Below are 70,872 nucleotides of genomic sequence, written 5' to 3' on the forward strand. Positions count from 1 at the left end.
CAGGGTACGGCTCTTATTATTTTCATGGTGGTGGTGCATTGCTGGTGTGTGTCTTATCATCTCCCCAGCTACTGCTTTGTAGAGCGTAACTTGAGCAGCTGAGCTCAGCTTAGCAAAACATCTGCTGGAGTTTGCAAAGTAAAGCTCGTGTGTGTGCATGGGTACAGAGGGAAGATTTTCAGCATCCAATTTTTGTTATCTTACCAAAAAAAAAAAAAAAAAAATGGCCCGGGGAGTTGGAGCACCCCATATGAAGCCGGGCAGAGGTGGTGGGGCTCAGGAGCCCTTTTCCAGGGATGACTTTGTTTGTGTCACCTCTTGCTGCTCGTGTGTGTCACCTCTTGCATTTCTTTGTGCTCTCCAGCCTTGCCAAAGGCCACATTTTCAGCTGCGCTCAGCTAAGCACAGCTGCAGCGCCCACAAAATGCTTGGCATCCCATTTCATCCTCTAAAATGCAAATTAAATGCCATGCTCTCCGGCTTAATTGTTGCTGAATCTGACTCACGGTGTCTTTTAAACACTGTATGTCAGCAAAGCATGTGCAGTTTGATCAGAGCATATAGTTAAACTTTATTTTCAATGACCATTATAAACATTTAAATTGTGAATTAAAATTCTGAAGCCGATTTCTGGTGGCTACAGTGGTCCGTGGCCGGAGGCGAGCTATCCTAGAAAAGGATAGCAGAAACTATTTGGTCACTGTCAGGTTATTTGGGGTGGAAAAACCTATCCAAATTCTTAGCTTTGCTCAAACTTGGTTTATTTTTAAAATCTCATTGACAAGCAACAAGAGGGCTTCAATATGTATGTTCCAGTGTTACAGTAATTCAGCTAATCCAGCTCGTACCTTGAGCTGGCACACCAAGATCTTCACACGGGTTTATGCAGACTCAAAATGCAGTATACATCTTGCATAAATACATTTTAAATTACCTTAGCTAAGATTTGCAGGTATTTGACAACTCTTATTAAGCATTCAAACTTCTTTTATCTATTTTCCTTGTAAGATAGCTGTAAAAATCCAGCACCCTGATGCCTGAGTCACCGCTGACTCGCAGATAAAACTATCCACGCTTGTTTTGGATAAGCCAAGAGTGCGAACACAGTCTGTGGCACGCCAAGATACCTCGGAGCATCTGTCTGCCCAAACAGAAATTAAACTTCTATGCATGAAACACACTGGCTCCCGCCAATCGATTTAATGAGCTGCACGCGGCTGCCAGAATATCATCCCCACTTTGCATCTACTTATCCTCTCACCCAACGCACTCCCAGACGAATTCATTACGGCGGCGGCAGTGCGTTTGGATGTAATACCCACCAGTTTCTGGACTGAAAGATGTTTTCTCCTGATTTTCAAGGCTGCAAAGCTTCCTACTTCATTGGCCTCGCTGCAGTGGCAACCCAGAGATGTTGTCCTTTGAGGAGCGCTGTTGGGATTTCTCACTCCCTTCAACGCACGTCATCTGAAGGACCCAGAAGAGGAGAAGACAATGAGGCAAGCTTTGTGGGGAAGAATAGTGGGACGAAAGGGTTCTTCAAGGAACAGGAGTCCCCTCCATCCCAGACGATGTTCACAGGGATGATTACAGGCTTGACTGCTCATACCAGGAGGAGCAAGCTGGCATGTGTGGCCAGCCTGGGACCTTCACCCATTCATGGCACCCTCCAAGCCTGCCCTCCTTGTAGCCCAGCCCAAATTTCCTGGCAGGACTATTTTTGGTGGAAAAGTGTGTCCCTGGGATGCACGTGCGTGCCACCACCCTGTTCACTTCTTGGTCTTTCACAAAGCTCCATGGTGCATCTCTGAGCAGCCCCAGATGCTGCAAGGCTGGGTCTGGCCTCTGAGGCAGGACCACCCTTCTCCAGGCTGAGCTTTCCACCAGTGCACCCCGTGCTGCATCTCTTCAGACCAGGCTAGTTTCTTTTTTGATGCATTTTTTATTTTGCACAATACATTATTAACTCCGTGAGCTGCTCTGTGTCTTGCTCAGGGCCGAGTTTCCCTTTGCAGTGAACAGACCCACAAACGTGTTGGTGGTTCCCAGTTTGGGCATCACCTCCTCTTCTGACTCGGTGGGACAGAGGTTCTCATGCAGTGCTGCCCACATCCTACACCGGCAAAGGGCAGAAGGGCCTTGAATACTGTGGTTTAAAATGTGAGTTACGGTGGGGCAAGGTGTTTTGGTGAAGCAAACGTCTGCCTGAGTCTTCCCGTAGCAGAATCATTCTCTTTTCTGTAATGCCAGAATTGCCGGGCATCTCCAGCCAACACCGCTCCTATTAGTGGATTAAGCAAATCCTTTGCTATGCAGCTCCCTGTCAGAGGATCTTCTGATTTAAGGGTTACTTGTACATATTAATAGTTGTATAGTCAGCCATTACCAGAGGAGATTGGAGCTGGAAAGGAGAGGAGACAAAGAAAGATGGCCTGATAATCTCTGTTAGCCAACTCTGTGGGTTTTTGAACACCGAGCATTTGTTATAAGGATTGCTCGAAGAATGCAAGCGTGAATAGCAGCGCCCAAGTGGTGGAAGCACGAGGACGTGCATGGTAACACCATCATGCAAGTCCCCAGCAGAAAGCTGGAAAGAAAGCAGGTGGAAGAGCTGCCTGAGAAATGGGCTTTTCCTTTATTTACTCTCATTTACCAGTATTTGAACATTTAGGGTTAGGAAATGCAGTTCCCTACAGAAATCCCCCAAGGGTTTGAATAACCTGGTTTCCAACACCCCAGAAGACTCCCTGCGGGTTCAAGGCTGGGTTTGCTCCCATGGTCCCAGCAGGACACATCCCAGGATGTCCTCGGGGCGGCCGCAGACACAGCAAAGTAGAAATGGGATGATTCAGCTTGGGTCAGAGCTGGTTTTTCTATGCAAACGGCCAAAGTTCCTGGTGAGTCACACACAGCTCCTCCCAGCCCACGCAGGAGCAGAGTTTTGCCCTTTGCACATGGACAATGAGACAACTGCAAATCTCTTGAGCTCTTGCCCACCAGAGTATCAGTGTTCACAACCTGAATGGTTTCTTCTCATAGCAATGATGAAATCTTGGATTGTACTGGCTTTTTATGCAAGACTGTCACATACTTTTCTGGAAGGAGAGCATTTAAAAAGAGGAGAAAAGGAAGGTTTTCCTCCAAGGAATGCAACTCAAGACCTAACGCGTCACTGGGTAGTCCCTTACCCTGAGAAAGTGCAGGATTTCTCCCCGTAACATTTCCACCAACATTTTGTCTAGTCTAGTTTTCAAAGACTCAAGTGGAGAGGATTTACTCGAGGTCTGGCATAGCTCACTTGCCTCTCTGGTTAATGTTGAAGCATCCCTGGTAACATGGCTTTAATCTCCATCTCCGCGAGGGATTATTATATTTAGGCAGAAGTTAAATAAAGAATGAAGACAAATAATCTACACCGCAAGGAAAATAGCAGCTCACCACTCTCTGCTCGCTTCAAGTGAAACAGATTTCAGTGGAATTTAGAGGTGGTTCGAGTCACAGCGGGTTTGTGCCTCCCTGGGATCCCACTGCCTGGGGGGACCGTATCTTGTTTTGTATGGTCCCTGTGGATGGGGTTTGCACAGGGGAGAGGACATCCCCAGGGCCAACCGCGGGGCAGGTGAGGTTGGCATCATTGGCTGTTATAGTCCGGGGATAGTGGAAGCTCCAAAGGAAGATGATCATAAATGTCTATTTTATTCAATTCTATTTTTTTCTGCTTGGTCATTGCTTGATGTCATGATGGATGCCTGTCAGAGAGCCGGCAATGGGCGCCTGGCACTGTCCTGCACCCGCTCCTCCCCGCTCTGCGTGGCTGCCGTTCGCTGGGCCGAAACAAGAGCAGCCTTTGGGAAAAACACAAAGCACGTCCCACCAAACTGGTAAACCTCTGTGCCATTCAAGGTGAACACAGTCTGCTTGTTTGTTTGCTTTTAAAATGAAATTAAAATATCGTTGGCAATTATTCCCAACTGTTTTCTTCGGAACGGCTTTGCAAACATCTTGCCTGGTGGGTAAATGCCATTTAGGTCATCTGATGGAAGGCAAACCCCTGTCTTTGACTCTGCCCTTGCTAGAAGATTTCTGTTTCATTAGCACAGTATTAATGAGGCTGGATTTTAAAGCAGGTGTTAAGTGCAATCAGAGCAGCTTTATTAAGCTACAAATTGTCTGGAGCTGACAAAGGCGGTTGGATTGGTCCATGCTCAGTTAACCTTTGCCTGTGTGCATGACTTGGCTGATTAAACAGCGATTGATAATGACCTTCAGCCTGGGGAGGCTCTAAAGGTGATGCCGCATAGACTCCGCTGTGCTGAATGTAAATCTTTAGCGGATCATCACCTTTTCAGTTTAGGAACCCATACAGTCATTTTAAAATTACGCAATAGCATGCTACGGCGAGGAGCTAATTTATTGGTGCTAAACCGGTATTTTGAATGCAGACTGAGAGAGGGGTGGTAACACGGTTGTGTTTAACAGAAACGAATATTGAGGATTCAAGGGTACCAATATTTAAAACAACATCTGGTGATTGGAGTACTAGATGTGTATATAAAAACGGGAGCTGCCCTTTCTGGGTCCTGACCGTGCTGAAGTCAAAAACATTTCCCTTGGCCCCAGCAACGCCAGGCTCCGGGGACCGACATTTCGGGAGGCAACGTGTGCTGCTGCTCCCAAACCCGGTGGTTCCTCACGTTCCCACCGGAGCAGGGACGCGGTGGATGCCAAGGGAGCGGGCCATGCGGGAAGCAGTCATGGACTTTTCATCCTGTATCCTAAACAGAACAAGTAGGGCACCACAAAGATGCTCGGCCCTGGGGCATTTCTGATGCCCGTACGATAGCGGTGCCTCGTGTAAGGAACAAGGAATTGTTGGAGTCCGACAGCCAAGATGCAATGCTTTAGCTAAAATACTGCATTAATAATGCTCCATTTTTAAAGATATCGATGACTTGTTGTTAGATAACTTTGCATTTAAATAATAACATAGGTGTGCACGAGGAAAAGCTGCAGAAATGTGTTATGTAGGTGAGTCTGGGATGAAAATCTGGGCAGTAGAAGAGGTGCTGGAAATGACTCAGGATGCACGACCCAGGATACACAGACAGCGATAACCGAATTTATCTAGTCTACGTGAAAACGTGAGCAATAAACTTCAGAAATCCTGCTTTCCCTTTCGCAATTGTGAGAAAAAAGTACTTTTGGGAAAGAAACTAAGCGTGTGGATACAGCCCAAGGGGCGGATGCTAATGCTGTACAGGTGAAACCAGAGAGCAGGATTGTGCGGCTTTATAAGTGGTCAGGTCTTGAGCAGAAACATTCAGACTTGCAACAACCCCAAAAGAAATAAGTAGACGTGGTTGGTACCAGTGAGGGTCGCAGGGTGGGACCAGGGCCGGCAGCATGGGCTTACTGCGGATAACGCCCTTCGCGCGGAGCTCCTCTCCGTGGGGATGGCTCTGCTCCCCACCACCATGCCGGGGTCCACCCGGGCCGTGCCAGGGCTGCCGGGGGGGCGGCTGGTTGGAGAAGGATTTAAGGAACCCCGCTGAAAGCCCCTCCGGCAGCACTGCCCCTCTGCTCTCCAGAGTTTACGCTTTATTACTTCCTCCCGGAGCCGTGTAGCTGGCTGCAAGCGTGCAATTGCTCGCGCATCGCCGCGCCTGATGGGGCAGATTTATGCTCCCCGGCGGCAAGAATTCCCCGCGGGCATCGCCCCGGCCTCGGCCCCTTTGGAGAGCAGCAACCCACCGATCCCACTCCGGCAGGGCTGGGAGAAGCCAGAGCAACCCCCAAAACTGCCCCTGGCCTGAGAAACGTGGGACTTGTTCGCAGCACTTCATAAAGCCAGCTCCTCCTTCCCCGGGTGCACGGCGGGGAGCGCGGATGAGGGAGCTGTGCAGAACCCCACACCACCGGGTCACCGGTTCAGAGCTCTACATGCTTCCCACATCCAAATACAACTTTATTTCATGTCTTTTGGTGGTCTACAGCCCGTCATGAGTTTGCTGCACGGAGGGATCGGGATGGCCGCAAAGCACTGGCTCCTCCTGTTTCTAACTGCTAGGCTACATTTAAAAAAACAGTTAAAATATAATTTAGCTCAGGCTTTCCCGTATCAACCGCTGACACACTCGCTGGCATGGTGAGCTTTCAAAACCTGGGGGGGTGGATGAAGCCAGGGGGGCTCTACCCCGCTTCTGGCAGCCAGAGCATCCTCACCACCAGACCACCGCCGCTCCGTGCCCGGGGTCTCCCTGCCCAGAGGGGATCCTCTCCTCAGGGATGGTGTAAGGAACCGATTTTGCTCCAGTTAAAGGAGATAAATGTCCAGTTGCGTATCTCTGACCGGGATGGGAACAGGAAGGGGTGGGCTCCTGGGAGAGGTGTGTTTTCCCTGCCCGTGTCAGTGCTCTCCGGGAGCGCAGGCAGGGTGGGAATCTCCAAGAAAAGGTCTGTTTCCAAAAAAAATGCTTTTAAAAATCCCGGTGGTATTTCCTGAAACACTCGTGCACATAAACATTCCTGCTGGCCCTGCACGGAGCGTGTCAGCACGGATGCGGCAGGCGTTGGGAGGGTACCCGGGGGAGCCAAGCCAGCCCCGCAGCCCCCGTGTGCCCCCGTGTGCCCCCGTGTGCCCCCGTGTGCCACCGTGCAGCCTCTTGAGCTGTCCAGAAACCGCCCCATTTTGGGGGGCACGAACCTCACGCTCACGCTTGCTGATGTGCTCTACCTTCCGAGCATCCTCCTGTTTTCATGACTCCTGTGTCTGCCCCAGGGCCGGTGCTGCGGGGCTGTGGGAGCTGCAGGCAAGATGGACGATGCCCTCGAGCAGCCCTCGCACGCCCACGCAGGCGCGTGTTGTTCCCGTCCCTCCGCAGAGGGGCCACAAACCCCCAGCGATCCTCGCGGGGAGCCAGGAACGGGGCAAACCCCGCAGCCTGGCAGCTCCTCCTGCCCGTGCAGGGGTACAAACCCCCGCAGGCAGCACCGCCGCGCTCCTGTTTCACACCAACAGTGCCGCCATGAAGTCACAAGTCAGTTTTTTAGCAAAGCATCTTTTTTTTTTTTTTTTCCCCTTTTTCATGCCCCCCAGCCCGGGCCAGCCGCTGCCCATTCATCAGTGGCTGCGACTCCCACGTAACGAAGGAAGGCGCTGGATGTGCCCCCGGCTGCGGTGCCCACCGGCGTCACCCCGGGCCGTGCGGTGGGTGACGGCACGCCGTTACTTTGCTGGAAAGCAGGAAGGAAGGTGCAAAGCCACGGCAAAGCATCTGCTGACCCCAGGGCCAGCGGAGACCTTTTGATGCGCTCGCTCCCAAATCCGGGCTTTTAGCTTGCTTTGAGGCTGCAGAGTCAGGCCAAGCTCTAACTCAGCTCCATGCTCGTGCCCCCTGCTTCGCCAAAGCCCACTGCAAAGCCGGTCTCTAACAGACGAACGTCTATCATCTGATTTAATCCTGCCACACAAGATTATCTCGGAATAAAGGGCGATAATGAAAGAGGAGAAAACCGGAGTTTGCTCCTAGAGGATTCGATTGTGTCTGGCTGAAAGGCTGTCGTACGGTGCTGGGCGACGCGCGGGTTTTATTGCCCCGTCAGCACAAGGAGGTTGATTTATCCCGGCTTCCAGCAGCAGCAAGGCGAGAGGGATGCTCCTGTGCGCTGCGCAGCCTTAGTGCTGTGCTGTCGGGGAGCAGGAGCATCCTCCAGCATCTCTAACAAAGGAGTGAGAAGTAAATTAAGTCAGGAGGCTGAAAGCCACGGCTTCTCCCCTTACATCCTTCAGGTTGCATCCCTGAAGGTTTGGGGATGACCACAGGAGGCTGGTGGAAGGCGAGAGCCAGCTCCTCAGCTGATTTACAACAGGATCGCGGCTTGCAAAGAAATGTTTAAAGAAACGCGTTTGTACGTAGGTTCTGGTTTTCCCAAACGCGCACACAGTCGCTGCTGCGGGGGTACGGCCGCACACAGCGAACCCCGGGGCCGGGGATGGCAGGGGCAACCAGACTGCTCCAGAAACGTCGGGGTTTTGTGAGCTACAAGTAAACACAGAGATAAATATGATCTTTACGACTCTGCTCAGACCCACGTCCATCCCTGTGAAGTGCAGCCCAGCACTAAATACAGCCCGGCGCGGCGCGCTACGGAGAGCCCTGCTCGGAGCAGCTCTTCCTCGCCTCCGCTCGGGAAAACACGCAGAAAAATCGGCTGCAAACCTCATGCAAAGGAAAAATCACGCACTGCCAAACGGTGCAGCATAGATCGGGTTTTAATTTCAGCTGTATCGGTCGTTCGTTAGTTCATTTATTAGTTCGTTGATTGAACCCAATGGTACGTCACTCCTCACCCTCCCATACATAGAAATAGATATCGCTGTTAAGAGACTGCGCTCCCCAGCTTAGCAAAGCTTGCTCTGGGCTAGAGTGGAGTTCACCTCTTGCAGCAGTGAGGAACGTGGCTTTTCCCTGCCAGAGCGCTGAGCTAAATACGGAATAATTCATTTTGCAGCTCCCAGAGCCAGATGCGTCATGGCCAGGTACCAGTCCTTTCCGTGCCCGACATCTGTCCATGGAAATACCTGCAGAGCTTCAGGTCTGCAAATGTAATTATGCATCCCAGCTCTAATTTAAAACACTCATTTAACAACTGACTTAGCCACAGCCAAACAGTTTAAGTAACATGGTTAACGTATGAAGATGCGCAACTCAAAAACAAACTCAAAGACTCCCCTTGCGACTTCGCACGGCTGAACCAGAAAAAAACCCAAAGCAAGTATGGAGTGAGGGGACACCGGCCCAGAGGTTAAGCCTGGCTTAGAGTTGTTTGTCCCAAAAAAGACGCTGGCCACTGGAGAGCCTGGGTGCTTTGCCCACCACCTGCCTGCTTTAGAAGATCTTGGCAGCGAACGCTTCGAGATCCATTTATCTGAAGATGTTAGGACATGGGAGATTATAAAGTCAGTGAGGTGTGTTTCTACCATCAAACAGAAATCCTGGCGGTGCTCGGGTTTATTCTGAGTCATACAAAGCAATGACCTAATCCTGTTTGATGGTAAACGCTGGCCTTTGATCTGCGCGATCAAGATCAGGTTGGGAGTAGCTGGCTGCGCTGTTGGCTCCGAAAGAGAGTATAATATTGCCCACCTCTGAAGTTAGAGACACCTTTACAAATCCTCCTTATCTTCCATATTCCAGGAAAAAACCTGAATTGCTCAGGGTTATTTCCCGAGGCTCATGGAGGCAGCACCAGCACCCAACTCTCCGTAGGAAAGAGCAAGTCGGGGCTGGGCTCACGGTTGGGGCTGGGGTACGGGGGGGCCGGGGTGTCCTGCAGGCGCCGGTGATGGAGGGGACGTGATGTGGCTGGCGGCGCTGAGTTTCGGATGCTCGGCCGGTGCTTGTGAACGTTTGCATTAACCTGCAGGACACGTGCAAACCTCGTTTGCCTCGGTCTTTAACGCAGCCTCTATCTAACCCCTCGTCGTGCTTCTCTTCACCTGAGGGGAGTGCTCGCTTGAGCAAAGGCTGCAGGACCGGAGCACAAAGGACAGCAAACTCTCCAGCTCCGGTGTTTCTGCCCTGAAAACACGCAGCACCGCAGCTGGACCCAAACCCAATCCCCCCCTTGCCTGCGGTGCAATGCGTTTGCCTCCTATTCAACGCATCCTCCTATTTCACAGCATTTTCCTATTTCAATGCATTTCTTTTCCTCCGGATCAGTACCTCTGCTTTTCTCCACCCCCAGGCATTCAGAGAGGCTTCCCTTCAAGACCCTGCTGCCCTGCGCATCCACGCCAAGGCGCGCCAGCCTGCCGCCAGCCTGCCTTTGCCGACATCCATCCCCGCGCGGGGACCGCCCGCCCGCCCGCAGCCGCTCCCCGCATCTGCTGGGGTTGGAGCCACCCGTCCCAGCGGCTGGTGTTTAATCTTTCGGAGGATGATTCATGGGGAAATGCCAGCCTCATCTGCTGAGAATTTTAAACAGAGGCTTTTTTAAAAAGGAATTGAAGAAAGCAACCATCTGTCTGCAGGGAAACGTGCTGTTTTCTTCTCTTTCTGCCGGAGAAGGGGCAGAGGGAGGGAGGCAAAGCCGTGCCAGGCGCCGGGTCTTACCCACCAAATGTGCTTCACCAAGTTTTGCCACCGAAGCCACTCCAGCTCCGTCTCGCTGCGTGCTGATGGCATGGGTTGTCATGACAATATCCCCTTAATAAAAAAATCCCGGGGAATTTAATGGGGATTAAACCACCACGAATCCACGGAAGTGAGCCAAGATGTGCCGGGGGTTTCTCTGGCCGTAGCCTTCCATCACAAGGATCCTATTTGGGGTTGTCCGCGGGGGTTTTGTGTCTCTCCCCCCATCCTAGGGCCGCATCTGTGCTTCCCACTGGGTTAGGGTCAGGCTGTGCCGTCCCTTTTGCAGGAGGGGTGAAGCCACGTGCCCCCGATGCTCAGCTTTTAGGGCATACGCCAGGCGTTGCTTTTCCTTTTTGCTCCTACAGCAGAAATGTAAAATGGCAAGAGCTGCTGGAAAATTACAAATGATTAATTGGGGAACTGTCATTGCACAGAATCAGCTTTTATCTTATTGCTTGAAATTAGGGACTGAGGAAAAGGGCCGTCTCAGCATCTCCGAAAAACTGATTACGGAGAGCAAAGGAACTGGGTCTCATTTAGCTCCGTGCTCACTCAAAACATCCCACATCTCCAAACATCGCACGGCTCCGGCTCCACTCCCACCTCTGCAGAAGGGATCTGCCCAACCCACGTTCATTTATTTGTCTCACAGGCACAGCTGACTTTAATCCGATGCTACAAAGCCACGGGGAAAATACCCATTTGCGGGCTGTAAATAAGCGTTAAACAGAAAAGAAATCATACGGACCTATGTAAAATGCTTGGAAAGAAAAAAAATCCCTCCTTTGCCCCGTGCTGCTGGGGTGGCGACGGCGTGGACCCGGCCCCGGGGGTGCAACAAGGAGCTTGAGCAAGGCGCAGACCACTTGTAGGAGAGACGGCGAGAGGGAAGGAGCATCTTTTGCAAGGGCCGTTTAAATTCCCAGCAAACGTGCTGGATGGACCCGAGGGCTGAAATGACTCCAAGGGCTCCCTCGTGCCTTATATACATACGGTGCTGGCATCAGCGATGCTTTCAAGTTAATGCACAGCCAGAGAGTTCTCGGTAACTGCGAGTAGTATCATCTGCTTCTCATCAGGGTGGCTATTTCAGAAAGCCGTGCTCCCTCTCCCTTCTCGCCCCTAGCCCCCAGCACCCCGAGCACAGCCCGGCACAGGACCCCACATCACTCGGCTGGATGGATCACACCCGCTTCGGTCAAAAATGTGACTGAAAAAGCTGTTTTCCAACAAACGGCATCAAAATCCATTCAGGATGTGTTTGAGTGTCTCATTTTAGGCTATGCCCATACCTTTCTGCTAGTCTGGCTGGTGAAAATAGCTCTCGGAGCACTTTTGCAAGCTTTTAACAAAAGCCCTTTGGCCAGGAGGCAGCTCCCATGGGCGTGCTACCAAAGATAGCTGGGTTTTTCCCTCTGCAAAGTTAAAATAAAAAAAATTAGATGAGAAGCTATGCTAGTGATGGGCAGCTCAGGCCACCTGGACCCCGCTATTCAGTTCCTGGGAGAGGGCAGCTTTTGGGGCACATCCCAGCAAAGCCCTGGAGGGTCGTTCCTGATGATGCTCAATTCAGGCGGCACCCTTGGGGACAAACACGCTCGGTGCGGCCATTGCGCCCAGAGTGTAGGGCTGACGCAGGAGGCACGGCAGATGCAGCGATCGCTTCTGCTTTCTGTGCCCAAAGGATCGATTTTTGGGATGGGTGCACGGGTACGGATCCAGCCCCGCTCCCTGCGCCCTTCATCCGTGGTCCTGCCGCGGGAGGGGGGGTGGGCAGCCGAAGCCGCTCAGCAGTCCCACCGACCGCTTGCAGCGCGCTCGTCACGGCTACATGCAAACCAGGAATTGTTTATAGCAATTGTTTAATCTTTCAAATGACACAATTGGAAAAAAAAAAAAAAAAAAAAAAAAGGTAATCTGTTTTCAGATGCTTCACGGAGGGGAAGATGAGGCCACGTTTGTTAAGTGATGCAGTAATTGAGCCCAGCTTCGGCGAGAAGCGATACGCCGGCGTGCTCTGGGGAAAATGATTTGGAAGAGATCGTTAAGGAGATGCCTCTGGGCGGGTGGGAGGAAGCGGGTCATCTGGGCAGGGGCAAAAATACCTTCTGCAAGTAGAAAAGCCAGAGGTGCTGGAGGCACAGGAAGGGCTGTGTCCCCTTCTGTGCCCATACAGGAGGTGCCTGCTTGGGAGCAGAAGAGCCGTCCTGGGGCAGCCGACCCCGCGGCAGGCGCAGCTGCCCTTCGGCAGCGTGTCTCTGGTTGGAGATGCTGAGCATTGCACTCAGTGCCTCTGCTCACAGGAAAAGGGACTAGGAAAAATCCTGGGTTCAGTTTGTAAGCTTGATCTTTTGCAAGGCTTCACTCTTTTTTCTTTTTTTTTTTTTCTTTTTTTTCTCCCCAGAAAAACAGGAATTTCTGTGGCCTAATTACTTCCAGAAACTTGTAGCCTGAATCACTGTCGGCTTCTGCCTTTGCCCTGCAGTGATTCGGCCGGAGGCTCCGGGACCGCTCTCCACTTCAGCCTGCGGGAGCAAAATGAAATGGAGAGGATGCTTAAAACCATCGAAAAACCTCTTCCCATCTGTGCCAGAGCAGCAAGGGATGGCCTTTCATCTCACCGCTTCTGAACTTTTAGGAGAATTAGCTTTCTCCTTGCCTTTGACACTCTCTGCCGTGGGCCCGTTAGGGTAATCAGGAGATGGCCGGGCACTCCTCCGCGCTCCCGGGTGGTCCGCCTGGGAACTCCCCGGCACCGCGTGGCTTTCCCATCCCACCAGCTGGCAAAAAATCAAGTAGCCCTGGGGAATCGTCCCGGCATTTTCACAGACCTGAGTTCTATCCCAGTTAAGCCTTCATGGCCTTCGCTATACCGTACGGTCTTCTTGCCGGGAGACTTCCTCGGCGAAATAGGTCGTTAAAACGGGACGTCCTCGGATTTACGTGCTGCTCCTTTTGCGGCGCGCCAGAGTACGGGGGATGTTTTTCCCTCGTCCGACGGGTTCCAGAGGTGGAAGTCCCAGGATGGCCACCTTCCCGGGATGCCGCAGTGCCTTCCCGGGATGCTGCGAGGACTGCGTGCCTCGGGGCAGAGCGGCCCGAAACAGCTCAGGGTGCCGCTGCTGTGCTGCGGGGAAGGGACACCACTCCCTGGGCCACCGATCCCAGGTTCCGATAGATAAAACCAGGGGTAGGAGTAAAAGTGGGTATATCCTGCAAAGCATGTAATGCTCAAAAATACTAATGAACCCGGCAAATTTATTCTGAGATTTTTCTCTTCCATTTCTGCCATTAAATATACTCAGGGGGGAAGGAAAAAAAAAAAAAAAAAAGGGACTTTTAATATCGCGGAGTGCTGGAAACGTGAACATCTTGAAAACGCCTTGAAAAGACTGGAAACGATCCAGTCACAGAGCACAAAATCTCACGCTCAAACCTACAGCGTGGATTTCAACAAGTGACGGCTCAGAGCTGTAGTCATGGTGAAGGGTTTGATAAACCAAAATATATTGGGGAGAAAAAAGAAAAAAAAAAAAGAAGCAAAATAAAGCTGGGAAAAGGGGATTAAGGGCAGCCTTGATGGGAATAGTGGAAATCTGGCAGTGGCACAGGGGTGGGGACAAGTCATCGGCACAGAGGAGGATTGAAATACCGCGCGAGTGACCTGAGTAGCAAAAATAGGATAAAGTTAATAGTGTAGGAAAGTGCCGTGTGCGGGGATGAGTAACAGAGATCCATGATGACACACGTCGTATCCCTGGGAAGCAGCGGGGCGTGCGAGGGAGAGGGCAGCTGCGGGGCGCAGCGGGCACACCGCCCAAAATAAGCCAGATATTACCACAACAAAGTGGACCGGACCCGGTCAAGAGAAGGAAAAATACTCAGAGTTTGCCACTGGTTGAAAACTGTGAATTTGGACCTGGAGGGATTTTGCGGATGGAACAGACAGAGGCGTCCCAAGGGCGCTGGCTGAGCATCGTCCCCCAGGCTGGCACGGAGAAGATGCCCGTCGGCTCCTGGAGGTGCCCGCAGCCTGAGTCGCGGGTATTTTCCCGAATATGCCGTATGCAGAGAAATCAAAAAAGGGAGGGATAATGACCTTTAACACTAAGATTACAAAAAAAAAAAAGAAAAAAAAAAAAAAGAAAAGAAACCAACCCAAACCATTACCATGATCATTGTAGCATGAAACACAAAACCTTCCTCTTGGAGCCACACAAAGCCGTGTGGAGCACACCAGAGTAATTAATAAAATGAAAGCCCCGTTTCTTGCAGATGGAGATGTGGGGAATAAAGGAGCTACACTGCGCTGAGCTGTCATGCATCGCATGCTACATCTGTTATGGAAATCAGTGGTAGTGGGGCCTTTTGTTCGGGCTAAAGCCCTCCCAACAGGGATTTGGCTGAAGTAGATTTTCTTGTTATTAAACATGATTTCGAGCTAGTTGAGAGCAGATGCTCCTGCAGCATTTGGAACTAATAACCAACCTTCAAGTGTGCAGCATCCCTGAAAAGTCTGGGATCGCCTGCAAGAGCGATTCCAGCTCGGAGCTAATGCGCTGCCCTGGGTCCCTGCTTTGCACATGAATGCTGCTGACACCAGATGAGCCTTCTGGCCTCCCCGCTGCCGGTGCCCGCGCAGCCCCCTCCCAGCCTTTTCATTGCCGGGGAGCAGAGCGAGATGCACACACACACACGCGCACACACACACAGAGCCATCTCAGCATCCCTCCAGGAGCACAAAGCCTTCCTCGGTTTGGAAAAGCACCAAACCCCCCGCACTCCCCCCCCGCAGCATCCCCTAATCTTAACGCGATCCCTCTGCTGTCCCCCCCTCCGACGCACGCTTGCTCAAGCCGCCCTGGCCGCGCACCACGCGGACCGGAGCAGCCGCACGCAGGGCTGCCTGCTCTGCCCAGAGCCATTGCAACTACCGGTGGGACCGCGGACGGAAGGGACAAAGGGAGGGAGGCATCGAAAAAAAGCCACCGGCGCATCCTTCGAGCGGCACGCGGTCGGCACAGCACCTCGGGCAGGGAGGTGTGGTGTTTGGAGATGGTATTGCAGTTTTAGGTGTGCGCGTGCAGAGAGAGGGATGCAGTTTGGCTGCGTTACCCCACATTTAGCCGTAGAAGCGTGTCCCGATGGATTAGCATTCCCAAGCTTATTGGGAGCGGTTAAAGCTACGGAAGTGGTAGCAAAGAGCGGGCGTTTGAGGAGAAGGGTTTCTCACAGCTGAGATACCCCACACGATGCCGCCCATCCCTCTCGTCGCCTGCCCCTGCTCAGAAGTACTCGCGGTTCCCTGCTGTGGTTCCCAGCAAATGAGCAGGACGAAGAGCAGCAAAACTCCTCCAAAGCAGACAAGCACCAATAAAAATATGATGCTGTGCCGGCAAGGAGAGGGTGAGATCGCATCCCAGGCGCTTTGCGATGTTGCCGTGCAAAGGTTAACGCTGCGCGTCCCCAGCGTCACGGATGCTCTGTTTCCCTCCAGCATTAGTCACGGGAGCCGGCAGCGTCGAAGGGACGATATTTCCCTAAACGTGAGACATGCTATAGAATTAATGACTCACTGTCTGGTTTAAGGAAAGTCTTGAATCTAATTTGCAGTTATTACAGTCAGGATAAGGTTAATGGCTCTGCTCGGAGTAACTTGAAAGTAGCAAAGCGAGCTACAACCCAAAGTCCTTCCCTGACTTTGGGATCTTCATTTTTGGAGCCAGAAAATGCTCTGCAGTCCCATAAATTGCTTTTGCTCTCCTCTGCCCATGACAGAAAGGTTGTGCAGCTCGGTGCAGTCGGAGGGGAACACGTCCCCACCACTCTGGATCAGACCACGGAGGCACAGAGTTGTTGCAGGAAACAGGCTGAGGATGGGTGTGCAGCTCCTTTGCCGTTACATCCCCAGACACATTCATCTGAGCAACCTCCCTTTCCCTTGCCCAGTCCCTCCACGGGCACCACTAGCTCGTCCTCAGCACTGGGGTCATACCAGGACCCACCGTAACTCCTCAAGCAGCACCCAAAGGTGCTGCAGGGCATTACAGCCGTTGTTCACGGCTTACATCACAGGGTGACAACCACCACGTAGAGCACTTGGTGCCAGGGAGCGATTCAGCATCCTCTGCCCTGTCACATCCCAGGGCACCACCAGGACCACCCATGCCATTTGCTGGCCTGGCTGACCCGGACTCCAGCCACGGGCCAATATCTTAGAGCCATCCACAGTGTTCGTTTATTTATTTATTCTCCTGCTCCTTCAAACTGGGTGCTTGCTTAAGTCAAGGCTGCTCGTGTTGGGGATGAAGCCTTTCTTCGGGCTTTCCCCCCAAAAAGCCAGGCGACCCCAGCGCAGCCCCACCAGCCAGAGCCCTTCTCCTTCCTCTGCTGCTCGTGGGTTAGCAGGGACCGTAACTTCACTCTCCCCATGTATATATTTAATAATATTACTTAATATGAGCATTGTTTCTTTGCACATACACTGAAAAATCACTTCATGAGCACACCACATAGGCACACTGTAGCGGGTTATCGATACCTCCCCGCTCCAACATTTTACATTTTCCTGCTAAAGTGAGTGAAACAGCTACTTTCACCCCAAAGCGGCACCCAGGATGGCCACGGCAGAGCAGGACATCCCCTTTCACAGCCTTTCTGCAGCTGACGCGTAAGCAACCTCTTACCAACTTCAGCAAATTGCAAGGGAAAAAAGATTTATCAGCTTTCGGAGGACTTTGTGGAATTTGTGCCACGGTGTATGTGTAACGGCAAGGAGCTGGAGCTGCCAGGATTAGCGCTTCTGCGAAGCGCGTGAATCGGTGGGCTAAAAAAAACCATTTCCCATTTGACAGCTGTAGGAAGGCTTCCTTTTTCACAGATCCTTTTTAAAATTGGACAAGATCTTTTTTTCTTCCCCCCCCCCCCCCTCAGATTGCTTCTCATCCCTAATCCTCCAAACTAATTTAGGAAGGATAAACAAGAGACACTTGGCAAGAACATCCCTCCTCGATATCGAGCAACTTCCACCCTCACGGGGCTCTTGTGCTGGGAGCCTGGACCCCAGCATCCCCTCGTCGGGGCTCAGCACCCTCCAAGGGCCACTTTGGACATTCAAGGGCCTCCTGGGAAGCTGAAGGAGCTGCAGGAAAACAGAAACGTTGCTTCTGCATCTGATATATTATCGCTTGAGCGTTCAAACCAGCAACGGCCGCTTTTGCGGGCCCAGGGACTGCAGCTCTGCCGCAACTCCAGCATCTCAGCGGCTTTTGGAGAAAGGCTGGCAGTTAGAACGAGACCTGAATGGGATGGAAAGTCCCTGAGAAAAAAAAAAAAATTAAAAAATTAATAAATCTTCTGTTATAAGAAAGGAGTTTGGTAGGAAGAAGCCCAATGAGCTGAGAATTACTAATTACTTGCTTTTCAGCAAATAATCCCTCCCTTAGGAGAGCCAGCGCTGCTACGTGAGGATTAGGCAACGAAATGCCGTATTGACAACAGCAAATTATTAATTAGGCAAGCTCTGCCCGTTTCTCTCTGCAGATTGGCTATGAAGAACAGTCCGAGACACGAGCCGTCTCTTCCTCGAGCTCTCCTCCCTGCCTGCCATCAGCCCCAGAGACGGGCAGGTCCTGCCTGCGGGGAACCGGGGCCACCAGACTGACCCATCCACCCAGGACCCAGCACCGCCGAGCAGCCCCGCACCCTCAAACCGAAATAACTGCACCTGCTAGAGCCTCAAGCAGCTACCAAGATGGGTGGAAATACCCGTAAATATCCATCAAACAGCATAACTCGGCCATTTTTAAAGTTTATTGAGGAACGCGGGGTGGGTTTGGTTTTGTCGCCCACCTTCTCCCCGCTGTGCCGGCATCCTGGTGGCCACTGCCTCCTCCCTCGCGAGGATCACGCGCCGAGGATGTGCTCGTCACAAATGGTCTGCAAAACGAGGAGGTGCTGAACTGCACGTACTCAGCACGGCGAGGGGTTGCCATCCCGCCGAGACGCGGTGCCAGGTCTATTTCTGCACCACAAAGCAGCCCACCGCGTTTAGAAACACTGCTCTCCTGGGGATTCCCCGGGGTTCCTCCAAGGAATGAGTTTTAGTCAACTGCCTCAACTACTGCAAGTGATTGCACAACCCAGCCGTGCAATAAAAGAACAACAACAAAAAATCACACTTTTTGGAAGTGCGAGTCATGGTGATCTGCCAAAATTTGTTTTCCAGGGATCAAATACTGAAGAGAAACACCTGACCGAGCCACAGCCTACAACTGAAAATACTTCCAATTTGCTCCTTGCTCACCTCAGCAAGCGACCGGAGAGCTGACGGGGCCGACCATCTTACCAACACCAAACCGTGCAGCTGCAGATGTCACCTCAAGCCCAGCTCCAGCTTTAGAAGAGTAAACCTCTTGCTCAGAGGTTTAAACCGCCACGGCCACAGCTAGTAAGAGATGTTTCATGCGCGCAACAGAATTGGCAATTCTGGTCTAAAGGAAATGGCAGGACTAGCAGCAGGAACAGAAAAAAAGATTAGTGGCTTTAGACAGACCTATCGATATTTTTTTATATATTAAGAGGAACATGTCAATAAATCAAGGCACCTCCATCTTCCATCTGCTTAGAGCAAAATAAAGGAGGACTGAACTGGTGGCCTTAAAGGAGGGTAGTGATCAACTAACGATCAACGCTCTTTGGGAAAGGATCTTCATCTCCTTTCTGTAGGGGTCCAAGTACGGTTTAAAAGCACCTTTAACAGTACTTTCCTAATCCACACCGCGTGACTTGTGACCACACCACGCTTGGGCCTCACACAGGAGTGACACAAAACCAAGCCCGTGCACATTAAATGGGTTAAAAATTCCTTACAAACTTTGGTGGATCTCAAAACCAAAACTGGAATCACTAGGAAGGCTTCAAGGAGGTTATTTCTTTGTCCTAACCTACTTCACTGGGTCTTACCAAGACCATGAAAACAGCAGATCAGAGGATTGAAAAGAAATAGCAGGATCCACAAAACCCTGGCAAGGGGTAAAGCGGCGAAAAACACGTACGACCATACCGCTCTGCCACGCGTGAGCAAAAACCAGCCGTGCCGTAGGCAGGTGCCAGGAAGCCCCGAGCACTCGGTGTGGGGAACTGGTGACCTGGGGCCAAGGGTGCGATGGTAAAGCCCAGCATAAACACAAAGCACTGGCAGTGGAAATGTTGTGTGGCCCAGCTGCTCCTCCAGCGATCGTAATCCTGACAAAGATGGCAAAGACCTAAAAGAGCACTGAGAGGAACCACACAGTTGGTTGAATATGAATTGGAAAATATCCTTTACAGCAAGAGACTGAAAGTCATTGAAGGAGTCGATCTGTTTGGTTCTTGGTGACCTAAAGGTGTATTTAAATTCACTCATCAAAAGTATGTCAATCTGACACACGTACAACTGGATGGAAAGACCAGAGACCAAAACAAGTTCAGGCTACAAAGACGAGGCAGCTTTTTAGGCGTAATAATTAACCCCTGGCCGAACGCACCCCACCGCAGCGGCCAGCCTCACCAGAGGAGTTCCTACACCCCCACTGCACCCTGCCAGAGGCCACCTCCAGCTCCAAGAGGAGCTGCTGCAGGGCTGGCGTGTCACGGACGTGGGGGAACGGGGGTCCCCAGGAACTCACAAGCTGCTGGAAGGGCTCTGCAGCGGGGAGCGACGCTGCGGACCCAGCCCAGCACCCTCCCACCAATCCGAGCCACCTGCTAGCACAGCAGGTCATCCACTCCCGTAATTACAGCATCTACACAGCCAGGGAACAAAACCTGGCTTGGTTGTCATCAGAAATAGAAAAAAGGATGATCAGGTCAGCGCAGGATGGTGACAAGCGTTAGTGAGATAAGCAGCTGCTGGGGCTTCTGCATGACTTTGGAGATGTAGACCCAGAAGCGAGACAGAAAGTCCCTTCGACTTGTTTGAGGACAAGTTTAAGGGAGAAAGCCAAAGAACAGTTCCTAGGAACAACCTGGAATATATGAAACCTTTTAAAAAGCAGCACTCAAAGCTTCAGAAGCAAAATGAACCAAACTTCACTCGTTCGCCTGCTCCGGTCTCCGCAGCCTCTGTCACTTTTGGGAAGCAGAACTCAGGTAAGAAACCAATACCACGTACTTAAATAAAATGCCAAAGAACCCAAAAGGCTGTTGGGAAGGGTAAGACTGATTTCTATTCAAATCACATCCTAACTCCCAGCTACGCCTGGCCTGTAGCTCAGCACAATTATGTCCAAAACACACCGGTATTAATGAACTAACACACAAAGGCCATTTCCACTACAAGTCAGTTACTTTTTTTTTTTAATTCAAAGAAAAAAAATGGTAATTTTAATAAATACTGCAGAAACATTAACCAAACATACAAAGTGACTTCAACAATTAAAAAAAGTAATGAATGTCCTGTTTTATAACAGTTATAACTTATTTTTTCCACAATATTTAAATACAGAAAGCACTTACCAGCTATTTTGTAATACTGCCCTAAGCGCACTGTTGCATCAGTCAAAAGCTTATTACTGTGGTAAAAATGTCTTTTTGTGGGAAATAATTGGAATTGGTGGTGTGGGGGTTTTTTTTCGTCTTTTATCAGATGAAACAAAGTGCCGGGAACACACAGAACTGAGTTTTAATTATGGTGACCCTTTACCTTTGCACAAGTCAACAGGAACACAGCTTTAACACTTCAAAAATGAAGCATTACCCTTGGGAACAAAACACTTGTCCTCAACAAGCGACAGCCACGCTGGTTAGAGCTTACAGTATCCTTCTTTTGAGAGAAGCTAGGAGTTCAGTCGGTCAGTAAACAGTTGCAAACCATTTTAAAGGGCAATTTATTTAACGTAACAATAGTATTCAGTAAGCAAAAAGGAATTTGACTTAACTGGTTCACTGGATACGTATATATTAGTCTTAAAGACTAAGGGCAGTATCCCGTTTCCACCGGGGACCCCTTAAGGCGTCACAGTTCTTCAGACCCCATTTCCTCACCACGAGCAAACGAAGTCTGCAATGAGAGACGGCTTGCCCCAAAAATAAGAGCATCACAAAAGTTAATCTGGCTCTGCTGGCTCATTTGCAGATTCTCAGGGTTTTTTTGCAAAGCTAATTGCAGAGAACCACATCACAGAATAGCACCTCTCCGTAGCATTTACAGAGGGCTAGTTCCTGGGATCCACCTGGCTCTCCAACTCCTAGCAGAAGCAGAGGAGTCTTGGGGCTTCCCCAGATGGGCAGTAAGGCTTAACGAATTATCACGGTTGTAAAACTAAGCATCATTTGTCATCATAGCTCTTAGCACCTTTCACTTCAACCTACAGCGAGATACCCATACAGAACACCAGAACTGGAGATCATTTCCACTCTAAATTACAATCACAAAGAGGAACGGAAAGTCAGAGTCCTGCGATAGGCAGGTTGTTTGCCCCCACACCCCAACTCGATCCGTTTAATTTCCAGCATGCGAGGGCACCTAGAACACTGGGAAATCTCCAACGGTTGTCTTCATTACCAGCGTGCTCAACCGCAGATTGTGCTGCCGTCTCGGGAAGGCAAAACTCCAGACTTCTCACATACAGTGTTTTCCTCTAGGTGACGCACAGGCGCTGACATAACGCTCCATTTTAATGATGAGCTACTAGAAAATTAGATCATATCCTTTGGAAAACCAACTATAAGGTCACAGGGATAGTTTCTTAATGAGAAGGGCATATTAATGTCTTCTTTAAAAAAAAAGATTAAAGTATTATTTTAATGAAATCAAAGTGGTAGCATCCAGGAGTAGAGCGTTAATAAAAGAAACAAGCACTGTCAATGACATCTCTCTTCTCCACAGTGTTATTTTCCCATTCACCCTCTCTTTCCTCAGCACATTCAAAACATTTTCCCTTTTTTTTTTTTTTTGGCATTTTCTTCCACATATCAATTCCCGATGCCACCTCGTTTAGAGCCATTTCTTCTCGCTGCTCAGTTCCTAAGTACAGTCTCACACAAGAGGTGAAGAGTCTCCGTTAAAGCACTGGCAATAAGCCCTCGTTAAATACCATGTGGCTGTGTACTTCATTGAGCCTCCACCCCTCCCGGACGCTCTCTTCCTCCTTCTCCAGGAAATCAAGGTCCTTCACATCACCGTGCAACTCTTTGCTTTGTCCTTTCGCAAGTCCGTCGCCACTGTGGAAAGTTCTGGCCTGCCAGGCGTGTGTGAAATTCGCTTTGTTGCCCTCTGTGATTTGTTTCGTTTAACATTTTTATTTGTTTTATTCACACACGCCAAGGTGGCAACATGAAAAATGTCTCTGACACTGTTTTCTGACTGTAAGGCTGAGCATTCAATATATGTAGCTGCTCCAATCTGTTTGGCCATATTTGCACCCTAAGGGAAAAAAGAACATGCAATCAATACCAAGTTTCCGCAGAGAGCCAAAGCAAACCATACAATTACTTTTCAGCGCTGTTTCCCGTACACAGTGTTTTGTGAAAACCAAAGCTAAAGCTCCAGCATGACAGCCAGCAGCTAATTTTGCTAAACAAACAGAGCTTTGGTTCCAAGATGCATTAAACAACTATCCAAGCATTATCTCCTATGCTGATAATTACAAACTGGAAGAGAGAAGATAAGTTCAGTGACCTGCAAACAACTGCAGAAAGCCAGAGAAGTGTCAGTAGGACCCATTTAGCAATCTCACCCTTACACCTTAACTTGCATCTGTGAATCATGTGCTCACTGGGAAACGTCTAGACCCAACAGCTTCCAGATTTAAGGCTGCTATCTCCAAAGAGAAAATGTATTCTGACTGCCTTAAGGGCTAGCCAGCACGTCCCTGACCTGGAGCAGAGCCCGTGTTACAGCTCCACAGAGGGGGCAAAGTTCGTAGGGAAACGTTCTGTGGGGTTCTGGGTCAGGGATAGTTACATCAACTTGTAGCTAGGGAACAGGCAAAAAAAAAAAGGAAAAAAGGACATTAGTGCTTATATGAGCCCTTTTTTGATTTTAAGTGCATTAAAAGTCAAAGCAGGGATATTTGTTCCAGCAGCCCAAGGAAAACACCACGTGACTGGCAGATGACAATACCCTTGTGGATTTTACTACTGGAAGACAATACAGCATTGTGTAAAAAAATGGAGTAGTTTCAATGGAATTTTACTTCTGAGGGATGAATCTTTTTAGTAAGTTACAAGACCCAACCACATCCTTGATGTGCCACTCCTCCCATCTTCATGAGCCTGAGATACAGGCACAAGCCAGTCCAACCCCTCTCCTCTTTGTTCTGGTGCCGGGCTGATGGCACTAATCTATCAGGACTTCAGTGTGCACTATTTACACTGCAGTGATGCAGCCATCTTCTTATCAAGTGGGAGTGGCTGATAAAGGAGCATTAGATTGTAGGACAAGCCCTTCCCACAGTTAAACATCTCAACTCCTACTAACCAAGCCTAGCCTACACCTTAGAGCCTCCGAAATGTTTGCTCAGGTGTAGCTGACTGGAAACCAGGTAGCATACTGGAAGGAGGGTGTCACCATCCTGGGCTTTATCCTCCCAACGCTTCCTTATGAGGTTAAGGGGAATGGGGAAAACCCCACTAAGGTCTTTGATCCCATGTTGACTTAGCAGGGCAAGGAAATTCAAAAATAAGCTGTGTTTCTCGACCCCAGAGGACTCTTCCCTAGGACTAAGTGCAGGAGAGCACCGGGGTGCTTCACGTCCCCAGGAATTTAGCAACCACAAGAGCTACAACCATTGCTCAGTTTAAGCTTTTGCTTACATAGAGTACAGATGAAGTTATAGGAGTCTGCTGAATTATGGGCTTCCCTGTAGCACGTACTATTTTCTCTTCAGCTGCCAATAGTTTCTGGCTTAGTCCTTTGTGTTCGGCTGACTCCTGATCCTAAGGGGTACAGGCTAAGCTGTGACACCAGAGAGGTGTGAGTCTTCAACTCCAGGGGACAAACCCACCCATCAGTAGGTTTTTTGATCGCTATCTATGGAAAGGGGTGAGACTTGGTGATTTTACTGAAGTACTGTAAAAAATGTAACATATGAACTTGTGTATGTAATAAGTGGCAGACAGGATTTCCTTTTAAGTTTAATGTTCAAAGAAAAATAGCATGGAAAATTACAGCTCTGAGGTTGAACAGCATAAATATATACACATACAACAGTGGTAGTCTGTAACTAAGATGACATCATCTGCAACAAGCAAGACTTAAGGACACTTCTGTACTGTTTTACATGAAGGTAAAAAACTGGCATTTAGTTTCATATAAAATCGTCTGAGACAGAGGGATGTTTACCAAGTGAAGTGTAGAAAAATGCCATAAACAGCATAAGCCATCGCAGCACAACACTCCATGTTATATTTTAATCACGATACTCAGTTTGCATTGTCAAATTTAAACCTGCTGTAGGAGGCTGCAGTATTAGTGATCACATATTAGGAGCTGTTGGTTTGGAAAAACTGCGAGTGGGATAAAACATCAAAAATTGATAGCAGAGGATATATAGACTAGCTAAAGTTACTTCTGGAGGTACCATTCTCACTCTTACACCCTGCAGGGTGTATTCTCAAACCACCACTGTGATTCAGCTGCAATGCATGATTGCATGATACATATGCATGAGTAATAAGGGGAAGTTTACCTTAGAGCCCAGTTTTCCCTTGTTCTCTATCTCCTGCTCTCCCATGGCTTTTCCCTTTCACCCCAGTTTTCACTAGGGAAGTGAGAAGTTTGGAGCCAGGCAGGAGGATAGATTGTCCAAACTTCTCGCTTCCCCAGCAGCAGAGAACTGCTGCCAAGAATTAAGATGCTTTCTGGATTTGCTGCCACCTTCAGAGAGCACTACAAAGTGTTTTCTCAGGTGTTTTAAGGCAAGAGGACTTTAAAGGGGACAGATTATATGCAATACTTGAGGCTAAAGTCAAACAAACGACATTCAAATCTGAAGTCTGAAGACAACAATTTTACCAATTTGTCAGTAAACACACAGGACATGTCACCGCTCAGTTACTACTTTGGCCTCTGCAGACCCAGAAAACTTAATCTTCAATTAACTTAAAAGGCTCTTTGCAACCAATGACGCTTAAAGCACACATTGTGGGGCTGCATGATTCTCTGCTGCATCCAGTCTACAATTAGGCTTTGCCTTTACTCATAATAGCTTTCAAATTCACCTCCATCTACTACTACAGTATGCACATCTGCCTTCCAGGATGCACTGATGTCTACAGGGGGGAGAAGTTGCTCTTAAAGATGGCAACAGTGATAGAAGAGAATCTTATCTTCCACCCCTAAGTACAAAGGACATGGCACATACCTGATCATAGGACACAGGCGTCTGCCGCTGATTGGAAAGTTCCACCAGTGTGCTTACATCTGTGCGCAGATCCGACTTGCAACCAACCAAAAGCATCTTGGTGTTTGGACAAAACTCCTGGATTTCACCTTTCCACTGTAAAATTTTAGGTTGTTATTATACTTGAGTAGTTGAATGTTTAAATCCAAAGCAGCAATGGATACAAGATGAAGTTCAATAAGTCATGACATTTTATGTGGATATATTCTTACATAGTAGTTGTATCTACCTTCAAGCTAATTTCTAAAGGCATTAGTTCCAGCAGAATCTGGTCAAGGATGAAACCTTACAGTCTCATACACTCATTAATTCCACCAACTTACTAATCAAGACGGCATGAGTCGAGATTGTTTACCTACATGAGTAAAGGTTTGCAGACCTGTCGCTCCTCACAAGGGGTAAACACCCAGCCATAGCCATTTGCAGACAGGAACCAAAGAAACCGGGTGTCACCACATTTAATGGTTCCTCAGGACAGAGATACAGAGGCAGCATTGCTAAATATTGGCTCATGGCTACATCCTCACACCTAAAACCACACGAATCTGTCAAGGGTTTAGCTATTGTGAACCAGTAATAAGCCCTTCAAACAGAACTTGTGATATATTCCTTGGTTTTCTTCCCCTTCTACAGGGTTATTTTGAGAACAAAAGCCAAAAATTTCACAGCATAATCTGGAGAGATGACACAAACCCTGAAACTTAAGGATATTGTTTGGGTTTAAAAGCATATTAAGAAAAATCTCTCACAAAATTAAGCAAGGTTATCAAGGACAGAAAACAAAGAGACAGTTCTAGATACTTGTTGGCACAGTTAGTAGCTGAGAGAATAGTCTTAAGTATTTTCTGTGGACTATTCAGAGCATTGTGTGCCACTTTATTCCCAGTGACACAAGAATCACTGGCCCCAGCTACAGAAAAAAAAAAGGAACTTCAGGTCATTAAGCCTCAAAGACAACACTGCAAAGTTGAGTCATGCCCAGTGACCAAGAAGAGGAGTGACCATGACGACCTTGCAAACAGAGCTTGATTATCAAAATTCAATGTTTTAACTTGGCGAAAAGTCTGGCACTGAATCTCAGATCACCGAGCTTCTGAAAAATTCTAAGCCCGGTGCAGGATTGCATTTCTATGCCACTGCTAGGTCTTCTGGTGTCTTCCAGAGGCATTTGTCACTGGCTCCTTAAAACTCCAGGCTGAGGAATTATGTAAAGCCATGGCAAAAGTCCAAACACTTGGCAGGCACATTTTAACCATCTTTGCAACATGGCAAAGTTTCTCAATCCTGTCTGTTATACAAACACAATGTGAGAGACAATTTCTTGCTGCACCCAGCCCTGCACCTCACACCACCCTGAACAATTCACTGCTGTGTAACGGCTGAGGTATGAGAATTTACTTCACCCCTGAGCATCCATTAGAGAGCTTTTGTTTTCAATTAACATTCACCCCTTTCAAACAAATGATCTCAAATTCTAACAGTGCAGTTCTGTCATCTCTCCATTACAAGCAACAAACCGAAGTTCCCAATGTAGGAGGCGGCACCACTCCTCAGAGATTTAAAGACAAGCTACTCAAACAGTTCTGTACTCAGATGTTTCTCGAACACTTGCCTTTTTTAGCACACTGTCAAGAGTTTCTGGCCGACTGATGTCAAAGCAAATCAGGACAGCATCAGAATCTGGATAGGAGAGCGGGCGGACATTGTCGTAATAAGGAGACCCTGCAGGAAAACAAACAACACTTATTAGTTTATATTTTCCACTTTCTGCAGTCACTCAAAGCTTATTCAGACAGCTTAGAAAGATTTTCAGTGAAGCTCTTCAATAGCATCCTACTACCACCTTTTCTTCAATAGCACTATATTCCCAAAACACTCATTGCAGTTGCTCACATCCCCACTTTCCTTTTCTCACCTACACAAGCAACAGCTTTCCCAAATAATTAAGAGTGATAGCACCCCAGTGATCCACCTCCCACCCAAAGCTTGTGATGCTCCCAATAACAAGGAAAGGGAAATTGGGTCAGCCCAAATTTAAGTCCCAGCATTAACCTGCAGGGATTTGACTTTGAGAACAAATCCTTAACCTCCAAAAGGCTTCTTCAAAGCAGATCTGTCACAGTTCATGTGTTTCCAGTTCATGGAAAAATTCAGAAAGTTTTTAAACAAATCAGTTTTGATTTTTCTAACATTTAATTTAAAACAAATAGTTCCAAGTGCAAAAAGCATCTTAGGTTGTCATGGATATCGGCAATTTTTAGAAGAAACTCTTGCTTCAAATTGAAGCATTTCTTGCAGTACTCCAGCAGGAAGAATCCCAGTGCTGTAGACAGGCACGCAAGTTATCTGCCACAAAAAGCCTCACCAATCTATAAAGCAATATATGCTTGCAATAAATGTCTACATTTAGCCCATGGAGTTTTTCAATCAATGAGATCAAAGCTAATCTACTAATCTATGGAACAAATAAATAGGTCCACTATTGCACTTTGTGCATGTTTTACTTCCAGAGCTGTTATGGGATACACTGGTTTTCTTTAAGAATCATCATGATGTGCAGAGTTGCAAATACATCTCCAGAGTCAGAAATCTTATTGTTATCATCTGATGAATCCAGGAACAGGTTTTGGGGAAAAAATCTTCCTTTTTTCTAGGAAGTTCCAGTTGCTCAGCCACCATTCAGTTCGGCCTTAACTCTGCTGAAGCTTCACTTACTGAGGAGAATGCATTTATGATTTAGAAGGGTACTTAAACAGTTAAGTGGTCCAACAGGATAAGGGATTGGGCTTTAAAATGCATGCCTGCAACTTAAAATGCATTTTCTTAGTCATATGGTCTTATTTCTGTATTTTTCTCTCATGAACCTAAAATACAGCACAGAGCATATGCAATGAGAATACAGCTTGCAAGAGTTTTAGGGTTATCAGCTAATTATACCACCAATTTTCCAACTATCTAAAACTAATTGGCTGTAATGTCTCAGAGGCTGAGCAGACTATTAACTGGATTAGAGAAATTCCTCAAGTTTTTAACTGACAGACAGCTCATGCTGTTGCACAAAGCAGAGCGGGGAAATGGTGTGAACGTATCGCAGATGACTTCAGTTGGACAGCTTATACTGGAAGGAAAGAGTCAAGAATCCCAGGAATGTTGTTTTTGAAATGAAGAGTAACACATGGGGAATGAAGCATTACCAAACTAGGTAGCAGAAGGTAATTTGTTGAACAAGACTATTTTATTCAAATGCTCATCTTCATAAATGATGTCAATCTAACAAAGAGGCAGCTGTCAAAAACCGCTCTTCAAAAAAGTTAGCTGTCTTCAGCTGCAAATGACACATTAGAAAAAAAAAATCTAAGCGAGCTGAACTGACCGGTAGTTACCTACTCACTGGAGCTCAGCTCTGCTTGCAGCTACTATCAATAAGCATTTGCCATTACTAATTATTTGCCAGCAGTGCTATTACAGTGCCTCCATCCTGGAGCCCCAGGGCCAAGTTATTTTGCCTAGAGCCCCAGGGCAAAGGTATTTACCCCAGAGAGAGGAACTGCAGAGCAGCATGCCCTTAACTAGCCACCCACACCGCTCTGCGGCATTAGACTGGCCAAAGCGCAGACTGCTGCCTGGCCAGCAGGCTAGTGAGAGCCACTGTCTGGCTAGCACATCTCCCTGCGAGTTGAGGCACGCAAGGGCAAGACTGAAGATCATTAATGCTTGGCCAAATGGTGGCTGGCTAGAAAGGAGTCTCAAAAAAGCCTCACCCAGAAACTAATTCCTTAGACACATACCTATCTTCTCACTCACCAGTCTTCAGGGATACAACATACCATATATGTCCATCAGCATGTATTTATGTATACATACAGTCACCACCTCCAGCCCAGAGACTCCTTTCTACTGTGTCAGCTGTAGCTGTGTTTGTTTTGAGGGTTTTTCTTTTTTGGGTTTTCCTTCTGAACCTCTCATATTAAAGATGCTGAGCTAGAATAAATGTACTTTTATAGGCAGCCCTTCTGCTCGGACGCAAGCGAGGAGGAATATTTGACACCTCCTTTTCTTTGGGGTAGTGTGTGGCAGAACAAACGGGAACCATTTAAAGTACTCGGGCTGCAGTATCAACAAAGGAAATTTCCTGGTCTCATTCAACAGCAATAACTGAACCTTTATTACTGCGCAAATAAAGAGGCGCTACGGCCCTCGCTGTGCGAGCCTATTCAATCTGGCATTTCATCGTTTCGCCCAGAGAAACCCTCAGAAGCCAGGAATCTCAGGAATGAGGCTCAAGTCTGAACAGACAACTTGAGCGCAGCCCAGTAAGGCTGCTCACTCTTTTTCAAGTTAGTCTGTAGATTTGAAGCCATGCCAACCCTAGAAAACAGAAGGAGAATGTAGAGCTACAGCTAGGGTATTTGAGGGGGGGGTGGGGGAAATAAGCCTGTTTGTGATTTCGTTCCTACAAAATAAAACATTCTTGTCAAGGACAACAGATGATTTTTCAGTTTTATCAAGGAACTGCTGATAATGCTGTGGTTTGTTTTACTTTGTGGTGGAAGTATAGTCCAGCTGCAATCTCCCCTTTTTTTAAATCTGTTTGGCAGCTTAAATAATGTTTAAATTATTTTAGCTTAAATTAAGAATTAGCTACTTCTAAAGAGTTACATTTCATGCAAAGAACAACATGAATTCAGCTTTTAAACTGAAATAAAACCCCTCCTCAGCAATATGGTTGGCTTTGGTCTACAGAAGATACCAAGCTTAGGTTTAAATATTACTACCTTTATAAATAACAGAATTACATGGTTAAACATTAAAGCATACTTAATTGTTTGATGGCTTAATGCTACTCTAAGATGCTAGATCACGGAGATGATGCCCTATCTGTCTGCAAGACCCACAGCCACCATCACCACCAGTTCCAACCAGGAGGTTCAGCCCCACGTCCCACCTACAGAGCTCATGGTGCTGCTCAGCCTCTGCTTGTCCCCAGGCCCTAAGGAAAGCGGTGCTCAGTAACAGGCAAGACTTTAGTATTTACACACCACCAAGCAGCCATCAGGCATTAGTCTTTGTAGCCTTTTGGACTCCAGTCAACTGAAAGAACAACAGTTGAACAGCAGCATTCTCCCTCCCAAACCCTTGGGCTCACTAATTATCAGCTGCATAGAAAACACATCAAATAGTGCAGTGGCCGCTCTAAGGAGCTGACTCACTGCCGATGGCTTTCCTCCTTCCAAAGCCACCTTGGCTGTTTTGGATTTTGTATACTGAATATCACAGGACAAGTCACCTCCAAGCACATGACTACCACAATATGCATAGCATCTCAAACAGAAAACAGGACTTTGGTAGGTAACTTAGCATTCCCAGTTATCAATTCTAATTATTTCCCCTCTAAAGGGGGAAAAGAAAAGCCCGTAAAAAACAGTTCCTGTTACTCTGCCATGAAAGGAAAAAATCACAAGGCTAATACAGCCAACTTGCAAGCGAACTGGAAGGCAAAGACAGAAATTTGACATTTCCTTTACAATGCTTACTGCCAGAGCACTCAGAAAAATACTTCGTAACTTTAATTTATGTGTGTTTCAGATGGCTTCTGAAAGATTTCACCAAAAGGTTTATAATTAATATTATGTTTCTATATAGACACTGAATACATTGTGCACATTCAAATCACAGTCAAGCTAACCTGATTTAAAGCTCTAAGGCCCTTCTGGATTTAATTATATGCTAATCTCTAGCAATGCATAAGTATTTCTGGCCCTGTTGAGAATTACTTTACTGGAGTATCCAGAACAGTTTCCACAGTTCAACCATTAAAACAAGGAACTATAGTACGTTTTAGGGAGACACAGGTATGTAAACCTAATTAATAGTATGTGATTTCTGTGCCACAGCTGCTGTTGTACTAGCAAGAAATAGAAATATCAAAGCAGTCACTTTCAATGGAAGAAGCCAAAACCTTGTTAAATGTACATTAAGACAATGCCTACGGTAGACAAAGACATCTAATACACAAGTATTCTTCACAGTGTCCATCAGACTACAAGATGAAGCCTCAGCCTGAAGAAACTTCTAACGCTACCTGGCAAACCAAGCATGCAGCTCCCAAATAGCTCGAGACTGCCATGCTACGTTACCACAGAGTGGAATAATTTACAGCGTAGTTAGATTGCAACCAGACATTCCTGCTTTGAAAGAAGGGTTGGTAGTCCAAAAACCAATTGAAATTCAAGTTGGCAAGTGCTTTCCTTAATGCTGTGGCTAATTTAAATCCTTATAATGACTTGCAGAACTAGACAGGACCAGAAAAATATTTGAATAATGAATCTTCCCATTCCACTCTTACAAGTAAGAGTGTTCTGTCCCATATTTCTATGGGTATATCCAACATACAACAAAAATTTCCCAATACATTTAAAGCTAGCTCTAAAACGTTCCATCAGTTGCGTAACTCTCTACATTTTATACTTAGAAGTCCTCTAGGAAAAAAGCACATTATTATTATATAAAGGATCGTAAACCAAAACTACGACAGCAGGGCCTGTTCTCACCCTAACACAAGACTATTTTAACCAATGCCTACAGCTTTTCTCATTTTCTCAGTGAGCAAAAAAAAAAAATATGCTCAAAGTGGCAGCACCTTCCTTCCAAAGGATTCAACGCAAAACCCCACATTTACTTTAACTCAAGTTAGAAACTAATTTGCAAGGCAGCCTGTTGCATGCTCCCAGTTAGAAAATAGTTGAAGAAGGTTAAAAATAGATACTAAATACTGATCAAGTCATCTTGAAAGTATCTGCAGTATATTGTAATCAACCTCAGCTAAATAGCATCCTTCCCCCCTCCCTCAGGAGATACCAAACCCCCGTGTTGCAACAGACATTATCTTCCATTAGTATATGGCAGTTAATCAGTCATATTTTTAAGTCAACTAGATCTAGTCCTGCTTTAAAAATGTCATTAAGACATTTATTCTAATTCATCAGAAGACTAGGACAAAGACTTGTAAAAACATAAATTACCAAGAATTTAAGATAATGCTGAAACATTATCTTATCTTCTGATGTCCCTTATCTGGTGATGTGATTTTGCATTGGGTTTGGGTAGTGTTTCTGCCTGCGGTTGGCGAGAAGGGCTGTTTACGGAGAGGCAATTCTTCTGCAGAGTCCCACAACCAGAGGACCTGCTGTTCAGTAATACTTTCTAAGACCAAGCATTGTATCCTTCCATCATTTCCTCTTCAGTTTCAGATTGCAGACAAATTAACTAGTTGATCTTAAGCTTCTGACTCAAGTCAAATTTTCTATTAGTTCCAGGACAGGCCTGAGAAGATGACATGCACACGCAAAGGCTGGCAGGCGTTTCTTCCACTGCTTTTGTCTTTTGAAGTGCTACAGAATGTTTCATTACATGGGTGTCTCCAGCCTTTGACATACAGATTCCAAGCCTTCCCGTGTCAAACAACTTGTGAGCGTGTTGTAATTTAATAGATAAAGATAAAATTTTCCAAAATAACTGAAGTATTAATTTTTAATAAGCCCTTACTCCATAGAGTTTGTTACAGCCAGCTTCGTAATCAGGATGAAAGCTTGAACCAGACACTCTTAAGTCTGGAAGTCTTACTTGGCATAAGATGAAGAAAAAAAAAATCAGTTCAGAGTTACTCTGATACTGGTTGTGGGCACAGAGACTGCCTTTTCCCAGTAATCGTGTTGCAAGAATTTGGAATCATTTCCTCAACAGCAAGAAGAAAGCCAACTCACCACCTAAACTCCTATTTTATAAAAAAAAAGGATTAACATTTTCTTTTCTGGTAAAAGGCTTGCTTTCGTATCTAGAAGGAACTGCTGAGTCCAAATTCAACATTAAAAAGCTATCTACACCACCTGTCTAAAGAAGAAAGACCTTGCATACTCTGTCAAGTTCCTCCAGCTTTTTTTCCAATCGCTTCTGCGGAGTTAATGTTGATCCGCTGGCTGCCCACACTTCCCTCCAGCACAGAGGTGGCAAGTTCAGGGGTGCATCCCCACCACCCCAGCAGTAAGCTTAGTCTGATTATCAATGCCAGCAGGATCTAGAGGGGTTCCTGGCCTAAGGTGAGATCTAAGATAGCCAAGCACCAAGAACCTCAACCTTTGAGGCATGAGAGCCAGGGTTTTTGACGCGGCCACAACTAGAGCAGTGATGAGGACCCTAAGCTCTGCTCATGGGGTGTAAGAAAGGATGGCTCCCCCTGCACCCTCAGAGGGCCAGAGACACCCACCTCCCTTGTCTTTCCAGGCTATAAAGACTTCTCAAAAGCAGGGGGAAAAGTACTGTATTTCCTCAAAAAAAAAACCCCAAACAGGTATTAAGGACACCACAAGGAACTCAAGTCTCAGCTGATGTAATTTACCATTAGCATATATAAACACCTTTTCGCTCTTTTACTAGGTAAAGCAGGGTTTCCCGGCAGCGGAGGACCAAACGCGTCCCTGGAGCTCCCCAGATAAGCTCCTGCCAGTCAGGCAGGTGAGAACACATCCCGCTGCCCTGCAATGCCGGCGAACCGCTTCAAGGGACCTTCGTCCACACCCTTTGCCCTCCCCAAAAGTCAAGTATATCGCTAAAGTATACCTCAGATTTTTTTTTTAAAAAAAAACAGAACCCATCAGCAGCCGCTCGTCTCGCATGTGGAGACGGGCGGCCCCGGCAGGACGCGGCGGTGAGGGGCTGCGGGGCCGATCTCCCGCTTCCCCCGGCTCCCCGCACCGACGGGGGCGGCCGCTCCGCACCGATCCCCCCCCCCCACACACACACACACCCCCCTCGCCGCGGGGAAGCGCTCACCCGAGGTGTCCCAGAGGCTGAGCTCGATGCGCTGCGCGTCGATCTCGAAGCTGGCCGTGTAGTTCTCGAAGACGGTGGGGACGTAGTTCTGCCGGGAGACAGCGCACGGTCAGCCCGCCCCACCACCGCCGACCCGGCCCCGGCCCGACCCGGCCCCGGCCCGCCCGACCCACCTCAGGGAAGCAGTCCTTGGCGAAGACGTGGAGCAGCGCGGTCTTCCCGCACTGGCTGTCCCCCACCACCACGATCTTGCACTTCACGTTCTGGTTGGGATCCATCACCGCCTTGTTCGATAACTTCTGGCTCGCTCTTCTTTCCTTCATTGATCTCGGATTAGTCCCTCGGCCGGCCACAACAAAAGAAAAAAAAAAAAAAAACCCAACCACAACCCACACTCGGTTTCCTCAGAAAAAGATAAAAATAATTAAAAAAAAAAAAAAAGGAAAAAAACCCCAGGTGGAAGTGGCAGAGCCGCGGGACACTCCGCCGATCCCGCTCCGCTCGCCGGTCCCGCGCAGACTGCTTTGTCCCCCCTCCGCCCGCCTGTATTTATATCCTCGCATCCGCCAATCACCGCCCGCCGCTGGTGCGGGGCCCGCCCCTTCGCCGCGCGCTACCGGCGTGCCGCCGGAGCAGCGCGCCCCCTAGGGGAGTCGCATGGCGCAGCAGCCCCGGGCGGGGGCGGGGGGTCCCGGTGGTGCCCCGGTGGTGCCCCGGTGCTGCCCGCCCTCTGCCCGCCGGCAGCCCCTCCGCCTGGCCGCTGCCACGGCCCTCCCGGCTCCACCGGGACCGAGCCCACCCGCTGAGGGCTGAGGTGAAGCCGTGCCGGCGGCAGACCGCTGTCATCCTGTCAGGGAGAGAGGCCTGGTGTGGGGTCGGCGCCCTCAGGAGCGATGCGTGGAATAAAAGGTGTTCTTTTGTGGTGGGTTTTTTTTTTTTTTTTTAATTTTATACAGGCCGTCTATAAATCTCAGTGCTAGGAAAGGGAACCTGTGCCATGCGAGGCTTTGTGGCCTCTGGAGAGGGGCGAGGGGTGCCGGGGTCCCTCAGGGCGCTGCCCCCCCCGCCCCAGGGCCGCAGGCCGGGCTGAGGCCTCGGCCTTGACCGCACGGCAGAACCAGCTTGGCGGGTGCTGGTCGGGATTGTGGGCAAAGGGGGTGTTCACCCAAAGCGTGGTCATGAGGAGCCTGTCGGGATCCCAGAAAACATCCCCACCCTTAATGTGCTGCTTTTTTTTTAGCTTTCTGGAAACCCAAGCAAAACTGGATAACGGCTTATGTTCACCAGAGGACTGAACGCCGCTCTGACTGAAACAGCGATTCTGTGACAGCGCGGGGTAAATCTTTCCTGAAGCGACAGCACCGAACAAGGGATGGTTTGTGAGCAGTTCGTAGCACTCTTCTCCGTCAAGTGCCCCTCTCCTCTCCCGTATGGCTCCGCATGGCAGGCAGACGGCCTCGGCAATGGGCTGCCAGCCAGCAGGAGGGCTGGAGCAGAGCCTGCCTCCCCTCCTTGCTCAGACTTCGCGTGCCAGCTTCCCCTAGCACACCTGAAGATAGGGGTGGCCTTCGTGAGGGTGAGCTCTCAGCCTTATCTCTTCAGATAGTCATCCAGGTCATGAACTAGCTCCATCTCAGTTCTGGGCTGAAACGCGAGCAATTAATAAAGTTTTACAACATCCGGAAACGGAAAGCACTACTATCTTGTGCGTGTTGGACCATAGGGAGATACTCCAGTGACGCAGACAAGAGAATCCCAAGCATGATGTTTCAAAATTCAGCGCTGATATACTTGATTTTGTTCTGATGTGTCACATCTTCGTCTGGTCAAATTGCTCAGCTCTAATAAATTTTCCAAAGAATTTAAGCCTTGGTTTCTGCTTGGAAATTATGAACAAAACACTAAAATTTGCAGTGGATGCATTATTTGTAAGGCCTTACTGAAAAGTTGGAGCAGACAACTGACCATCTCTTTTTTTTTTTTTTTTTTTTTTTTAAATTAAATCTGGTCTCAGCCACTTTGCAGTCTCCATCCATCCCTGCTGTCCACCAACACAGCTCCAGCTCTTTGGACAGATGATGGAGTGGGAAAGAGTGAACAAGCAGTGAGGAAACTTCCAGCTCACAACAAGTTGCGTTTGTCTCTTGTTCAACTGTGTACATTTGAACAGGAGATAAATCTGGAAAAATACAGTTGCATAAATGCTCTCATGTCTTCTCCAGAGTGTGGAAAATCCTGTTTCTTCATTCCGCTCCACACCAAGACACATGGCAGCCCCACAGGCAGATGCAGGTGGGATAGAGCTCTGGAGTTGCAGCTCTGGCTGTTTGTGAGTCCAACATACCAACTGAGGCATCTCTGTTCAATATAAGGAGAGAAGAAGACGGGGTTGAAAGAGCGCTTTGTTAATCCCAAACCAGAGCTGGGTCTGAACATCTGCTCCCTATCAGTTCATCGGTCACCTCCGTGCAGATGGAGGCAAGATGCACCAAACCCAGCGCTGATGCCGCCTGTTCCGTGACAGTGGTTTGGCTTGCCCAGGACCGAGGGTGCCCAGAGAAGGAATTGGTGCTGCCGCGCACCACGCACCGGGGCTGGGGGAGACAGTCCCTCGCACAGCTCACGTGGAAAATTCGCCTGCATTCAGCTATGTTAGGAATGTGGAAACTTTAACGCACATGAACACTTACTCATCATGACTGCAGAGCTTCCATCAGCGCGCTTCCCAGTAATGTCATGTTTACATGCTTTGTTTGCTCTTGCGCTCCAGAGGCTGCCAGTATCACCCAGCTAAACCCCGAGGCTTTTGGGGTGCCCTGCAGTGCTTTGGGAGCTTGTGACACTCAATAAGCTACAGGACACCCCTGCCAGCTCCGAAACTGCCTGCTTGTTGTCATTCCTTGGGGAAGCTGTTCCAGATATGTTAATCCCCGTAAAACTATTATTCATGTCATACTCTTAAGTTTAATGCCTTCTCCCATATCTTGATAACTAGGGGGATGATGATGCAGTGGGGGTTAACATTTCCATCGGTATTTTTCACACGCAGTCTGGATTTTGATTTATAAGGCAGAGTTGCTTGCTTTGCTTAGTTCAAATTCCCCATTTTTCAGACCTGATTCCTTTGTAGACTTTCAGTTTCTCCGCTTTCCGTCCGAGAAAGCATTATGCGTATATTAGTAACACACACACAATCTAGTATTATCTGTGGTAATGACTACCGATCTAGTATAAGATTTTATGGGAATATCAAAATACAATTTTCTCCTCTCGCAAGTAATCTGCCTGAACACTTTCTATGACTATAATAAAACAGTCAAGAACAAGTGCTTTTAGTATCAGAATGACTGCTTGCTGATTTAAATCTAAAATTGCCATTGGAATATCTCTCCCTGCAATGCCAACTACCAAAGCATCTGTGGAAGGTATTAACCAATATACATAAAACATGAACCTTACACATCCCATCCCCTCCTCCTTTCTGCGCGTGTGTGTGCAGCTAAATGGGACGTACATTAAAAGAACATTATTAAGGTTTAAGGTCAAACTCTTGTGTATTAGGAAATGCGTATTTCCTGTGTGTCCCTTGTGAGTATGCGGTGATAGTCATTAATTTCGCGATCACGTATTATTTTTTTTCCGAGAACCTATTCAGCCCGCAGAGCGATATTGTCACCTTAACGAGCAGCTATTCAGAAACATCTGTACTTCTCACAGGCCAGCGTGTAATCCGTGCCTCATTTAGGGCTGCTATTCAAAACCTTCTTCTGAACACATACCCATTTGTTATCGCTTTCCTCTTCTATGGGACTTACCAATGTCATATTTGAGTTCTTAACAGATGAAAAGAAATTATTTCTCGCCGCTGCCTTTATGAGATGACGTGATCTGAGGAGGCCTGTTTGACAGGCGAGAAGCGGTAAGGTCACAAGTACCTGCTAATTCTGCTTGAGCCTCGGTTCGTTCCCAATTCTTAACGTTACGTGGCACCGCAGATGTTTAAAACTGGGCTCCTGCTGCTTTTCATGTGTAGCCGTGAGAGGTTAGGACTTCAAATCAGAAAGCGCTGCCCCACGTAGTCTGCATAGGGAATAAAAAAAACCTCCCTTAATGAAAAGTAGGGTTCAAGCAGCTGGACCGCCACGTGTGGCCCAGACCACTGCCGAGGGACCAGAGCTTTAGCTGCCGGAACCAAAACTAAATTTTCTTCTGTTCCGGCGTGGGTTTAAAATTGATGACGGTAGGATGAGAACGAGCATCTCCTGTTTCATGATGTTGCTAGAATAATATGCAGGAACATAAATGCTAATTACCTGTGAACTGAAAACAAAATGAAGTTTGACACTCTGATAATCTGTATTTTGGCATTTAGAAATCTGGCCATTACGCTACAGAGAAAGAATTACATAAATGCGTTAAATTAGTTCAAGAAATCAGTGACTCTTCCTCACCTGACTGATGGGTCATCGAGTGCTAAGACTTGGATGGGAAGTAAAGCTCAGCTATTCCGAGTTTCAGGAGCAGAGGGCAATGCTTTAACAAAGTTAGATGCCCTCTAAAATTATTTTAAACCCCCTTAATAATTAAGGCAGGATATTCAGGCAGAGGACAAAGTATTTTAAATTAGTGACCGTAGTGTAATTATCCACATGGAAGCGGGAACCCCTTATCTCATGCAAGCCTGGTGCGCTGTTCTGCAGCGCCTGCAGCTCTGCAGCGCGTCTGCTCCTGGGCACTATCCCCAGGGATAGTTTTAAGGCATTCATTCCCATAGCACCAGCGTGGTGGCGGGAGAGTTGTTCTCTCCCATTTACGGAGGGATAATGCAGTGGTTAAATGACTTCTCCAGGAACGCACGTGGAGTCTACAGCAACTCCGGTGGAATGAGGACATGCGGGAGGAGATCACCCTTTCCCCGCGTTTGCTCTCTTCCCAACACACCACCCAGCTAAGGAGGCTCTGTAGCAGCCACAAAAATGATGTGGATTATTCACACATATGTCTTAATTCCGTCTCTGGAAAAGCTTGATGTTTTGAGAATAGGCAAATGTATCTATTAGGACCGAGAGAAAACCAATCTGGGGTCACTTCTGCAAGAGGAAGGGGTTGGGGTTCAGATAACTCCTGCCGCGGCTTTCGGCCACTTGACTTTCTTATGCCACCAGCTGGGCAATTGCCTCAAATCAGAACTTCCCTGAAGAAGAAGTTATTCCTCTTGGGTAACTACATCTAAACCAGGAAAACTCCTGGATCAACACACTAAAAGTATCTCATGCAAATCCAGCGTTAGCTGCTTTGCTGTTACATTATGTATGATTTGTTAGTGCTCGCAGTGAGAACAAATTGCACGTCGGGGCTGTTCTGCCATCCGTGAAATCACGTGCAGCTCAAGGACGTTCCCTGCTGTAGGATGGTACAGGGAACAGCCTTCAGTGAGCAAGAACGCATGTGAGAAGCCAAAAATCAGCATTCAGAGCCCACAGCTTTAACTTCGGTATTTTGTCTAAATTCCTAACGCTGTTGTGCATTCCTCACTCGTACAAAATCAGCGCAAACATCTGAAGAAGTACTTCTATCCGCAGACATCAAAGGGTACGAGTCCTTAATCTGGATGACAATATAGGATTCAATTTCAACCAAAAGAAAGAATTGTTTTGAGATTTATTTTTTTCAAAGCCCCATCCCAATTTGAAGAAACATCCAGAGTTGTATTAAATTGATCTGGATCTGAACTCTGATCTGAACCGGGCTGATCTGAAGATCCATTGAAATTTGTGGAGGAAATCCTATTGAATTTATTGTGCTTTGGCTCAGAGTGAAATGATTTCTAGCCGTTGTTTGAGAATGCCCCGCAGACAAAAAGATTTCATTTTCAGTTCCTGGAGGTTAATTATGGAAATTCATTATAGAGGATCAGCAGTGCCAGTTACTGGGGAGACAGTAAAAGTATTTGGTATGAAATTTTAGCCTAGAGCTGGGTAAAAAATTTTCTGACAGAATGGTTTTCCATCAGAAATATTGATATGCTGAAGGCAACATGTTTTGCAGAATTGCTTCAATTTCAGTGAAATTTGGTATTAGAAACTTTCTGAATATGAAGCTTGCTGCTAAGGTTGCACCGTTCTTATTTAACCCTTTTTTAATGAGATATTCAATTCCAAGGTTTGTTTATAATATCTTTTCTGTAAATATATAAGAAATGCATAGACTCGAACATTTTGCCTTTAGTCAAAGAATGGATTTCATTCCACGGGGAATTTTGAAATCCTTTTCCTTTAATCCTTTTTTGGGGTGGAAAAAGCAAGTGAACTTGTGTAATCCCCAATTCTCACCCAGCTCTGGCCCATCCCAGCGGGTGCTGGGGGCCAAAGGCAGAACCTGGGAGCAGTTTCCAGGGCAGAGTGAAGTGGATTAGGTCAGGGCTGCACGTCCTTACCCATTCCTGTGAACGCTGCACTTCACAGAGCTTCCCCGAAGGCAAAGCGGCTTTAAATTATTGCTGAAGAGCAGAAAGAACTCGGCAAATAATAAATGCTGCTTTTTTTTTTTTTTTTTTTTCTTTTAGCTGCAGTACCACCAATGCAGTTTAATTGTCCTGAGGAAGTTAAAACTGTTTCTCCTCCTCTCCTGGAACTGCTGCCTGCTGGAGCCGTGCTCCCCACCCCTTCATACCACACCAAGCCTCAAATATTCGGTGAACCAAAGCTTTCCTGGCTGCGCAGACATACTTGTAATTCTTGCCCATGTGAATGAGTAACAGCAGCGTCCGGGGCAGCAGCACAGACCCTCGGAAACATAGCAAACATTTTTTCAGTGCCATTTGAAACTCTTAACACGCTTCAGTGTTGATTTTTATTGTTATTTTTTGTCCCATAGGCATGCCCTTTCCCACCATAAAGTCGCAGGGCCACGTTCTACGCTGAATTTCTCCACTTATTAGGCTTGTGAAGCTGGTAGCTATAGCCTCGAGGGCAAGCAGTGCCAGGCTGTGATTAATCTGGCTCCGATCTCCAGAAAAACCTCAGGAATGTTTTTTGGGGACGAAAGCAGTAGGGTTCAGCAGGATGGCCATGGGCAACCGTGCGGGCAAACCACCCACCGGCTTGCCCCGAGCAGCGACAACCGGCAAGTGGTGGAGTTTGCGTGGACAGAGCCCAGCACTTCTGTAAAGCAAATAACAGAGCGAAGGAATCCTCTGCCGGAAGCAGTGGTGAGCGGCGCGTTTTGCAGGGACACACGGGGATTTGGGAGATGCAAGGGCATCCATGGGAACTGGGCATCTGAATCTCTGGCCCAATATAAGAATAGCAAATGTTCAACCTTATTAAACTTCTTCCTAGCCAATGACTGAAAAAGCAAAAGCTGCTAGCGCAAATCCTTGCCCCCAAATTTCTAATTAACTGAAAGCCATTCATTTTCGAGGCAGCTCCAGCATGGCCACGGCTGTCGGCACCGAGGGATTACTGCTTTGGCAGGAGCCGCTCTCCAGGGCTGCTTGAGTGAGGCTGCGGACCGGAGCTGCAATGCAAAAATGAGATTTAAACCAAGCCCCTGGGTCAAACAGGACATTTCTGGGTCACGGTGACGCTGGCCTCGATTTTCACCCATGTTGCCTGTAGCTGGGAAAATAAATCGCAGAATTTTGCTCCATTTCTTTGCTTGCTTTGAGGTGCTGGAGCATGGAGGGAGGCAGCGTGCCCAGCCCCGACACCTGGGCTCGCTCTGCAGCGTTTCCAGGACCTGGAGCTCAGAAAGCACCAGGATGGATGGATGGATGGATGGATGGGCGGGCGGGCGGGCGGGTGGGTGGTGGTGGGCAGCAGGCTGGGGGTCCACGGCTGCCACTGCCATCCCGACCCGTGGCCAGAGCCTGTCCCACTCGGCAGCTCCTAAACTAGATTAGGCTGAAAAAGTGTGAACGTCTGTGGGTCGCACACGCTTTGACTCCCTTCAGAGAGAGGCAAATGCGAGGCTAATTAGGCAAGTGTCGGTTGCAGCAGGTTTCACACACTTCCCGCCCTGAGATTTCCATAGACAGGGAAAGTTAGTCGCTCTCATTAAATGACTCAGAAAAGACTAACTGGTCTTCTAACACATTTTGTATTTGGTTTTGTAGTTGGGTGTTTGCAAATGAATGATTCAAAATTTTAAATCTCTTCTTCCTACACTGCTGTTTATTAAATAAAATGAGAATTATAGGAAGGTTACGGAAAGCAAAGGCTTCTGGAGCGGCTTCACGTTATCTGCAGCTTGGTGTGGACTGGCAGCAGCAGCGGGATCCGGCATAAATCACTCCAAAACTCTCCCTGCCTATATTGGGTGCATTAAAAATTAATTACTTAGCTTAGTTATTTCATATTGAAGGCAAGACTGAGCAATAAGAACCAAATCCTGTCCTCAGATAAAACCATGACATCAGCCCGCGCGGAGCGGTCCGGGAGCCTTCGGGAGCCTCGAGCTGCGCTTTCCCTTTGCATAAGCCCGTGCTCAGCACATCCAGGTGAGCGGCTGCGCACGCTGGGCTGGGTATTAACGCACAGGCTGGATTTCAGCTGGAACATGTATTTGCAAAGTCAAAGGAAAGCCTCATTTTTTTCACCATAAAAGGTAAGGAGCAAAATTCCAGAGCTGAATTTACACGTCCTGCTGCTCCTCAACGTGGGAAAAGAATGCTGCGTCCTCCCACGTATCTGCTTCCCATCCCAGGTCTTCTTCCCTCCCTCTGACTTGTCCGTGCAAGTCAAACCTTTTCTGCCATGAGCTAACAATTAATTATAAGTATATAATAACCTCTCATAAAGAAAGATACATGCAGAAGCCGGGTCTGGTTCCTTCAATGCTTGCATAGTTTTTCTTTCACCATATTTTCCAAATTAATTGGAGCAGCCCATAGTTTTCAGAGGTCTGGAGGGGGACATCTGGCACAGAAATCTCGTCTGACCTGCTGCCTAGATAGATAATGATGGGGAGAGAGGATTATCCAGCAGCCAAGCTTGTTCGTGCCGTGGTGTGGGGTTTGGGGGGGTCTTCCTGGTGGGAACGGGGTGCCTGTGCGGGGTCAGCATCCCTGCAAAGGTGCTCAGGGCCAGAGTCAGAGCATTGCTCTGCAGTTTCATCCCTGTGAAAATCAGCAGGGGATGGATGGTAAATCTCCAAAAAAAAGGGGATTTGGAATTGAGCTCTAAAAGTATGTCACAGGGGGAATGAGAAGGATGGTCTTGCAACAGTTTTCTCCTGCCAAAATGAGCGTGACAGAGAGAGCAATGTGCTGACAATAATTAAAAGCTAATTTTAGACACTAAAATGGGTAAATTCTAAGGTTTCTGGAATCTTCCGGTCCAAGTACAAAAAAGACTTACTCTGTTCCTGGTCCTCCTGCCAGTTTTTCACTGGGACCTGGGGCAAGCCGGTTCACGTCTCCGTGCCTCTTTCCTTATCTGAGACTCATGGTAACTCCCAGGCTCCCAAGGGCACCGGGAGGGCGAACCCATTGCCACGGCCTCCAAAAGAGCTCTGTTGCCTCCTGGGAGCCTGGGGTTTGGCTGGAAAATGTGGTGGGTGCCTCTTCTGCCTCCCTGCCAGGTCCCTGGGTGCTCCTGGCAGGAGCTCGCACTGCCCGGGGCTGCTTCCCCCAGCCCTGCTGCCCTCCCACTGCCTGCTGGGTTCAACCCAATTGTCTTGGTCCGAAATGTCAGAAGCACCTCAAGGAACCACGCTTCAACCCCCAAAAGCTTAAAGGTGATGATGAAACGGTCTCCAGCCCAAGGGGCCTGGCCCTGATGAGCTGGAGACAGATGAACAAAAGGAGGCAGCTTTTTGCCCTTAGGCGGAGGCTGCGGTGATGGGTGATGCAGGTTGTGGTGTTGGAGGGAAGATGGGGCTTTGTCAAGCAACGCTGGGTTTAATCATCAGTCAATAACAGGAGAAGATCATTTACACGCTCGTTAGCCAGACAGTACATACAGCGTGCACAGCCACACCAAGGCCAACAGGAGTGATGACCACCCCGGGATTCCTGACGCACCAAGGAATCCATCCAGGCTGTGGTTTGCTGTTTGTTCCCGAGACAAGGAGACACTAAACCCAAGTGAGCCGATCCCCGGCACCGAGGAACAGGTCTTTTTAGCAGGGAGCACAGCTTGGGCCAGAGGGTCATGGTGCAAACCTGTGGCGCTCCAAGAAAACTGGGTGCACGCTCAGCTGCTTTTACAGAAGGGGTGGCAGCTGGGGAAGGGCAAGATTCGCACCGGACGGAGGGTCGAGCTAACGTACCAGCGAGCCCAGCCGGTCCCCTGGGCTTGGGCGAGGAGGGAGATGGTATTTGCCACGCTGGCATCCTTTCCCAGTGCCGGTTTAACCACACCTGGAGCTTGCGGTTGCACCAGACAAGCCGGCTCATGTCCCTGGCAGTTTGAAAGCCGCTGTGAATCAAACCCGGAGAATTCCCCGTTTCCTCGATGGAGGATTTATTGGTTGTGTTAATTTGGGGGACATCAACGCCTGGCCGCCATGGAGAGCGAGGAACTGCATCTTATGGGGGTTAGCAGCTCCCAGACCGACACCGGGGATGTCCCCTGGGGTGGCAGTGCCACCAGCACGGCTGGGTGAGGAGCACCGTCTGTCAAAGGGTGACACCAGGTTACTCCCTCCTGGGCCAGAGCTTTAGAGCAACACAGCACCAGCTCCTGGTCGAGGAGCCTCTTGGCATCAAGTAGCGCTGTAATTACAGGAAAACCGGGGGGATTTTTCTTGTGTTAAATCCTGCCTGTGCCTAGGTCTGAGCGGATGTGAAGGGGTGCACGGGGTGATAACGTCATCAGGAGAGAGTGGGGCTGCCCCCGCGCAGACATCGAGTACTTTCGTGCTTGGCAGGGCCGTAGGTGGAGAAATCAGCTTTGCTTATTGTGAAAGCCCGTTCGGCATGTTTGCAGAGGCACGGGGTTGCTTCATTGCTGGGGTTAAGGCCAAGCGCCCTCTCTGCCCTGGCAACGCAGGGCCGGCCGGGTCAGTGGGAGCCCTGCGGTACTGCCCATCCCTTCCCGGGGCAGAGCACGCATCTCCCGTGCTGTCTGCAGGAGCCGCTGATGGAGCCAGGTTAATCTGTGGGCTCCTCTGGATCCCTTTGTAGCAGAAGCGTGGTCACTGGTTTTAGTGATGCACCTGCAATGACAAAAATGGAGGAGCATCTTCTGGGGACCACTGTGCTCTTGAGACCACTCAACCTAAAGGGTCTCATGCTCCCCGACTCCTTCCTTTTACATGGCCTTGCAAAATGATCTTAAATTTCCGAGAGGGGATGACAGTGACGATTAATAGAGATCCATAAACAAAGTCGTGCAACTCCCAACGTCTGAAACCCTGGTGGGTATGAGCTGGCCCAAGCGTTTCATGGGGAAGAAGACAGACATCCCTGGGATGCAGCCCAGCCGGCGGCAGCGGGGAGCGTGCGAACCCCGTCCCCAACCGCCGTGCAAGGGCAAGGCTGGGATGGGAACGTCCACCCACTGGCAGCATCAGCACCTCCCAGCGAGGAGCACCGAGAGCCTGGGGTACACCGCATCCCCCCAGGCTGCTCACGGGGCGTGCGAGCCCAAGGGCTCAGGGTACAAGCCATGGCCAAGAGGGGTTTGATTTTGCTAGGAAAGCCCAAGCCTTCGGTCAAGACCGAGATGCCACAATGGGCGCTGGGTAGAGGGACGTTCCCGCTGTGCTGGTGGGACGCCAGCCGTCGCGTGTGAAGCACCGCTTCTATTTATTTAAGAGACTCTCCCCCAAGTGCAACATAAGCGAGGAAAGTGGCCTGGGCTAAGAGCCAGGGTGCTAGTGGAGGGATCTCTATCGCTCCTCTTCCTTCCTCTCCGGCAGGTGGGAATCCCCCTCCCAGCTTTCAAGCCCTTCGGCTTCGATGCAGTCGGTGACATCAGCACATTCCCAGCAGCGCTCCCGCGGGCACCTTGTTAGCTTTGCACTGAGTCACCCTTCAGCAAACAAGAAAGATAAGAAAATAAATGGCAGCGGTCCAACCAGCACAGATGCTAGTTTATTTTGAACTACAGAAATTATTCATGCGCTGGAGGAGGGATATCAGCATTTCCTCCTCCCAAAAGTCCTTTTTAAAAGTCCCCTCTTTCTCCCTCTTTCTCATTGTTTTCCTGCGGCAATCCCCTATCACGTCAAACACCTTCACCGCAGGTACGCTAAAACCAAGGAAGGGCCAAAACAAATATTTTGGTGAGAACTGAACAGAGCCAAAGCTCCAGAGGGACTAGAAGAGATTTTGTTTTATCGGAAAAGCAAACATCATCTTCACGAGCAAAATGCTGTTTTCCCTCTTGAAGCTGCCTTATGAAAATGAGGCCAATGCGGTTTTCATTTGCAACACTAATTTGATGAACTCCAGCGGGTTAATGATATTGCCGTATTTAATTAAAGCAGTCGTTAGTCTAACTGAGTCCCTCCTCCCTAACAAGGGCCCGGTGCTTCGGAAGCGCTGCCGACCTCTGGCACCGGAGCCCAGGCTGTGGGACAGGAGGCTTTTATGGGCTTTACCACCCCATCCCCTTCTTTCGGTATCCCCAGCTGATCTTCGAGTGCCCCCAAACCCTGATGGGCACCGGGGCTGTTGAATCTGGCGTTGCTTAGCCCCTGAGAACTGAGACAGCTAACGAGCATCCCCAAGATGTAGGTGCACAGCCCCAAATCCCCATCTCAGCCCCATCCTTTTCCAGGTCAGTGTTCGGGCCAGCCCGAGTCTGAAGCAGGGACCTGATTGCCCACAGGGTTTTCTCGGGCACACGGTGCCGCCAAGCTGGGGTTGGGAAGCCGGAGGCGAAGGTTTTGCCTTCGATGCTCGTGGTGCTGGTGTGACATGGAGGGACACGGCCACGCGCCTGCCATTTCTGCTCAGCTCTTCCCAAAACTTACTGACACCAAAGAGGAGCTTTGGAGATCAGATCGAGTGATAAAAGCCCTGGCAAGCCCTGAGCAGCCGTTCCAGCCGTAACCCTGATTTCTCTCCAGCCTTAAAATGTGCCAAATACAGTGGCTGCCATTGCTTTTTCCGGTAGGAGCTTCCTGCAGAAAGATCCCAAGAGTGACGTAGCTGCAAAGCATGAGTCACTGCTTGGGTTACCTGGCACGACGTGTGCGTTCTCCATCTCCATATTTACACTGCAAACCTCATTTCTGACCTGGCTGTCATCTAAGTGCCTCGTTGATAACTTTGTGCTAAACGATACCTTCCAGCCCGCGGGCGCACGCGTGGTGCCGTCTCAGCCGTGCTTCTGCACTGGGCAGGGAAGCAGCGGTGGGAATGCTGACTGATGGAAAGTCGGGAGAGGCCAGCAAATGTCCCTCTGTCAAACCGGGGAACGACGGCTCTAGATTTCTTCCGTGTCCTGAACACCCTAGGCTTGCTGCGCAGGCTCTCCCTGGCCTCTCTGTGGGTTTATGGGCAGGAATATTGCGCCATCCCCAGCTCCTACAAACAGTGAGGATGCTCTGGCTCGTGGTGATTAGTTTTCCAATCCTGCATCCCTGCTTAGGGATCAAAGTCTTTACCAAAGAGTCGTTTCTTCGCTTGGAAAACACACATGCTGTCTTTTCTCATTTGAGTTCTCTATGTTAATTAGAGTAGGAAAATAATAATAATCTACTACAAATCAGTGTGATATCCGTCCAGGTTCCCCATCTCGTGTCACGTTAGCTGCTGCAATGCTAATCCGCCAGTGGGATGCCTGCCAGGAAACCTCGGGGGTGAGCAGCCTTCGTGGGTGTCCCGGGCACGGGGATCCTTCCTCAGGGACGTTCTGCAGGAGCAGAGCTTTAGTTCCCAGCCTCGAGTTTTCTCTTCCTGCCATTAAGCTAATAACCACATCGTTATGTTAAGTGCATCTGCATTTTTGTAGGCACAATCCACGAGGCATTTAACTTGGTGGACAATAATAACAATCATCTATTTTAGGGACGAACCCTCGTCCGTCTGACGAACGCCACGTGAGATCAGGACAGGTGGCATAGAAAGGGGATGAGTTGTTCAGGTACATGCAAGCTTTTATAGGGATAAAGGCATTTCTGAAAAGGTTCAACCCAAACATCTTCATAGCAGAGTACCAGAGGATGTCACCCATCCCTGCTGGCATCCCGGCCGCTGGCAACGGGGCAACACGGCTCCGTGGATCCCAACTTACTGGCCCGCCGCACCCTCCAAGGCTTTTCCCTTCCAGCCCCTTCAAGTACGTGTGAAAGACGAGTTTCCCTTGTCACAGCCCAAGTCTGCATTATACATTCATGCATTTAAAGCATATACGGTCTTGTAATTAAATTCCGGAATATTTTAAGCGCTTCTTGTAGTGATTTGAAGGTCTCGTAATTCAGCGCAGCATATGTTGCTTTTATAGTAAGCTCATTTTGTGACAGCTGCCTGCGTGGGTTTCCCGTACTCTCTCTCTCCATCCTCCCGTCAATGAGCTGCACGCCGGGCGCCGGAGGAAGGGAGGGAGCAGCAGGGGCAGGTATCACTCACGGCCCGGGGCAAAGCGTGTCCCCTTCTCTGCCCAGGCACAAAATCCTGACGGTTTCCCAGCAGCAATGCTAAGGTGAGGCTTGGAAAGGTGTGAAGACTACACAGCTCTGCGCTGAGCGGTTTTATCAGAAAATGGGTGGGGGCCGGCATGAATTATGCCATCTCGCAGGCTAGCGTAGGCTCCTTTGCCATGGTTACATGAGCCAGGAAGGGAAAATGAAAGGTGGTGGATACTCCAGCGCTATCTCCTCTTCTAAGCCCAGACGGTTAACAAACCCAGTTTCCAAAGCTGCGGCAGGAACGCTGACAGGCAGGAAGCGCTCGTGACTGTGCGAGGGCCCGACCGGCGCTGGTACGCACGCCTCAGCTGCTTTTCTTTTTTTTTTTTTTTTCCCTGTGAAGAATCTCACCCTTCCCTACCAGCTAGTAAACATTGCTACTTCTTCCTGATTGTTAGGGAGTCTGCAAAGCTAGCAGCTTCTCCTTGGCTCCTCCTCAGGGTTTATGCATGGAGGAGAGGGCAGGGATGCTCCGACGGGACAGGGCACCGTGCCCTTGGAGCGCATCGCTCCAGCCAGAGCACAGCAGAGATGTGGTTCCTCACCGCGGTCCCCAACCCATCTGTCATCGAGAGATGATGGCGTGTGAGGGCATTTGGCAGGGCTACAGTTCAGAATAATCCTACTTAATAGTATAATTAATAATAAATAACAAAAATAAATGACCTACCCAGGAACACGACTGATTGCGTGGCGCTTTGGGTACCGGAGGGTGATGCCCCCCTGCAGCCAACCGTCCTCCCACGGCCCAGGGAGCAGCTTCTCCCACACGGACACGGAGAGACTCCCTGATGTTAATGCACTTTAAATTATTGTGAAAGCACCTGCAGCCATGGGTGAGTGCTTTAAATATAACTCAAAATAGCACGTAAAAATAAGTAGCACTCCCCGGTGTCAACCCAAAGAGCTAAACCATCGCGTGAGACCTGGGACCTGGAGTCAGCCAGAGCACTCGTCACGCTCCCAGCTGAGCATCCGTCAGACTTCAGGGGTTTAGCGACCACGGGGGAGACCCTGAATCTTTTGCGAAGGCCGCGCTGCTCTCGCCTTCATAGTTGGGAAAAAATCCTGATGTTCTGTTTCTCCTCGGCGGCAGCTGGCTCAGCCCTGCATATTCGGGGGCTGTCGGTCGCGGTGCGTCATTGCGGGCGATGTAACGGGACGGGTAGCGTCAGCCCCGAGCTGCAGCCGACTGTTCCCCAACGCGCTGGGTGTGAAATTTTCCCATCGTTTGTCAGGAAACTCTTCCTAGCCACTGTTAATGCCGAATGGAAATCTGCAGGGTCCGGGCCAGGTTTTCTAACTCTTCCAGAAGCAACATGGGGACGGTAGTATTGCATTTAAAACCAAAAGTCAGACAGAAATATAACCTTTGCACGCAACAAAACCGGTATGAAGAAACCACGTGGACACTGCTACCCCCCAAATTACCTCTTGAACTGAATATCTGCCGCGTGGGATTGCTGGCTGCCTGGAAACTGCTGCTCTGGAGGGCTGGGGAAGTCTCTGGAAACACGAAATGCTGGACGTGGTTCAGCCCCCCCCCCCCCCACCAGCCCTACGTACCCTCCGGCTCCGGGCTCCCACGCGGGTAGGCTTTCCCCAGGAGCACGGCTGTCTGCTAACAAGAGGGAAGGAGGGAAAAAAGGGCAAAAAATTTGAGTACTTTTGGGGAAATCAAGTGGAAAAAGATCTTTTAGCTGTCAGAGTCAGATCCCGTTCGTGCTCTGGTGTAAATCCACAGGGGAGAGCGCGGGAGGAGGAAGAGCTGGGGCTCTCGGGAGCAGCAGGACTTGCTGCCCGTGCCCAAGGCACGAAGATCTGCGAGGAGGAACTGCCACCGTGCACGGTACGAGGATAACACGGTGCGTCGGTACCTCACCCACGGCTTCCAGAAGCTGCTTTTGGTTTTTTGCCTCCGCAGCCCTCACCTTTGTATTCAAATTCAGTGGTGGCTAAAATAATAGCTGGGTTTTTTTTTTTTTCCTGGTCAGGAACCACTCCTGCATGCTGATATTTAAAAATGCGTGTCTTGTTACCCTGAGCAGTTCTTGTGTGTGTGTCTGAGGAAGAGAAAAGCTGCAGGGAATGGGGAGGGCTGTGGATATATTTAGACACGCGTGTGTTTGTCTGCAGATACGTGTCCCAGAAGAATTTTCGGTTTGTACTTGCCTCGGCGCATCGCCTAGGGACTGAATCAGCCCTCGTTTGGGTGCAATGCAGAGGAGGAAGATATGAATGTTACCAGCCCAAGTAATACATTTGTAAGCAGAATAAACCAAGCAAAAAAAAATATTCCAGTCTGCCGTGAAAATCCTTGAAACCAGAGCTCAGACTGGGTGGATGAAACGCAGTAGCTGGGTCAGCACCGGTGAGGGTGACGGTCCCTCCTGGCTGCCTCGGGCTGGTCCCGCCACCAGCAGCGGCCGAGGACAAGCCTGTGCAAGGGCACAGCAGCTGTAAGGCACGCTACACATACATATTTATGTATATCCATAAAACCTCTATCAATACGAGCATTCTCTTCAGCCACTTCATGAAATACCCTGTTATCATCTTTCTTTTCCTGCCCTATCATTTAGGAGTATAATATCAGAGGAGCCTGTGCTCAGTGCTGGCTGGCGTTTGGGGGGGTGTGCGCCTGCCCTCCTGCCTGCTGGGGAACCACGCTCCTGCCCTCCTGCCTGCTGGGGAACCACGCTCCTGCCCTCCTGCCTGCTGGGGAACCGTGCTCCTGCCCTCCTGCCTGCTGGGGAACCATGCTCCTGCCCTCCTGCCTGCTGGGGAGCCACACTCCTGCCCTCCTGCCTGCTGGGGAGCTGTGCTCCTGCCCTCCTGCCTGCTGGGGAACCGTGCTCCTGCCCTCCTGCCTGCTGGGGAACCACGCTCCTGCCCTCCTGCCTGCTGGGGAACCGTGCTCCTGCCCTCCTGCCTGCTGGGGAACCACGCTCCTGCCCTCCTGCCTGCTGGGGAACCACGCTCCTGCCCTCCTGCCTGCTGGGGAACCACGCTCCTGCCCTCCTGCCTGCTGGGGAGCTGTGCTCCTGCCCTCCTGCCTGCTGGGGAACCGTGCTCCTGCCCTCCTGCCTGCTGGGGAACCACGCTCCTGCCCTCCTGCCTGCTGGGGAACCGTGCTCCTGCCCTCCTGCCTGCTGGGGAGCCAGTGCTGTGATGACCCAGCTCCTGCATCCCCAAAGCCACCACAGGTCCTTGGTACCCAGCAATCCTGGCTACCCAGCTCTCATCACCATCACTGCCCCGGGCAGCAGAGGCGTGCTGCTTCCTGACTAAGACATTTTGGTGGGGTAGAAAAATGCTTTGGCTGTTTTATTTCCTACCTGCTTGCTTCTCCGAGGGAGTGCCTTGCAGAACTGGGTGAGTTTGACCTGTAGTGCTCCACGGACCATCAGTTGACTTTTGTTGGTCTTTAAGCTGAGGCTCATTTTAAACTGCATCTAGTGTGCACGAAACGTGTATTTGAGTGCTCTGCCCCGAGTCCCTTCTTTAAATAACAAGCTGCTGAAACAAGAGACGGAGAAGGAAAATGCGTTTCCAATTCTCTGCCGTCCCCTTTCACTGCAGCCCATTGTGTATTTTTTATCCACCACCAAATTATTCATGCGTTAGGTATCTTCACCACATCAGCTTTATGATGAACTCATAAAACATAAATATTCTGCACTCCAGAGGAATTTTTATTGTGTGGTTTCAGGGTACTTAGCAACAACTTAATCTGGCTCAAGCTGTGGCTTTCTCAGCGGAGCGGAGCTCCCCGGAAAGGGATGCGCGGGGGGGACGGGGACCGGCAGAGCCCTTGCAAGGGGTGGCATGGCCTGTTGTCGGGTCCCTGTCCCACAGAATTGCCATCGGAGCGGCCCCTGCTCTGCGGCAGCTGGTCAATAAACCCATAGGTTTGCCTTTTTATTAATGTACTTAGCGCCTCTTTTTTTGCAGGTAGTTTTAATAGCCACAAAGTTTAATGAGAGGCCATTAAAGCGTAGTTGCAGGATGTTCAGAGAGCATCTCGGGCACGGGCAGGAGGTGGAAGGAGCTGTGAGATGCTCCTGGCCAGGACAGCAGCACACAGGGCGAGGGAAAACGCCTGGGGAGAAAATATGGGCAGAAAACGAGACTTGGTGACTTAAGGTGGGGCGTAGTCATTAAACGTCATGGAGGAAATGCTGACAAAGCTTTTTATGTGTTGGAAACTAAGTTAAATGAGATCTACGTGTTTTACAAAAAATACATATGTATACATATATACGTTGTTTGGATGAAAAATACTCTGAGAATTGCCAGGGTGGGGAAGGCAGAACGGAGGGGCAGAGGCGTCCTGGGGGGTCAAGCTCCCTTGGGAAGGGGCGGGGGGGTCCATGGGGGTGAAGGAGGCAGGGACCACGCGTCGGGCACATTCAGGCTGCGGCAGACAGAGCTACAGACTTTGCAAATGCTCCAGGAGGGGCGAGGATTTGGGGGGGTGGTTTTACTCCAGCATTATGGAGTAGAGCCGAGGAAGCAGAAAACCTGCGCTTGAAGCCTCTTATTGCCGGTGAAGTCTTCTGTCAATGACAAATGTGCAAAAGCACTTCAACAGTGTTCTTCAAACCACCTCAGAATGTTTTTCTGAGTCTCGTCGGGCTGGAACAAAGCAGCCAGGCTGCCGTAAACGCCTGTGAGAGGGGAAGCTGCCCTTGCACCAGGCACGCTGCTGAGCAAACCCGCTTCCTTTGCTGTCCCAGCAAAATCCTGCTCATAAGCATAAAGATGATGCTCCTAAATTAAATTGAGAGGCTTCATCCTGCTCCCCTGAGGCCAAGCGGAATGTAGCATTTTATTATAATTTTATTTTAGATTTAGCAATTTCCGTGGCTGCTGAGCCTCCCCGCAGCAGGCCACCCACCGGGTCCCCGTGGACGCGGTCAAACGCACCTTTTGTCATTTAGCAGCTGGGTCTTCAGAAACCCAGAGCGTGGGACGCAATCCGCTGCTTCCAGGCAGAGTGTGCTGAAGCCTCCGATGCGTTGCTTGGGCCGGGCACGTGTGCTGGGTACGCCTGGGTACGTAGGCTATGGGTACGTACGGAGCTATGGGAAACCACCACTCCTCCTGCCCCCGCACCATCGTCCTCCCAGAGCAGCCCCGGCGCTGGTGACAGGGAGGAAGGATGAAGGGTGCTTTTGGGGATCACTTCAAAACCCGGCTGGTTCTGCCCCGGGTCTCTGTCCCAACTGCAGCAGCAGCAAAGCCCCTGGGTTTGCAGCCCTAGGACCCCCGAATCCCGTCTCGGGATGGGGCGCGGGGTCCCCCGGCGCTGCGGCGGCAGGAGCGATGCTCGGGGCCATTCGTGGTCCTGCCCCGGCTCCCTGTGCCGTCCCGCTCGGCTCACCCGAAGTCGGCCCAAATTCATACCGACACGAACAGCACCGAGGCACGGAGTTCAGGAGGAGACCGCTGCGGGGTGGCACTGATGAAGGTAAGTGCTGGTATTGTTCACTGCATTGGGTTTTTTTTGGTTATGGATGAAAAATCCAGCTTCCTTCCGACTTTTGTACATCTCCACTTCTGTGAACCTGAATTCTACTTTTTAAAATAACTGTTACACATGTACAGTGTCCTAAAATATACACCTAACCTACTTTCATCGAGTCCTCTACCAAAGATGTCAACTTGCAGCTTAAGGAGTGAGATCCGTGGAGCAGGACATCGCTGGGGGTTGACCTGCCCCTGGAGCAACCTGCTGAGAAGCAGCAGGGCTGCAGAAAGTGAAACAATGATTGTATTTTTTTTTCCTAAGGATCAAAGCAGTAATTGGATCTCGTCATGAAATTCAGCATTTGGGTTTGGTTTTGTGACACACACAGAGGCATTCAAGGAGTTGTCCAAACCGCAGAAGTATGCCAACTCCACTCGTTAATCCCCCGGGAACAGCCTGCCATGAAATTTCTGGGCTGTCTGCCTCCCGTCCAGCAGCGATCACCGGCAGTAGCCCCTCGCTGGGACTGCCGCCTGTCCGGGCTCTGGAAAGGGTGACAACAAAAATCAAGCTGAAGGAAAAAAGTCGAGTCCTTCGTGACCTTCAAAGCAAAGCGCTAAGAGTTGGAGAATGTGCCGAATGTCTCTCTACAAATACAGGAGGGGCTCTTCTCAGGTTTTTCGTTCCCTCCATCAACTCTAATGCTGGAGGTCTCCTGCAAATGCCAGCCGGAGCGGTGATCCCAGGAGACCTGGCTGTCAGAGCCCCTCTGTGTCACGCAGCTGGTGGGAGGGCGAATGGCCTCCTCAAAGCTTTGTGGCTCCCCAGACCGGAGGTGTGATGCTCCCCAAGCCCAGCTGGAGCAGGTTGCGGTACGGGGAGGCGAGTGCAGCAGAGTTCGATGGTCCTGCACAAGGCTTCAGTGCCAGGCGCGTGGCTTGGGACGTCTGGCTGCCATCACCTCCCTGGACATCTCTCACGGCTACGTGAAGCTGGTGCTGCTCATGGTCAATCCGATTCGCCCTGTGCAGACCCCCGGCGGTCCTTCCCCGTGCCCCAGCCAGCAGCACCACCCTGGGGTTCGGTTATGAAGTGGAACCGTGGGCGTGAGGTTGCAATGACTACGTCTCATTTTTACTTCCCGCATTTGAAATGGGATTTCCAGAGGTGAAAACACTAATTCCTGAGTATTTTAAGGCCCCGTTGAAGAGGTTTATGAAGCATTTTTGCCCAGGCTGCAGGGTAGACGCGCAGCGTTGTGAAGAGGAACAAAGACGTTCAATCCCCAAGGACTGATGAGCATATCCAGAACACGACGGGTTTATCCGGGTCACCTTTTTCATTCGCACCCAGTAAGGAAATTAATGAAGCTCCTGGAGTTATTACCTCTAATTCGTGACCTATTAATGGCAATAAAGCTTTAAGAAAGCACAAGAGATATTATGCTGAAGGGCAAAGGAAACACCAGTGCGTGGTTCTTAGTGGTTTATCTTAGTGATTTGGACTCCCGTTTGGGAGAGAGGAATTACGGGGTTTGATCCCCGCCCCAAGGACTGCTCTGCAATTTATTGGGGAATAGCATATGTAATGCCGACACTTAAGAAAAATGATGATTGGGTAATTAAAGGCACGCTAATCTAACTTTATTTTAAAAAACGGATGAAGGAAGGAACCATTACTGTTACAGAGGTAAATGGAAAATGATATAAAACTAGAGCAAAGGTGAAACAAAGGTTAATTGAGCCTGACTTTGCTAAGATAATGGATTTCTTAGACAAAGGAGATTGCATCTGGCTGGACTTCAGTAAAACCAGGTTGCAGTGGCATGGGGAGGAGGTGGGACAAGGAGAGGGTTTCAGAGGAAGGTAAGAAAATGGACAAGGGCAGGTGACAGCCGGAGGAGTGAAGCCATTTCCTTCAAGATCCACATGGAAAGCAACATTGATATTTTCATTAATGGCCATAAAAAAAAAAATGGGAGGGAGGCTGATGAAATTTGCTGATGGCACAAATTCAAGGGGAAACATCAATAACTAGAGGGCCTTGAGGGCTGAAATAAAAGAGAGAATAGGAAATTCAGTAGTGTAAAATGCACTTGGAATCTCACAACGAAGACTTGAACCCTACAATAAGAGTGTCTCGGTTCAACGTGAATAAGGAGAAGAGTTCTGCCCGGTCACGGGGGACGAAGACCTCCCAGGAGATGCACAAGGATCTCACTAGCTCTCATCTGAGACGTTGTGCACAACTCTGATCAGGCATGTTCAAGAGAAAATGAGCTCTCCGGGTGCAGGACAGACTACAGGAACTTGGTGCTTTTCATCTACCACAATCTCAGCAAATAAAGCACGGGAAAATGCAACTGCTCTCTGTGAAGACGTTTAAGGGCCAGATATTAGGCAGAGGCAAAATTTTTTAGGTCATGGACAAGTGGGGGAACACAATGGGAACTGGAGGAACCCTTTAAGGTCTGAAATAAAACCATTAGAGCAGTGAGGTTTCAAAGACCGAGACACTGTTTTGGTGGCCAGTTGTGAAAGCTAAGAAGCCAGCTCCGCTCAAGACAGTGGGCGAGTACTTTCTGAGGTGCAGAAGGAGACTGTTTGATGTGGGTGCCTGCAGTAGTAGAGGACTACATGACAAACCTGAGGATTCATCGAGTCAGACCAGAAAAACCTGAGATCCTGCCACCCACCCTCGTAGTTGATCTGATCCCCGTGTGTGATAACTAACACGCAGAAGGAGGGGGACTGCACGGAAGGGCTTGATGTTGTCTAGGATTTTTTTGTTCCCACGGTCAGCTGGGTGGAGGTGAGACCACCACCGAGAAATTTGAATAATTGTCTTTCTGAGCCTCCTGTAGCGGGGCACAGCCTTCCTCCTCCTCCTGTAGCAGCATCCTAAGGGTTGGGTTTTAGGTGCCGTGGGTCTCAATAACTGCAAGATTTTTGAAATCGGGAACAAATTGAAAAATTTATTGATGATAAAACTACTAGCGATCAATTGTTATTTTCCATGTTTTCCACAGCAGCAAATCAGATCAGGGGAATGGAATTTGGAAGTATTAAGTACTTTGGGCAATCAAAGATTTCATTGCAATGTGAGGCTAGTCTTCAGCGCAGACGAAATGCCAAGAGCCCTGTCCCAGCGGTGGGGAGGGGGTACCAGGGAGGCGTGAGGCTCGGAGCCCGACGCTTGGACGATGCTGATGATTACATTTAAAAACTACAAACCAAACCTACCTCCTACCTCCACGCACTGGTTATTTGAAATCAGCTTAAATGCTGTGAGTTAATAAGGTTGAGTCCTGCTGCTTAGGTCCGTTCAATATTTGTCTCTTCCCGTTCAGGGTGAAAATAGACCCAATCGATTTGCTAATAAAAAAGCTAGTGAGTGGTTGATCGCAGCGCCTGAGGACGCATGCAGCTACGTGAGGATGGCCAGGGAAGGCAGAAGGGTGTCCCGTTTAATTGCATTGCTCCTTTCCCCTTGAAAAACAGCGTGATGTGCATCACCGAGCCAAGGGGCATCCCGAAGTCCAGCACCTCATTTTCTCTTTTCAGGGAGGAACAGAAACTCCTTATCTCTCCAAAAGTAAAATTACACACTTAACAGTGCCTATTACTTTGCCTTTGGTAGAAGTTTAAAATCAATAGAAACATTTTTAAATCTCCAGTGCAGTGGTTTTCAATATATAAGCATTCAGCTAATATGGAATTTATGTATGTAATACGACGGTACTCAAAACCTGGGCTCCCAGGCTGATTATGCGCAGGAGCACGTCTCCTCCAGTATCTCCCCTGAGGGACCGCGGAGACAACACGCACAGTGATATATTTCTTGAGTCATCTGGATTCTCTTTATTTTCCCGGGAGTAGAAACGACGTGGATGTCCGTGGTGTCCTGCACCCTCTGACACACCGTACATCAAAGTGCGCAATGGCTGGGGGGGTGTTTCACCACAACCCCCTTTCTCTCCCTGTGCAGGCTGGAGTGGAAAAATAAACCCCAGCCGATGTATTAAAATGCAAAGTCAAATGAAATCCTCCACTTCTTTTAGCTTCATTAGGAGGGCCTTCCATTTGGCAAATTAAGATGAGCCAATCAAAACTGCATTTGCAAAACACACATTAACAAATCAGTAACTGTAAAAACAGCCATCAAAATAGCTTTTAATGTTTCCAAATTGACTGCAGTGAATGCAGATCATATGGTGCTCAATTGAGTTTAGGAATGAGCTATAATTTCTGCATATTTATATACCAACAGCTGAATCACATCTTTCAATTTTTAAGCCTGTGGCTTTCAAGCCACAATAATCCCGGCTCTGAAAACTCTTTCATTCAGCCCAAAACATCGGGCAAGGAGGAATCTCAGCCGTGGCTTTTTTCCCGATAAATTGAGATCGCAGTGGCGATGAAAGAGCTGAGAGGGCAGAAAGCGGCGGGCGGCAGAGCAGGGTTCGTCAGCAGGCACAGGGTGCTAGATGCCAATTCTCCTGGCTCGGCTTGCCTCTCCCTCGCAGGGGCTCGTCCTTCGGAGATGGGCGGGCGGAGCGGTTCCGTTATGGTTAGGGCGTTGAAGGGACGACACGGCGAGACAGTGCTGCAGAGTCCCGGGCCAAACCCCAAATCTAAACAGCCCAGCAGGCTCCGGAGACACAGCGGCAATGCCGAAGGCCGCGATCCGCACCCACCTCTGCTCTGGGGGATGCCCCTAAGCCCTCGCGAGGGGGCTGTGGGAACACGGAGAGGGACTTGGGTCGGGATTCGGCAACGCTTTTGCTGAATGAGCAAAACGAATCTTTGCAAACACGGCGATCGCCGCACCCCGCAGCCAGGGCTGCTCCTGGCAAGAGGAGGGGGATGGAGAGGAGGGAAGCGGGGTGCCAGCAAGGGGAAAGGACCGCATTTGTGCAGCGGGGATGTACCAGGGGTCTGCAGCCATCGTATGGTACGAGCCGACGCTCGGGTCAAACAACATCTGAGCCCAGACACACGCGTAGCTAGGAGGAGGATTCCTGCACAGATTTTAAGACTGGAATAAATACCTTTAAATAAAACAACACCTGGATGTAATGTTTCTCCACAGCAGAAACGTACTGACTGTTCCCCAAAGTGTTCTTCTCCTTCCTTGTACAGTCCGACCTAGAATAATAACCACATCAATGATCTGAAATTAAGATACATACTCCGTCATGCTCGATTAGCAGAGTGCACAGAGTGTCCTTTAACTTGCAATAAGAAGATAATCCAAATATTCGAATGCTGACAGGCCTCCACAAGGAAAAGACTGCCTCAAAAGCAAAGAAACGGTCAAATTAGCGCAGCAAGGAAGCAAGGCACAGTCTGGCAGAAGCCTGGGGCAAAATTATTTGGGGTGGCTGGGAGACAAACCGGGAGGCTGCGGTCTCGGCCAGCTTGCCCACCATGGGAAGAATTTGTCTGCACAGCTGCACAACCCCCAGTGGCCTCCTTTGTTATAAACTCTTCCGTTTTTTATTATAAATAATACATATTTAATAATACGATGAAATTCTTAACCGTAACTCTTTGTAAATATCTGCATCTGTAGGTACCTGCACCCAGCGCAGCCCAATATAACTACAAAAACCTGAATTTCCCTGCGCTACAGAAGCCCTTTCTGCAACAGAAATACATTCATCTTTAAAATAAAGACAACGGCAGCCGTGCCCAGCCGGGATGCCGTATGCTCTCGGTTCCTCTGCTCGATACAACCGTCCTCAGCGAGGGAGGAGAAGTCGCAGGCGGGAGGAGGTTCAGCCCTTTGCAGGATATACTGGCAGGATCTGTTATTTCTGCTGGTTTATTTCCAACCCGCTCGGCACAGGAGGGATTTCTGCCTGCGGAAGGGCAGGGAACACAACCCGGAGCGTCTATCTGGCCGCGGGATAGCAGATTGCAGCAGATTTTTCTAGTTAGAGGGAAAAAGCCGACTCAGTAGCTCTGTGCTGGATGGCCGGGAAAGGGGAATTCCACCTCCAAAGGCTTCCTATCCAAACCTGGGGGTTTTAAACTCTCCAGCCCCAAAAGGAAAATATAATATTTTGATTAAACTTTTGTGTCATCCAAATGAAAAACTTGAGGCACTTTTTATTTATATCTTGTTCCCCAGCTGCTTATTTTGCTTAGTGAAAAAGACCCCGAATATCATCAAACTGCATTAAAAAATACTAGGGAAATGTTATCAATATTAATTTGGTGGGAAAGCGTGATTAAAAACAGATGACGAATGCGATCACGTGCCTTCTCCTCTCTCCTGTTTGCTGGATCAGCCCTCCAAGCAGAAGTCCCATTACTGAAAGACCTTCCTCAACGACGAGCAACGCTTTTTGCTCACACACCGAGAAACGCGCGGTTTCAGAAGCGTGTCTGTCTTTCCATATGTCAGCTAACACCCCTCCGTAGTTGCCATAAGTTATCCCAGATGGAAGGAAAACTGGAATTCCCTGGGACTGGCAGGGCAGCGTTTGGGCAGCGCAGATGCCTGCGCCGGCGTCGGCGCGGCCGTGCGGTTTTGCACGGGCTGAAACGCTGCCTTCTGCACGCAAAATGCAAAATTAAAAATATTAAGCCGGCAGAAAATGTTTCTGTAAAGAGGATTTTCACGTGGCGGTTCCTTGGCTGGTAGCAAAGCCGGGGGTATAGCCAAAGGTGGAAGGGTCCCACGAGCCGGGGGTCAGCAACGGAGAGCAAAGCTGGTTCGGTTTGCCTGCTCTCGACAGGCAGCACGTTTCTTTGTCTTATTTATGAGTTGCAAGGTTGAACTGTGGAAGAGGATGTAGTGTCAGACGCTAAAGGAAAACCCTAGGTGACAAGTCATTTTGAAGGTATGAGCCACGGGGTGCGAAAGGGATGTTAATCTATTTGCTTAGCGAGGTAGTACAGCTTGCTTAAAAACTGCCTCGAACATTTTCTGCAAGTCGCTCTTTAAAACAGCGTCTTGAATTCAGTCTGGGCTTGCGATTTTTCCTTTTGTTGCTGTTGGGGGGGGGGGGGGGAGAAAAAAAAAAGGAAATCTGGGATTTCTGGGGTCAGACGGCACCGGTGTGGGGATTGCGGTGGGGGATGAGGATGAGGAGGAGAGGTGGCAGGCTGGGGATGCTGCAGGACTGTCTGGCACCTCCGGACATCCCATGAAACTGAGACAAACCCCTGCGCTCGGCAGCGTTTCTAGGAATGTGAGTTAATCCAGGCTTGCAAGGGAAGCCTTTCATTCGGATCAGCCACCGCAGATCAGATCTCAATATACTCTTCCCACCAACTCACCATCAAGTCATCAGGAATTTGTATTTCTGTCCCGCGCTTTGGCAGCGGCGCATCCCGTACTTGGAGCAGCGCTAATTAACCCAGGGATTCGTTTACCTGCGGTAAGATCAGTTTTTACAGCAGGCCTATTTCAGGAGCGATGGAAAGGCGTCCTCGCTTGTGCCGTCTCTAACTGGCAGAGGAGAGACGCGGCGGTGGGGGCTGAAGCCTGAATCTGGAGAATTTGGCCAAATTCAGGAGATATTTTAAGCGTGCCCCCCTTCCCCTCCTGTTTTGCAGAATTGTCTGAATCTTTGCTGCAAAAATGCTATTTAACGAACCAGCCTACCACCACAGCGGAGCTACCCTACAGCAGAATCCCATCCGCTATGAAAACACTTATTTATTTAAAAAAAAGGATATTAATATTAATGTCCACATTCATGTGTGCCATTGGATACAATCAACAATCCTGACTGTACTATCACCCAAGAGATTTTTTTGCAATTAGGAGGAATATGGCCAGGACAGCCTATTCCTGCCCCTGGGCATGCATCGCCTGTTAGAGGGGCTCAGGTTTTACACTTTATATTCTTGCAGAGCATCTCCCAGCTGACCGAGGAGCTCTCGAGATGATTTTTTGCCCCCCTTCCAACCCATGAATAATGGAGTGACGGGCAGAGTGTCTGACGAGAGGTGACAAACGAGCGTCCTCAAACACGGCGCGGGCAGACAGGATGCCATCAGCTTTCCATCCGCACGCTCCGCTCCTGATCACCCCTTCAACAGCTTTGGGCTCGGTTGTTTGTCTGCGAAGGACGGGAAAATATAAACTCGGAGGAGCATCCTTGAATGTAAACATTAGCATTTATCTCCTTTCAGGAGCTTTTGCCAAGAGGCAATTGCATCGAAATGATTTTTCATTTCCTATTTGCCCCAGCCCACGGTTCGGATTTCTCTATAAAACCAACAATACATTTACTGAGGTTTGGGGCATTTCTCCCTGTTTTACAGTGCGATAAAATCAAACTGGTCCAGCCTTCGTCTGGTATTAATGAACGCAGCACCACTCAACGACCCACTGCTGATTTACACCCGGGGGTAACCTGGCCCGACACAGTCCCCCCGTTGCATCGCCTTTCCCACCGCTGCCCGCGTGGCTTTATCCAAGGAGACCAGAACAAGTGTGACCTGCGGGTGCCAGGACACCCGGTCCCTTTGCACCTTGTACTCCTTTTTCTAAACTTTGCATTTCTCTTCACCATCACCCCGTTGGCTTAGAGAGAGGGTTTGGGGGCTGTCGCTGTGCTACCTTGCTCGCTTTCCTTATTTTTAAGCTCCTTGTCCAGCTCGTAGGTGCAAGGTGAGTGGTACCAACCTCGGGGTTGCTCATCGACACCGGGGAGGGTCTGGAGCATCCCAGCAGCAGCACGCAGCAGTGCTGCAAAGGGGGATGCTGGCATGAAAACCTCCCCCCAAGAGCAACGGAAACCATCAAAGAAATCCTCCGGAGAGGATGTTTTTCCAGGAGAACCATCCCACGCACGTTGACGGCTGTGTGGAGCTGATGCAGCTGTTGGCACACAACCGCACCTTGTCTCAGATGCATTCTTCCTGTCTGTTGATTGCCACATAAACATTGACGCATACCAGGAACGTGGCAGCAGATATGACCTAGAAATACCCTTTTTTAAATTTTCCAAGCTCTGAGGAAAGTACATTTACATTTTTCAGAGGGGAACTTAGAGGGTTTTTAAAATGCTCATTGTATCTGCTGTCTTAAAATGATCAAAACTCAGTAGGTTTATATGTGAGTGCATACACTTTTTAGTTAATGCGTGAAGAATGTACCTCTTCCATTCATTCAGCACGTTGCTGGAGTGTGCAAGGATGGCTTGTGTGGTGCTTCGCAATAAACTCCCTTGTTTCCCTGCTCTAAAATTGTATGGCTCTCCTGCAGTGGTCATGGGTACAACATGGAGCCGTAGCTCCTTGGGTGGGTGACGTGGCAGAAGGTGCCGTGTCCGGGCAGAGGGAACCTCCCGAATCCCTCCGGCCTCCCAAAAGCTGGTGCCCGTTCCATTACCCAGCTCCACATCTCATGGGCAAAAGAGAATGAGCACCAGAGTTGTAAGCAGGGAAAAAATCCCCGTGGGTTAGTTGTCTCCAAAGAGGAGTCGCTGCTGTGGGTGGTGAGCAGCAAATCCGAAGGTGTCCTGTAGCAGGGACAATGTGGCAGGCTGGCGTGCTCTCCTGACACTGCTGTAAGGTTTTAGTGCTCCAAATTACACACCGTTACTTATCTGCATGTAGAAATGCCTGCAGTTACCCTGGCAAGGCCTCTGCCAGATTTCATTGATGGTTTTGGGGAGGGGAAGAGCATTTGACGGCACTCATCGTCTGACATCGCTCTGTGCCACGGCTGTGGTTCACACCTTCTGCATCCACTAATGCAGTAACAGGATGACTTCATTTTCCCCGCAACATTTCAGATTATATTAGTTTTGCGCTATGGTTCTGTGTACCTCAAAACCAGACCTATTTTTTCTTTATCCTAGGATGGCCTTACTTCTGCAAACCAGTGACAAATCAGCCAGCCCATTGAGATTTTCTTTTACTTTCACCCAACTAAACTCACTGCATTTGTTGACTGCTCCCTGCACTTTAATGACCGGCACAGCTCAGCCCTGACCTGGGTGACACATCTCAGATCCCAGCTGAGGGACAAAACACCTAGAGGTCACACTTGCTGCCAGGGATGTCCTGTTTTCCAGCTTTCCCACCGATAGCTACCCGAGAGGCAGAGCAAGGTGGTGTCCCCATGGTGGTGGCTCTCACCTGGACCCCAATGCAGCATCAGGGCCAGCAGCCGTAAGGGGAGAGGAGCTGCTCTAAATCCTCTTGTATTCCTCAACCAGTAATGTCCCTTTTTCAGCAGCAGAAGCTTCCCACCACTTCTGCAGGCAATTGCCCGGGTGCTGGGAGGCTGATGCTGTTGGGATGAAGGTCCTGGGAGCTGGCATGGTTTGTGCTCCGGTGTAACTCCCAGCACCGCTCACAAGCCGGGGAGATGCACAGCCGAAGCTTAGCTGAGGATGGCTAAAGCGTTTTTCCAAAGCTGGAGGGTCTTGACACCTTTCTCCAAGTAAAGGGCATTGCGGCATGCAGCTGCTGTATTTAATTTCTCAGATGAGCGAGTTGATGTGGTGAGTAAGGGGAAGATCCTCAGTCTGCTTTTAGATGCCTGACGATGTGAGCAACCAAGCTCTGAAGGGAAAGCCAGAGCAGCCCGGCAAACAGCAGAGGATGAGCCCATTGCACATCTCAAGGGGAGAAGGGGAACGGTGGGCAGCTCCGCACCCCACTGCCGGGTTCCCGATGAGTAAATCCAGTGGAAGGTGAGCCCGTGAGCACCAGCTCCTCCATCAGCGAGGGGCAGGTGGCTCGTTCCAGGGACCTGAGCTGCGGAGGGACACGGGAACGGCTTTAGGGGGGGTGATGTCCTACAGCCAGTCGCAAAACTAACCCTGCTCTTTCGTCCCGGGAGATGCATTAACTGACAGTGTATAGCTTAGTGCTGGACCAAGGGCATCCTATGCACAGGCTTTTTTTAAACAAAAAGGATAACTTAAAAACCCTTAAGGCCATCACTAGTCGTGGTGAAATAAATGTTCTTGTTTTCTTTCCTTCACTGTTAGTTGCGTTACTGATTGTCATGGATTAAGGTGTTTTGACACGGTTATGATTTAGTCAATTCAAAATTTATTAACAGAATGAGTTAAATCAAAGGTTGATTTTTAGCAGCACTTGATGACTAATTTAAAGATTTACAAGTAATTCAGTAAAATATATTATGATCAAACCAGCAACTTAATTACAGATTTGAAGATGACAAGATATAAGGTACCTCAAATCAAGGTGTATAGGTATATATACATATAAAAAGACAAAACATGGAGGTACACACAGACAGACAGAAATATTTGGGCCCGGTGATGTATGACACCTACGCTCCTGAAGACAAATGTGTATATTTAAACAGACAGATAGGTAGGGAGGTGGCTGGAGGAAGCTAGCTTATAGTTAAAATTTCCCTCTTGGGGTTTAGAGTAAATACTCACAGTGCATCGGCACTCCTCGACGGGCGATGGTTGAGGCACGAGGAGGCTGATGGAGGGGAGATGGTGCTCACAGTCCTCTGCGATCCAGGAGAGCTCAAAGGGTCTCACTTAGAATTGCTATTTATAGCACCCGAGATCATTGACTTTTTCAGGTCTAGGTTGGTTTTTTTTTTCATCCCATTGACTTTTTTTTGGCCCGGCTCGGATGGTGAAATGTTCTGGTACTTTCCACCAGTTGCACAGACTCAGAACTTTTCTGGCATCACACCCTTTTGGACCACGACCCAGGTAGAGGTGTAGCAGGCTGTCAGGAGTGATCGATTGTCATTATTGTTCCCAAACAAGAGGGGAACAAGAGCGTCAGGACTCAGTACGGATGAACCAGGCTGCTACCGTTCCCCAGCGAAGCAAGAACCACGCAGGTCAGGGGGTGCCTGTGGTCTGGTCTGCTGCCTCGGCATGTGGGTCGGGAAATGGCGGGGAATTGCACCCAAGGACCGAGCGGTTCGAGGGTGGGGGGTTGCACCACCACACTGATCGAGCGCGGCAGTAGATGTGCCTTTCAGGGACATTAGGCCAAAATGCTTGATTTTCGCTTGTGTTAAGACTGCTTCTTGCCACGGGGCTCGATGCGGCCCATTTAAATTCACCGAAAGGGTATTTCGCACGCTGGGAGATTTGCAAAATGGCCATTTTTTAGATGAGAATCAGACCCACAGCTCAAAGAATTGACAGATCTGACCATGTACCATTAAAATAATTGGTTGTAGACTTCAGTGGGTGAAAACTGGATATTTCTCTAATAAGAAAGATAATCCCAAATATCCAAGACGAGATGACTCGAGCCAGACGGCTGCAGGGGGGCAGGGCACGTACTGGCAGGGCTGGTGTGGTTGAATTCCTGGCTGATCCGGCCACCTGGGTGAACGTGTCCTTGCCTTCACCAAAGCCACGTGCCTTCAGACGAGAAGGAATTTGCTGCAGTCCCTGCACAGCAAAGGCCACGGTCTCAGCTGGTAACTCCTGCCTCGAGCCCCATCCATTGTGGCAGATGTTGCAGATATATTTTGGGAAAATATCAAGTCTTTGATTAGATGTTTCTTTTCCTGCACTCTGGCTGATGTAATCCAGGGCAAACTGCACTAAATGAGATTTGAGATGCAGGCTATTAGATTACAGGATATTATATTAAATTATTATTGAAATATTATTGCATTATTGACATAGGAGCTGAAAAGTGTAATGAAGGCATCAAACAACTGTAGGCTGGCCAGAGAGGGGCCTGACTGTGCCCCAAGTTAGGCAACTGCGCTAGTTAAAACCATCACGACGTGGAGCAATCAGCATTCGGTACGGATCAGTTTTGTTCACCATGCTTCATTCGCAAGATCTGGTGGGAACGGCCCCCATGCTTCAGCCTAGGCACGGCTCTCATCACCCACCCTGGAGAGCTACCTGGTCAGGAGATGCATTCAAATAACCGTGTGCTATAACTGCATTTCCATTACAAAACTCATGTACTAACAGGAAATAGCCAGGATAATTACCGTAGTAAACAGCGGCAGTAAATATTCAGAGGGAGCAGGGACACCCTCCGAGGCATTTGAGCTGCCCACCGCCTGTTGTCCACTGTGTGGCTGTGTGTATCTATGTCAAACATGATAGAAATCAATAGCAATAATCTGATTTCATGATGCAGATTCTGTTCTTCTGAATTGCAAATCCTTTGTGTCACACCTGTGCTGTTGATTTTTTTTTTCCCTTTGCGAGAAGTGCTCCCATCACCTCATTTGACTGCGCTTGTGGTTCCCGGGATGCAGCTCCCACTGGTCCCCGCTGGAGCCACGCTGGGAAGAGCAGCCTTGGTAATTCATTGCTGCCGCATCCACAGTGACAGCCACCTCCTTAAACTGATGTATTGAAGCTCTAAAACGAGCCATAAAACCCCGAGCATCCCCAGCGATGGCCTCAGCGGGCACATCGCTGACTGCACTGCGGGCAGGCACGTGCAGAGATATGGCCCCGCTGCAGTCACGGATGCTCTCCACCCAGGGAGAATATTTTGGCAAACCCAAACCATCTCATGTAGCGATTTCAGAGCAGATGTGAGGAGTCAAGAGCCCGTATCTGCTTCCCGCTCTCCGCAGGGATGGAGCAAGGCAGCGCTGGGCAGTCTCTGGCTGGCTTCTCCCAGCATTTCCCCACGCCGGTGGAGCTCGTGGGGGAAAAAACCCCCTCCTCCCAGGATCTTGCCAGAAGCCCGAGAACAAATATCCCTGGGATGCCATCGCAATCACAGCCCATTGCCCCAGCTTTTGATGAGAAAGAGATTTTACAATATTAGACTTCAAGCTTCACAAGTGAGAAAAAAACCACCCTTCTATCCATGCTGTCGCGCAGATTTTGGAGAGCGTGGTGAGGAGCCAAGTCAAAATATTAAGAGTTTTGCATTATGTGACCTACTCATGCTGACGGACTCGTGAGATGGATGTGCTAAACAGTGCATCTGCCCGTGCAGATTAATGAGGTTAACAGCAATGCATTGGAGGAACCGAGGCACTAGGTGTCAGGAACAGAGACGTTCATCTCCGCAGGTCTCCCAAAACCCCCTGCAGATGGTGAAGCGTCCCGTGACGTGGAACACCTGTGATGGGACAGGGAGCATGCCTTAGACTTTATGGCTTTTCGTCTTACCATGGCCTGAGCTGCTCGGCAGTTTGGGGGACAGCTGGTGGCACCGGGTGGTGATGCTGCAGTGATGGTGATGCACAGAATGCACCATCTCCAGCCTTGGAGGAGTTCAAGACCCAACTGGATAAAGCAACGTGGTCCAGCCCCGTAGCTGACCCTGCTTAGAGCAGGAGGTCCCCTCCAACCTGAATTACCCTATCATCCCATCGAAGGGCTGGGGACTCCTGACTCTTACAGAACTCCTCGTGCACTTCTTCTCATCAGGTTGCCCATGACCTCTACACCATACTTTTGAAATGGCCGACATCAGTATTTCTCCACTTCCATCTGACATCAAAGTGCACTCAGAACTCTCCTCCTCTCTTCCTCCTCCCTTGAAGTGGGTCAGCTTTTGTGCAGCTGCAGAGCCGCCTGCCTTTCCCTCGCCCCTTGCTCTCGAGGTCCTTGCCCACCTTGGGTCACTCTGGCCCAGAACCTTCATACCAGCAAAACCCTTTCGGGGAGGGGAGGAGGCTGTCGGGAGGAGCGAAGCACAGGACTCTTGTTTTCTGCAGATGTTAATCACAGAGGCTCTTTGTGTTACAGAGATTATTAATGTTTTTATTAATACCTCAGATATTTCACTGGCCAGAGCCCATAAAGCAAAAAATAATATTAACATTTCTAGCTGTTTCCCCTAAATCTTTCCAGTTACTTTAGATAACTAAATATTGTTTCCTCCGCACTTGCTTAGAGACCAAAGTACAAACTGAGAAACGTTGTATTGTAAAGTAATAGGAAACAAGAAAGAATCAAGAAAAACCCTCTCTGGAGATCTTTCCTGCAGATACCACCATGCATGGAGCTGGGTGGATACTTGAGGAGACAGCAGCTCTTGCTCTTTGGCAGGGGAAACCTTGTCTGCTGGCCAAGCCACCCGCACCCACACATGCACACCCATCCTGCTGCCCCATTAAATGCGTGTCCTGAGGCTCCAGGTCGGTTATCGTGGCAGGCTGATCATTAAGTCCTAATGATGCTCAAAACATCCCCTCCACGGAGCAAGGACGGACACTCTGGAGCGCAGGCAGGTACACCGGCAGCGCCCACCCTTTGGAAACGTGTTTCTTAAATAGCTCATTACATCAATCATCTCTTTGTAGCGCGGCGTTGACATCTTTCCTTCCCCAAATCCCTCCCAGCCGGTAAAACATGTACTGGGTTACAGACTAATGGCAATTAAAACGTCTCTCTTATAATTTATAATGCTCCCATAATGGAAATAGCAGAAGTCGCTGGGGCACTGGAACCCCCCTGGTACCCAGCGGCGAGTTCTGCTAGTGACATCAGGGGAAACAGGCAAAACAGATGAAGCGGTCCTGTGCTTGGCTGACTCCAAAGAAAAAGAAAATTGTAATAAACTTCAAGGTTAGCCCAGAAAAATACATCTGGACACACAAAGGAGGAACACTTCGGCCTTTTCCCTTTCCTCTCCAAAATAGGGAGGGCGTTCATCTGGACTTAGAGGGGATCTGCTGGGATACAAACGAGGGACAGTAATAGTGAGGAGGAAATAATGACCTGCTAATCGCTCATCACAGAGACCTGGGCTGAGACTGACTCTCCCTGTTACCGAGACAAAAGCAGGGGATTAGGAAAGCATCGATTTACTCATCAGAAATCCCTTTTATCCAAATAATAACTGAAGGATGAGAAAAGAGACACAAACGTACCTGGGAGCCCAGCAGTTGTGTTACAGAGACTGTGATTTCAGGAGGGAAAATTCCAGCACTCTGATGGAGTTAAAGCTCATCCATCCTTTTATTCAGCCTCTCGTGGTAAAACCACCGCCTGGGCTGCTGAGATCGGCAAAGCTTGTGGCGATGGGCTGCGGAGTAAGGGCAGGACAAGGGGCACTTCCCTGGTAACCCTGTTTTCTTATCAGTCGGCTTCAAGGTTTTGCTAATTTTGCACGTTTTATTTGAGATAGGACTGCCTGCGAAGGGCAGCCAGGCAGCCAGCCTGCTGTCCTAAAAACTAAAGGCAAATTGAAATCATGGCTTGCTTCTGCTTTCTGACCTCTTTGCTCTTTGAAGATGAAATCGAAACATTTCAAAACTCAGTATATTTTCCTGATAATACCAAAAAAATTGCACCCGGTCAAATTAGTATCCATTTCACTGGGACAGAGAAGCTGTCTATAGTCAGACCAGAGTGAGCAATTACCCCGTTACCAATTAGCTGTTTTGTCCCAGCGGAGGGCTTCGGTTTCCCCACGTTTGTGGCTGGGGCGAGAGCATGAGCCCCCGCATCCCTGGGCCAGCCATAAGTTTGTGTGCTGCTGGGGATGGAGCTGCTCCCTGCTCAGGGACGTGCTGGGTGACAGCCGCGGTGATGCAGGGG

At 49.2% G+C, this 70,872-nt stretch overlaps 1 protein-coding gene and 3 long non-coding RNA genes across 4 annotated transcripts; 1 reads left to right on the plus strand and 3 right to left on the minus strand.

Moving 5' to 3' along the window:
• Positions 1 to 20,447: 20,447 nt before the first annotated feature.
• Positions 20,448 to 34,885, minus strand: RND3 (Rho family GTPase 3). The gene is made up of 5 exons (XM_075757295.1): positions 34,528 to 34,885; positions 34,355 to 34,442; positions 27,138 to 27,247; positions 25,487 to 25,621; positions 20,448 to 22,545 (listed from the first exon to the last, which is right to left on the minus strand). The coding sequence occupies exons 1-5, from the start codon at positions 34,675 to 34,677 to the stop codon at positions 22,294 to 22,296; spliced, it is 735 nt and encodes a 244-aa protein (XP_075613410.1). The 5' UTR covers positions 34,678 to 34,885; the 3' UTR covers positions 20,448 to 22,293.
• A 1,321-nt stretch (positions 34,886 to 36,206) lies between these two features.
• LOC142602401 (uncharacterized) lies at positions 36,207 to 41,136 on the minus strand. The gene is made up of 3 exons (XR_012836204.1): positions 40,791 to 41,136; positions 38,170 to 38,674; positions 36,207 to 36,712 (listed from the first exon to the last, which is right to left on the minus strand). It is a non-coding gene; the product is annotated as an uncharacterized LOC142602401 (long non-coding RNA).
• A 1,501-nt stretch (positions 41,137 to 42,637) lies between these two features.
• LOC142602402 (uncharacterized) lies at positions 42,638 to 52,501 on the minus strand. The gene is made up of 3 exons (XR_012836205.1): positions 52,276 to 52,501; positions 43,164 to 46,332; positions 42,638 to 42,906 (listed from the first exon to the last, which is right to left on the minus strand). It is a non-coding gene; the product is annotated as an uncharacterized LOC142602402 (long non-coding RNA).
• On the plus strand, positions 50,334 to 51,701 carry LOC142602403 (uncharacterized). Its single transcript, XR_012836206.1, has 3 exons — positions 50,334 to 50,528; positions 50,682 to 50,786; positions 51,074 to 51,701. It is a non-coding gene; the product is annotated as an uncharacterized LOC142602403 (long non-coding RNA).
• Positions 52,502 to 70,872: the final 18,371 nt, after the last annotated feature.

The sequence above is a fragment of the Balearica regulorum genome, chromosome 6, assembly GCF_011004875.1.
Source record: "Balearica regulorum gibbericeps isolate bBalReg1 chromosome 6, bBalReg1.pri, whole genome shotgun sequence".
NCBI classification, from domain to species: domain Eukaryota; kingdom Metazoa; phylum Chordata; class Aves; order Gruiformes; family Gruidae; genus Balearica; species Balearica regulorum.

Coding starts and splice junctions, on each gene's coding strand:
- RND3 (XM_075757295.1), bottom strand. CDS start 34,677: ATGAAGGAAAGAAGAGCGAGCCAGAAGTTATCGAACAAGGCGGTGATG. Junction 25,622..27,137: donor TTGACAGTGTGCTAAAAAAG/GCAAGTGTTCGA, acceptor AAAATTTTACAG/TGGAAAGGTGAAATCCAGGA. Junction 22,546..25,486: donor CGCCTGTGTCCTATGATCAG/GTATGTGCCATG, acceptor TTTTTCCCTTAG/GGTGCAAATATGGCCAAACA.